Source organism: Muntiacus reevesi, chromosome 2 (assembly GCF_963930625.1).
Source record: "Muntiacus reevesi chromosome 2, mMunRee1.1, whole genome shotgun sequence".
Taxonomy (NCBI): domain Eukaryota; kingdom Metazoa; phylum Chordata; class Mammalia; order Artiodactyla; family Cervidae; genus Muntiacus; species Muntiacus reevesi.
The window spans coordinates 158,361,280-158,422,227 of NC_089250.1; the positions used below are offsets into that span (position 1 = coordinate 158,361,280).

Genomic DNA, 60,948 nt, shown 5'->3' on the forward strand with positions numbered 1-60,948 from the left:
GCCTGTGCAAAGTTGGGGAAATCCATCATCCTCCAGGCCTCAGTGTTAACATCTAAAAAATAAGAGGATTGTGCGAGATCTTTTCTAAAGTCAATTAAACCACTAAAAATGCTTTGATTGTAATAGAAATAAATCTTAAAATTAAAAGAATCATAATTCTTTCCCACAACTGAACTTTTAAGGTTTGTTATGGTTTCACTTGCAACCCTCAATAAGATACGTGAAGTCCTAACCCCCCAATAACTCAGAATGTGACCTTATTTGGAAATAGGGTTGTTACAGATGAATTAGCTAAGACAAGGTCATACTGAAGTAGGGTGGGCTCTTTATCAAATATGACTGGTGTCCTTATAAGGAGAGAAGAACAGACAAAGAGGCAGAGAGACAGAGGGAGACCGCCAAGGAACAATAGAGGCAGGGGAAGGAGTGATGAATCTGCCAAAGAACTTGGAATGCCAGAGATAACCAGTGACGACAGTAAGCTAACAAGAAGCACAGAGAAGATGCTCGCTCAGCGGGCTTGAAGGAACCAACTCTGTTGACACTTCGGTTTCAGACTTCTAGTCTCCAGAACTGTGACAAGATAAATTTCTGTGTTTTTTTTTTTTTTAAACCACCCAGTTGTGGTACTCTGTTATAGCAGCTGTAGGAATCTAATAAAAATATTAAGAAACTAATATGATGCTTCATATGTGCTAGGCTGTGCTGTCTCTTCAGACGTGTCTGACTCTTTGTGACCCCATGGACCGTAGCCTGCCGGGCTCCTCTATCCATGGGATTCTCCAGACAAGAATACTAGAGTGGGTTGCCATGCACCAACCCCCACAACGAGGGTATCTTCCCAATTCAGAGATCAAACCCACATCTCTTGCACTGCAGGTGGATTCTTCACCAAATAGTTTGTTTACTAATTTCATTTCTTAGTTTTACGTATTAACATGTAGCTGGTTAAATAAACATTTATAACAAATGTGATCCATCTTCAATTATTTTGCTTTATATCACATTTGATTTTAACTTGTTATAGATGCATTGTGTTACTAATCCAAATTCTAGAAATCTGAAAGGTGTCTTAAAAATATGACATTAATTTGTTGATGGTAAGTATTTTTTAGAAAATGTATCTGTCTTGAAATATTAACAGAGCTGATTAAATTGTCTCATTTTCTCCAGCCTTTTATTTTTGGAGGCAGTAGATGAAGTGATTAAGTGTTTGCCTCAAGAGATTCAGTTCAGTTCAGTCGCTCAGTCGTGTCCGACTCTTTGCGACCCCATGAATCGCAGCACACCAGGCCTCCCTGTCCATCACAAGCTCCTGGAGTTTACTCAAACTCATGCCCATCGAGTCAGTGATGCCATCCAGCCATCTCATCCTCTGTCGTCCCCTTCTCCTCCTGCCCCCAATCCCTCCCAGCATTAGGGTCTTTTCCAATGAGTCCACTCTTCACATCAGGTGGCCAAAGTATTTGAAGTTTCAGCTTCAGCATCAGTCCTTCCAATGAACACCCAGGACTTATCTCCTTCAGGATGGACTGGTTGGATCTCCTTGCAGTCCAAGGGACTCTCAAGAGTCTTCTCCATCACCACAGTTCAACAGCATCAATTTTTCGGTGCTCAGCTTTCTTCACAGTCCAACTCTCACATCCATACATGACCACTGGAAAAACCATAGCCTTGACCAGACAGATTATCAGGGTTCAAATCCTGACTCTGTTACTTCTTAGCTAGTATTATATGTGACCTTCAACAAGATACTTGAGCTCTCTCTGCCTTGCTTCTCTGATTGTTAACTTGGAAATAATAAAAGCCTTGATCTCATTGGACTGTTGGATTGATTATACTAATGACAGCGTGACAAGGGCTCAAACAGTGGTTGGAACATAGTTATTAATACATGATAGCTGTTGGTCTTTCCTCTCTGGTGCTTCTAACCTGTTGCCAGATCGACTGCGTAAAGCAATTCTGATGTGCCACTCACCAGCTAGCGAACGTTACAGGAATCTCCATCACATACATAAAAATGTTAAACACTGTCCAAAAATTGGCATCATCTAAGTTTCTGCTTTTTTTCTCCCTTACAATGCTATCTATTGAAGTCTCATCCTCCTTTAAAAACCAGCTCATATTTTATTTCCTTCTGAAAAGTCTTCCCGGATCACCTATATCAGATATTCTTTTCCTCCCTGCCGTATTTCCACCACATCAGCGTGAAGCTCTCATACACAGCCTACCAGGAGTCATGCTTGCTATGTCCTACTTGATAGATTATGACCTCCAGGAGGGCAGGGCCTATATCTTATAATTTTGTATCCCTCATAGTACCTACCAGAGATTTTACGCTTAGTAGATACTCAATAAATGGTCGTTAAACTTAGTTGAACCCACATTTTTTTTTTCTTTTTGGCAGATGCCCTAAGAAAATCATAAAACAAATGAATTACTTTTCTTCTTTTCATTGCAATATATATGCCCTGGGCTAGTGGATATTTGCAAGCCTGGTTTAGAACTTAGGGAAGTCATCAATCTAAGAAAAGAAAGGAAATGCATTTTAAATCATAAGAGCAATATAGCCTCATATAAGGCCTTCTAGCAAAGCAATTATCGATGGCTCGATAACCCAGGTGCTAGTGTTATTATGAACAAAAATATGAGGTTGAGAGACAGTGAGTGATCTCAACTTTTATATTCCATAGGTACACAATTCAGTGAAACATGTACAGATGGAAAGTTTAGATCTGAGAATCATATGTGGGTATCATAACACAAATAATTGGCTTTCTTTCTAAAAAACATCTGTTTAAACATCTGAAAGCAGTTGTTTATACTGCTGCCAAGATGCTGAAAAATATAATAATTCTCCAATGAGGTTAGAAATATCTGGGGGAAGAAAAATTCTTTTTATGTAGTTCTATTTTTATTAAATCCTGTTGTTGTTTCTCTAATATGGCACATAGGATATGCTCAATAATATTTGTTGAATGAATAGCAGAGACTCATTAAACAGTTGTTGAATAAATCATCTTTCTTTTTAGGCTTATAATATATATTTTCAGAAAAGAGAATGCCCTAGTTTTGCCATGTCATATATAATTTTTATTTGGCATAAATTTAAGTGATGTTACTCTTGCTCTGGACATTACAGAATGTAATCAGCATGTACATCTATAAGAAAAAATATCTTAACACTATGGAAAATGCTTGAACAAAGCTTGATACAGGACAGCAATATCTTAATATGTTACTTTTACTCATTATTATGAAACATTTTTAAGAATTGTGACCTTGCATAATTGTGTTGGTGCCTATAAATAAAATTAAAAATCCTGCTAAAGCCTATAGTTGTGATACCTCTAAGAAGACTCAAACTTGGGATTTAAAAGCACAAAAATATTCTGAGAGGTGAAGAAGACTACAAAAGATGAAAAAGCCATATTTCCCATGCCCCTTCCCCAGAATTTCCAGCAATGTTCTCTTCCATACTCCTGTGTGACTGAGGCGACTGCGCTCCCTAAAGTCTGCCCAAATTTCTCTCTGCCAAGTTTTAGCACAGAAAGAGCATGTTAAATAATAAATGTGAGCTTGAGTGTAACTAATAAAATTAGAATGTTAAAGAGCAGCATGCTTTTGAAAACCAGCCTCCTTGTGAGGATGCTCCCACTGCAAGTCCACAGGAAATCATTCTGAAGGGAGTGATATTAATTAGTAATATAATTTATCTTCTGGAAGCCCTTTCCTTTGATGGTTGCTGTGGCACAGTTCATAAGCCTCCAAATGAGTGCTCAAAGAAAAATGGTTCACACCACAATTTCAGCTTTGTTTTCCATTGCTGAACAAATAAAAGTCAAATTTATTTCAATATATGTAAATTTTACACATGCATCCATATGATGGAGGATTATGAAGTTCTAAAAATGCATTAATAAAAGAGTTCTCAATGAAATGGTAAAACGCTTGTGCTGTAATAAGAAGGAAAAAGAGCAGAACCCAAAATCAAATTTATGGCCTCTGATCTGAGATCTTGCTCTGCTACTTACTAGATATGCAATCTTGGCAAAATACTTAACTTCTGTGTCTCAGTTTTCTCAACTATGCTCTGAAGGTAATAGTAAAAATCATCTCGAAAGGGCTTACAGGGTTCAGAATAGTACCTGGAAATACTCAACAGATAATAACTATTATTATTACTTATTCACCATGCATTTGTAAAGAAAAAATGCAAATGCACGGTGAGGAGACTTACCTGAAGGGCAATAACCAAAATGTTACTAACATTTGCTTCTGAATGATATATTTATGGGAAATTCTTTTCTACTTCATTACACTTTTTAGTATGTATTTTTTATAATAAAGTTTAAAAATTAAATTTTTGCATACAAGTGTTGAAAAAAGGTTAACATTTATAACCGATTATGCTATAGCATTATTGAAATTTTAATTGTTTATTATACAAATGATGTGACAGAATTTACATTTACCAGTTTTTACTTAATATTAATACATTTCTTTAAAGTTTAGCCACTTTGAATTTAACATTTAGACAGAAAGTCAAATGTTTATTATAATCTTAATATTTTGACCTACTGAAACTAAAAATATTTTATTTTTTAATTTAAAAATCCCATACCAAAGTCCCAAAGGTGCCTTTCATGCTTAAGCTTTAATTAGCAACCACTTGGGTCTCTGACACATATTACGCAGATATTGAAGTGTTAATATTACCGCAGCTTGATTACAAAAGGCAATGATTAATTTTAAAGCAGACAAAAAAGATATGCCCTGATTACAAAGGAATGATTAAGGCGAATGTCAGACATTGTACATTTATAGCAGTCTTTCCCATCGTCAAATGATAAGACTTTGCAAAAGTCTATATTTAGAATCACAGATACTTTGTACTTTATTCTAAGACTGGATTTGTGCCTTGGAGCCAGATCACTCCAACTCTGATAATGACCTAAAGACTGTTGCGGGCCACGTGGCTAGAGCGGAACCAAACGAAACAACTGAATGACGCGTAATGGGCCCAACGAGACACCGTAGGCTCAGTTCCCAGAGAACCCCGCGAAGTGAGGCCTTCTGCTAGGTGTCCAGCCCACCATATTGTTGCAGGTACGTATTTTGCCGAGAGATTGCTTTGAGGACTCTCTGTTTGAGACTGGGCGTTGGGGGGCAGGGGAATAAGAGGAAAAGCCCGAGCCCCGAAAGGGCTGCTGTCCAAACTGCTCCAAAGCTCAGGCCTCGGTGACTCCATTCCCCCCCCCCCCCCCTACAAGAACGAAAAAGAACCCCGCACCGCGGCCAAGGCCTTGTCTGAGGGGAGCTGCGCTCAGCCAGGGGAACAGGGCAGTTTGAGACAGGTCACAGGAGAATCGAAGGCGCACGGGAGGGAAGAAAAGCAAGTTTGTCCAACTTAATGGAGGAAACGGAGACCCGGAGTGTGGTCAGGCCCCAGAGCCTCGGGCCTCACCTCACCCCGTAGGGGCCCCGTACTTGGTGTTGGCGGGGGACAGGCCTCTGGAGGCCGAACCAGGAATGGCCCTGGAATCAGGCTTCTTTCTGCTTTCCAGGATCCTCAGACTCGGTTATAAAATATTTTAAGGACGAAGACGGGAGCGGCAGGAGCGCAGCCTGAGATGAGTCTGGAGTCTTTGTTCCAGCACATCATATTCTCCGAGCACCAGGCGGAGGAGAGTCGCCGCTTGATGCGGGAAGGTCAGGGCCTCTGCTGTTTGAGTTGGGGGCTTGGAGCCGGAGGGAAGGCCGTGGGCAGTGGGCAGGGCAGTGAGGGGTGGGGGAAAGACAGCTGAAAGGTGTCTTACCACAGGCACCAGAAAAGGAACTCCAGAGAGATGGGCGTGTTTAAGCATTTAATTTTTATTACAGTAAGGTCAGAAATAAACAGATGTCGTGAGAAAATCCAGAGAGCAGCAGAGCAGCTGAATGAAGAGAAAATTCAGTTGGAATCTAAGGTATTGACATACAGAACTTGCTCATTATCACTTGAAAAGGTGTTTTTACTTGACTTTTTGAGGATATGATACTATTTAACTAGTTGTCCTTCCATGTAGTGGTTATGATAAAGAATCCTCCTGCCAGTGCAGAGACCCACCAGATGCAGGTTGGATCCCTTGGTGGGGAAGATCCCTTTCAGGAGGAAATGGCAACCTACTCCAGTGTTCTTGCCTGGAGAATCCCATGGACAGAGGAGCCTGACGGGCTACAGTCCATGGGGTCACAACGAGTGAGACATGTATGAGCACGTACAAAGACACACACACTCACACACAAACACACACCATCATGAAGCATGCTACCATGTGGGTGAGCATTGTTCCATGCTGTCTGGTAATATTTAAAGTTCTGAATCTGGTGACACCTTCCACTCTAACATGAATTTGTCCTATAGAAACCAATTTAAGTCATGAAGAATTCATTGTCCCTGTTGTGGAATGGTTAACGTTTCAAAAGAGCATAATGCCATTGGAAAAAGAATGATTCAATTAAGTAGTTCGTGTGGGAAATAAGTTTAGAAGAATAAATAATTTAAGAAGTGTGCTGTGTTGATGAAACAACTGAATGTAACTTTCAAAGGAGTCTCTACCTTTTTTATTGTAATGACTTTTTTTCCACATTTTATTTTAATTGGAAGATAATTGCTTTACAATATTGTATTGGCCTCTGACATACATTAACATGATTCAGCTACAGGTACACATGTGTCCGCTCCGTCCGGAACCCTCCTTGCATCTTACCATTTATTTTTCAGTTTTCTGCCACATTTTGGACATGTCTTTCATCCAGAGGAGTCATTTTTTTTTTCCACTAGCATTTCAGTCTTTTCTGCAGCATTTGTAAAGTTCTGTTATTTTACACAGAAACAAAGGAATCTGATGGTATCTTGAGGGTGGATTTTGAAATGTGGATAGAAATTTGGAGAGGCAGAGTGAAATATAATAGTAAGAGAAAAGTATTTGGAGCAGGGGGAGAATATGAACAAAAGGGAGGCATAGGCAAGGCATTTGTGGAGAGAAATCTACAAAGCAGGGGTTGATGCCTGGGAATAGGAGGAAACCACTGCAGGATTTTGATCAGGGAATGGTGTGATAAAAGTGGGTTTTGGAAGATCTCTCTTGAGCTTTGGGAGGATGGGAGCTAAGCACATCATCCAAATAGGTCACCCATAGCCTTGCTATGAGTGGAGGGTAGACAGTCATACAAAAATATTTATCCAACTCCTGAAGATAAATTATGTGAGCAGTGTGCAATGGGAAATCTGAGAAAATCTGTTTGCTAAAATAAGTCAAGTAGGCATAACACTGTGAGAAATTTCCAGTTCTCTTTTTGGGTAAAATAATCATAGATTCTTTCTCCATCTCTCAAGCTTCTTCAGTTCTTCCTTTCAATTCTTGTTCAAACACCACCCAAGAGCCCTCCCTTGTACATCTTGGAAAGATATTTTTATCATAGCATTTGGGATATCACCTTATCATTAAACAACAGAGCGTACTTGTATTTATGTTTGTATCCCTCATTCTTTTGTGGGCACTGTATTTGTAATTTTTTTCTTAACCATCTTTTATTCCCACATCCTGTATTCCATAACACACAGTATACATTGGTGTTTTGAATGAATGAGTGCTAAAAGGGAGATAATAGGGAGAGTTCGGTTCAGTTGCCCAGTCATGTCTGACTCTTTGCGACCCCATGGACTGCAGCACACCAGGTTTCCCTGTCCATCACCAGCACCCGGAGCTTGCTCAAGCTCATGTCCATCGAGTCGGTGATACCATCCAACCATCTCATCCTTTGTCATCCCCTTCTCCTCCTGCCTTCGATCTTTCCCAGCATCAGGGTCTTTTCCAGTGAGTCAGTTCTTCGCATCAAGGGGCCAAAGTATTGGAGTTTCAGCTTCAGCATCAGTCCTTCCAATGAATATTCAGGATGTACTGTCTTTTAAAATAGAATTTGGAAATATGGTTCAGTGAGACCTTAGGTCCTATTTTGCCTGTGAGTAGTAGATAAACTAACTGCTAAAAATAATTCTAAAAGCTGGTGGCATGGGCAAAGTTTTAAGAATGTCATGGTGTGGCTTAATTTCTTCTTTAAAAAGAATTAAGATACTTTCAGAATTGTTAGCTAGTAGCTAATACAAGTAATAGGCAAAACATATGCCATTAAGTAATGCATAGCTAGCACTTATTGTGCACTTACTGTATGTTGGGCACTGTTCTCATTGCTGCCCTTGTATTAACTCTTTTAATCCTGTCGGGAATTCTGTGATGAGGCACCATCATTACTACCCCTTTTTAGGGGAGGAAAAAGAGAGGTTAAATGACTTGTTCATGGTATATAATTTAAAAACAAATGACAAAAAATAAATAAAAACAAATGACAATAATGAAAGTAGTAATTGAGTAATGGCAGTGTATTTTATTAAAACATTTTTTAAAGCTCGTCTTAAACTTTTTTCTTCATGGAATTCACATATAATAGTGTCTGAAACTTTTGCATCTAGTCTAGGGCAATATTTTTAAAAGGATAGTAATGTAAGTTTTTGAGCAAATGTTTATTTCCTGGATTGGTGAAGATACTGACTTGGCAGATAATAATGTTAAGGAAAAAAAAAGGTTTATTCTTGAGTATCTTTAGGAAATAGTAGGTTTACTCTTTGTAATATTTTCTCAGTTAAAAGCTTATTTTGCTGAAAATGGAAATGTAGTTTGTTAATATATACACATACATAAAAAGCTGATTCAAATAGTTTTATTTGAGAGAAGAAAGAGCAAATCCCTAGCATTGTTTGGAAACATTTGTTGAAATTACTAATTAATATAGGTTCATGAATGCACATTGCTTTTTAATCAGCTCATATATGTGGGTAGTAATACAATTGCTTTTACTAATACAATTAACATATGTGGTTCACAGTTCATACAGTACTAATTTATAACTGAAATAATTTGATTTATTATATAGTCAACATGGGGGGGGTGTGTGTGTGTGTGTGTATAAAGATCTTTAAAGTGGAATCACAATTACAATGTAAATGACTAATGGAAGAACTGAAGAAGTAATCATAAATTGATTTCTTATTTCTTTTCTTCTCAGAGTTAATTATATGTCTGCCAATAACAATGAATATATGTTTACTTGCATATTTGACTTGGCATTTATTGACCAATTTATCAACTAGAAGCAGCATAAGGAGAAACTAGAACATAATTTGAATGGGCCAGTGCTTGAGCTATTTGCACAGTGATACATTCAGAAAGTATTTTGGGCATTTATTTTGGAAGTTGCTTGCGGTCAAAAAATGAATTCAGGAAGTATTGTATTTATATTTTTCTGTTCTGTAAAACCCAAGTAGCATGTAATTAGAACTTGAATGATAGCATTTGCTTTCAGGGCTCAATGAGTACTTTAAAATACATGGTTGCAAAAGTCTCAGATTATGTAGTATGAGTACTTTGTGAATTGGAGAACTTTGATATGCCTGGTTAGGTTTAGTAATGTGAAAACAGAAAGACAAGAACATGCTCTGAATTTGTGTTAGTGCTTACCAATACCTATAGCTTCTGATCGTCAAGGAAAGGTTTTATAATATTGACAGGAAAAATCAAAATTAGGGACTTGCAGAATGTTTGTTCTTTTTTAAGCATTTGAAAGAGTTTTCTTCTTTTAAAAATAGTAATATATGGTTAAAATTGGGACATTTTAATCTTTAGAAACATATTACAAAAAACCTAACATAAAGCCATCCTCCCTCAAGAGGAAGTAAATGGAGGAAAATCTGAGGCAGTTTTACTTTTTTCTTCTTCCAGTTTTAATCTATTACATAAACATACACTAATGAAATAATATTTCATGAATTTTTAAAGGAAAATGGTATTGAAATAAGTAACTTAAGGTGGCTTCATTTATTTCTTTATTTCAGAATATATGCTTTCATTTTTTTCAATTGATGAAAATTATGAACCCTCCTAGAACAGCAGGCAGAGTCTTAATCTGTTAGGACTGATGCTGAAGCTGAAACTCCAATACTTTGGCCACTTGATGCGAAGAACTGACTCCTTGGAAAAGACCATGATGCTGGGAAAGATTGAAGGCAGGAGAAGAAGGGGATGACAGGATGAGGTGGTTGGATGGCATCACTGACTCGATGGACATGAGTTTGAGCAAGCTCTGGGAGTTTGAGATGGACAATGAAGCCTGGCATGCTGCAGTCCATGGGGTCGCAAAGAGTCCGACATGACTGACTGACTGAACTGAACTCTTATTACCTAATTAGGGAAAGAACAAATCACAAATTATTATCATTTATAATATTGAAGCTGTGTAATTAAGATTTTTCCCCTTTTTAAGAAGTTTAATCAAAGAAAAATTTATATGCTACTTATGTTTCATTTTATTGTTGATGAAAAGTTGCTTAAAACATAGATAAAAGAAAGGCATTTCTTCTCCAATTAACATTTGTTTAAATAACAACACATGTGAATTATTTGATCTTAATTTTGAAAAATAAAGTTCAAATCCTCCTTATCACAGTTTAATATATACATGTAGCTCTGTTAGTCATGACCAAGACACTTTTGAGGGTAGTTATTCTTAATTGCTTTTAATCTCTGACCTTTTCACATGAAATTACAAAATTCTCTTGTCTTAAACATATATAGCTGATTTTTTTAAGTTCTCATAGAAGTTTAGGTGTATTTCCCCTTTTTTATTCACCTTGGTCAGTTGTACAAGTCCATGTCCTCCCTCGAGGAGGGTATGGCAACCCACTCCACTATTCTTGCCTGGAGAATCCCATGGACAGAGGAGCCTGGCGAACTGCAGTCTATGGGGGTCACTGACTCTGGAGTCTCTTCTATGGAAGATGATTTTTCTTTCACATCCAAGGTACCTCATAGTTGATGGTTTGATGGATGTCCTCTTCACTCCCCAGTGCTGCTTCCAGGACATTATTTCTCTACCTGCTTGTGGTAGTTAATCCTATATTCTAGACTCTGCCAACTTTCCTCTCTGCCCTTTTCTGTCATTTTACTCACTCACTGGGTAATCTCCCTTGTTCTTTAGAATTTGGCACGTGGTTCTCAGGCTTTCACTCTATCTCACCTCTTGCCAGCATCTTGTATGATGTCATTGTCTATATGTACTGTTGAGCTACCTTCCTGACTTCTTGGTTCTTTGGTCTCCACATGTTCAGTGACCTTCTCCATTCTACCTCAGCTACCTATTTCCAGAATTATATTCTGGGTGAGTCAATTATTTACTACTATGCCAACACTCAGGAGATTCCGGGAGCGATTTGGTCCAATGTATATATACATGGATGTTGGCTTTAGCCTCAGCTGAGACCTCCACACTGCCTGGAAAACTGCTGCATTTCTCTTTCTCACTCTCTGCAGTGACTGTTGTAAACCTTTTACTCTCGTGTATTTTGTCCTCTCTTCTGGACTACTTGACTGTCATGATAACTTTGCTTTGTGATAAAAAAAAAAGCAACCTATAAAAGTTACATAAGCATGATACCATTTAAAAACACACAGGACAAATAATACATCTTGTAAGGGATTTATATGTGTATAGTGAAATTATAATGGCATACATAGGAATGATAATAACACATCAACTTAGTGATTATCTCTGATGGGAGTAGAAGATAAATGTAATCAAGGAAGGATATACAGGGTATTTCAGCTGTATCTATAATGTTTTATTTCTTAAACTGGGGGACATAGCTGTGAGGTTACTTTTAAAAATAAAGATACATCTTAAAAGTTACAGAGCAGTGGCTTTTAGTCCATTCAAAAGGTTCTGCAACCATCACTATCTGAGCCCAGAATATTTTCATCACCCCAAAAAGAAACTCTGTACCCATATTAGTCACTCTTCACCTCCCTCAAACCTCATGAGCTCTCGGTCACCACTAGTTTACTTTCTGTGTCTGGACATTTCATGTACGTATAATCATACAATAACATTCATATGAATAACATTCCATTGTATGGATGCACTTTGTTTATCCATTCATCAGTTGATAGACATTGGGTTATTTCCACATTTTAGCTATTGTGAGTAATGGTGCTGTGAACACTTGTGTACAAGTTTTTGTATGAACATTATATTTCAGTTCTCTTGGGTATCCCACCTAGGAGTAAAATTTCTTGGTCATATGGTTAATTGTAGGTTTAACTTTTTGAGGAAATACCAAGTTTTCTGTAGTGTCAATTTTACATTGCCACCAGGAATATATGAAGATTCCAGTTTTTCTATATACTCACCAACACTTGCTTTCTTGGGATATTTGGTTTGTTTGATAGCCATCTTAGGGGCTGGGAGATGGTAGTTCATTGTGGTTTGTATTTCCAGTTTCCTAATGAGATTAATATTGAACATCTTTTCAGGTGCTCGTTGGCCATTTTGCAAATCTGTTTTCTAGATGGCCTGCTTAATTAATGGTCATGTAATTGGTTGCAGTTCTTTTACAGGAGGGTCTTGTCTCTGAGAAGTAGTAATCTTTCTCTTAATATAACTGAAATGATTTTATTTCTAAATGAAGTAAAGATTATTACATATAGCGTTTGTTGGACTCCTTTTTCTCAGGTTTTTTTTCATGATCTTAAGAAAATCTGAGTAACATTTCATGGTAATAGCAGTAGAGAGCAAACCATATAACAGTATGCCAGATAGCCTTTCTATTTGCAAATGCTTATAAATCACAAAAGTTGCCCGTTTCCTGGCTTGGATCCCTGAGGTAGAAAATCTGCTGCACTGTTTCTAATTGTTTAATCTACTAGTGTGCCTGTATTCCTTTTTTAAAAAGAGCTACTCTAAATAAATTGTTTACCCTGAAATGTTAGAAGTGTTTTAAACAGGAAAGAAAAGAAATACTTCCTTCCCAGGAACTGAGACAATGATCTAATTAAAGATAGTAAGTTTGTGGCTCAGTATGCAGAAAGCATGAGATTAACATTTAGTTTGCTAGCCTCCTAAGAATATACAGCACAAAAGAATACCTTTAAAAAAGTTTACCTTTTGATTTGTGATTTCCTGGAAAATCAATTAGCTATGCTTTTCACTTCTCTTATTCATTCGCTCAACAAACATTCATTGAACAACTCTTAAATGATACCAAGAGTAATTGGCAGGTAAATTATGTAACAACCTTCTATCTTAGAGGGTTGACATTAAGCAACTTCAACTATAGAAACTTAACAGTAAATTCAAAATTCTTGATGTTCTCACTTTTTAAAAATTCTGTAATTACTAAATTTTGTCTGTTTAATTCTCTAAAGAAAGCCTTTTAATGCTTGTCATGAATTCTTTTCTAAAATGGGGAACTACAGTAGTTCACCAGATATTTTAATGTAGCACTGGCATTTTCTAGTAGCTCACCACTAAGGATAATCTGATCTTCTAGGGTGTGTACCTTTGTAGTGGGTTTTTAAATTCTTGACTAAAAGAATTTTCGTGAATGTACCAGCCATTCTTTGACCTCAGGGCCTTTGCACTTGGTGTCTTCTCTGCTTGAAATGCTTCTCTCAGGTATTGGTGTTTTAGATCTCTCCTGGTAGGGAGTCTATGAGAATGTGAGACTCAGTTCTCACGTTGGAACAGTCACATGTAAATCTTCATGGTTGGTTACCTTACCTCTCAGCTTAGTTGGCACTTTAGAGCTGTGGGTCTCAAAGTGTGATCTGTGATCCACTGTTGTTCTGTCACTCACTTATGTCCGGCTCCTTGTGACCGCATGGACTACAGTACTCCAGGCTTCCCTGTCTTTCACTATCTCTTGGCGTTTGCTCAGATTAATCACCAACATTGAGTTGGTGATGCCATTCAATCATCTCATCCTCTATTGCCCCCTTCTCCTCCTGCCCTCGATCTTTCTCAGCAGCAGGGTCTTTTCCAGTGAGTCAGCTCTTCGAATCAGGTGGCCAGAATATTGGCGCTTCAGCTTCAGTATCAGTCCTTCCAAAGAGTATTCAGGGTTGATTTCCTTTAGGATTGACTGGTTTGATCTCTTTGCTGTCCAAGGGACTCTATGCCACACCAAAGTTTGCCACACCACAGTTTTGCTTTCAAAACTCTATAGGAAGAGTTTTGTGAGGTCAAACTATTTTCTTAATAATATAAAGCTATTATTTGTCATTTACACTGTTCTGATATGTACACTGATAGTGCAAAGGCAAATATTGGCACCTCAGAACAAATTAAGACAGTGGCAACAAACAGCTGTATCATTGTTATCAACAGCTGTATCATTGTATCACTGCCACACACTCACAGGTGAGAAAGCAAAACCCACCGATTTCACTGTATGCCTTTGATTAAAGTATAAAAAATATTGTTTTGAAACTAACCATTCTATGTATGTGTTTTTAATATTGTGTGTGATGAAATGGGAAGTTCACATAAAGTACTTCTATATTCTGAAGTACAATGATTGTCTCACAGGAGAATATTTGTATGATTGAGTTTCAGTATGAACTAGCTATTCTTTTTCTGGAGTATACTTTTTACTTGAATAATTGACAGATAAGTGTAGTTATTTAGACTTGAGTACTTGGCAAAATTTTCTCAAAAATGAATGAAATGACCCTGATGTCAAGGCAAATATTATTATTTTGCCAATGATAATATTCAGCCTTTCAAACAAAAATTAAAATGTTGAAAGACTCAGATTTGTCACTACATGTGCACTATATGTGTCACTATTTGTCACTATATGTACAGTTTCCCAGTACACAAAAGATTTTTCTGAGTTTGTAGGTGATATTAATAAATGTTTTTAATATTGCATTATAGAGTGTATCAACATTTAGAGGACTTGAATAATTCAGTGAAGGAATATTTTCGAAATTACCAGCACATGATTTTAATTGTACATGAATAGAAGATCCACTCAAAGTGCAAAATAGACCAATGGTTTTTATTGTAACAGGATGAAAAATTTATTGAAATGGTTTCAGATCCCACATTGCAACTAACCTTTAAGGAACTGCCACTCATTTAGTTCCTGAAGAATATGGCATAATTACTAGGGCATTAAAATACTCCTGTCATTTCTAACTGTACATCTGTGAGGCTAGATTTTCTTCATATACTTCAACCAAGAAACATAGTGCAAGAGATTGGATAAAGAAGCAGATATAAGAATTCAGCTGTCACTGTTTATAATAGCCAGGACATGGAAGCAACCTAGATGCCCATCAGCAGACGAATGGGTAAGGAAGCTGTGGTACATATACACCATGGAATATTACTCAGCCATTAAAAAGAATTCATTTGAATCAGTTCTAATGAGATGGATGAAACTGGAGCCCATAATACAGAGTGAAGTCAGCCAGAAAGATAAAGACCAATACAGTATATTAAAGCATATATATGGAATTTAGAAAGATGATAATGATAACCCTATATGCAAAACAAAAAGAAACACAGATGTACAGAAAGAAACACAGATGTACAGAACAGACTTTTGGACTCTGTGGGAGAAGGTGAGGGTGGGATGTTTCGAGAGAACAGCATTGAAACATGTATATTATCAAGGGTGAAACAGATCACCAACCCAGGTTGGATGCATGAGATAAGTGCTTGGGCCTGGTGCACTGGGAAGACTCAGAAGGATGGGGTGGGGAGGGAGGTGGGAGGGAGGATCAGGATGGGGAACACATGTAAATCCATGGCTGATTCATGTCAATGTATGGCAAAAACCACTACAATACTGTAAAGTAATTAGCCTCCAACTAATGAAAATAAATGGGAAACAAAAAAGAATTCAGCTGTCTTCTGTTAAACCAGACTTAGAAAAGATTTGCAAAAATGCAAATGCAATGCTTCTTACTTCATTTTGTTTTGGAAAATATTATTTTTATTAAAATATATTTATTTTAGTATACAACACATTTATTGTCATTATTCCTAAGTGAATTAAATATTTTAAAAGTTTCTCAGTTTTAATCTTTGATACTGAAAATATTTGTAGATACAACTCACAAAAATAATTAAATAAAATTCCTCAATAATTTTTTAAGACTGTAAAATCTTAAAGACCAGAAGTCATAAAATCAAAAAGTTTGACCCTCCCTTAGGTCCATATATAAAATAATATATAAACCATATATAAACCTCATGCCATCTCTATCTCTTTCCTGGCTTCTGCTTTATTTTTCTTTGTAGCTCTTAATTTCTCTTGACATTTTTATGTTGATCTGTTTACTGTTTATCTTTCCTTGTGCTGCATGTGTGCTAAGTCGCTTCAGTCCTGTCCAACTCTGTGTGACCTTATGAACTGTAGCCTGCCAGGATCCTCCGTCCATGGGATTCTCCAGGCAAAAATATTGGAGTGGGTTGCCATGCCCTCATCCAGGGGATCATCCCGACCCAGGGATCAAACCTGCCTCTGTTATGTCTCCTGCTTTGGCAGGTGGGTTCTTTACAACTAGCACCACTTGCAAAGCCCTTGTGGATGTAAACTTTGCACGGAATACATATTCATCTGTTTTTGTTTACTACTGTTATTCTTACTATCTAGAACAGTCTGAATTACAGTAGGTTTTACATATTATTGAGTGAATAAATTAATTTTTTTTCTCTTAGAATTCACTGTTTCTCTTTCCTCTTCTGTGAATTCTGCTTGTGACATCTGTTGACCTTTTCACATGGTCGTATATTTTTTATGAGCCTTAAAATTTTTTATTGTGAACTTATCTTTAGTAGAACTTTGCTAGTCTCGATAAAAAAGATGTTCTTAAGGAGCAGTTTTAACCCTGCTGCCAGAACTGTGCAGATTTCATTTGTTCAGTATAAATTTTCATGTTAATTTTTGGGCTCAGGATTTCTGCACTGCCTGGCTAGGAGACATTTGAATCTCACATCCATGAACAATTCAAGTGTGGGTTTTGGGGTTCTAGGGTATGATTCCTTTTCTATTCATGGATCAACAGAGGCAACTCACTTTTCTGCTGCATCTCTAAACTGGTGGTGAAGTTTTATTACTCCACATGCATAGCCAGCATAGGCAGTTTTTTTTTTTGCAAAGAACAGATGCAGCATTTTAGTTGAAAAGTCTGGTAGTGTTGAAGTCGTTATACTTATTCCTCTGCCTTATTTCCAGACTGAGAGGTAGTCTGTGTCAGCAATTTCCTGTAGGCACTTTTAAAAATTGACGTATGGTTAATTTAAGACGTTGTGTTAGTTTCAAGTGTATAGCAAAGTGATCCTATTACATATATATAATACGTATATGTATATAACACGTTATCCATATATGTATCAGTTCAGTTCAGTCACTTAGTTGTGTCTGACTCTTTGCTACCCCACAAACTGTGGCACACCTGGCCTCCCTGTCCATCACCAACTCCTGGAACTTGCTCAGACTCATGTCCATCGAGTTGGTAATGCCTTCCAGGCATCTCATCCTGTGTCGTCGTCCCCGTCTCCTCCTGCCTTCAGTTTTTCCCAGCATCAGGGTCTTTTCCACTGAGTCAGTTCTTCACATCAGGTGGCCAAAGTAGTGGAGCTTCAGCATCAGCCCTTCCAATGAATATTCAGGACTGATCTCCTTTAGGGTTGACTGGTTGGATCTCCTTGCAGTTCAAGGGACTCTCAAGAGTCTTCTCAAACACCACAGTTCAAAAGCATCAATTCTTCCATGCTCAGCTTTCTTTTTGGTCCAACTCTCACATCCATACATGACTGCTGGAAAATCCATAGCTTTGACTAGATAGACCTTTGTTGATAAAGTAATCTCTCTGCTTTTTAATATGCTGTCTAGGTTTGTCTAGGGCTTCCCTCATAGCTCAGTCAGTAAAGAATCTGCCTGCAATGCAGGAGACCCAGGTTCAATTCCTGGGTCGGGAAGATCCTGTGGAGAAGGAAATGGCAACCCACTCCAGTATTCTTGCTTGGAGAATCCTATGGACAGAGGAGCCTGACAGGCTGCAGTGTCCATGGGGTCGCAAGAGTCAGACATGACTTAGAGACTAAAGAGAGAGAGAGGTTGGTCATAGCTTTTCTTCCAAGGAGTAAGTGTCTTTTAATTTCATCATTGAAGTCACCATCTGCAGTGATTTTGGAGCCCAAAAAGATAAAGTCTGTCACTGTTTCAATTGTTTCCCCATCTATTTGCCATGAAGTCATGGGGCCAGATGCCATGATCTTACTTTTTTGAATGTTGAGTTCTAAGCCAAGTTTTTCACTCTTCTCTTTCACTTTCATCAAGAGGTTCTTTAGTTCCTCTTTGCTTTCTGCCATAAGGGTGGTGTCATCTGCATATCTGAGGTTATTGATATTTCTCCCACCAATCTTGATTCCAGCTTCTGCTTTATTCAGCCTGGCATTTCTCATGATGTACTCTGAATATAAGCTAAGTAAGCAGGGTGACAGTATACACCCTTGACCTACTCCTTTCCCAATTTGGGACAAGTTCGTTGTTCCATGTCTGGTTCTAACTGTTGCTTCTTGACCTGCATACAGATTTCTCAGGAGGCAGGTCAGGTGGTCTGGTATTCCCATCTCTTGAAGAATTTTCCACAGTTTGTTGTGATCCACACAGTCAGAGACTTTGGCGTAATCAATAAAGCAGGAGTAGATGTTTTTCTGGAACTCCTTTGCTTTTTCTGTGATCCAACTGATGTTGGCAATTTGATGTCTGTTTCCTCTGCCTTTTCTAAATTCAGCTTGAACATCTGGAAGTTCTCAGTTTACATGCTATTTAAGCCTGGCTTGGAGACTTTAGAGAATTACTTTGCTGGTGTGTGAGATGAGTGCAATTGTGTGGTAGTTTGAACATTGTTTGGCTTTGCCCTTCTTTGGGATTGAAATGAATTGTTGGGTTTTCAAAATTTGCTGGAATATTTAGTGCAACACTTTAACAGCATCATCTTTTAGGACTTAAAATAGCTTAGCTGGAATTCCATCACCTCCACCTGCTTTGTTTTTAGTGATGCTTCCTAAGGCCCACTTGACTTTGGACTCCAGGATGTCTGGCTCTAGGTGAATAATCACACCGTTGTGGTTATCTGGGTCATGAAGATCTTTTTTGTATAGTTCTTCTATGTATTCTTGCCACCTCTTCTTAATATCTTCTGCTTCTGTTAGGTCCATACCATTGAGCCCATCTTTGCATGAAATGTTCCCTTGGAATCTCTAGTTTTCTTGAAGAGATCTCTAGTCTTTCCCATTTTATTGTTTTCCTCTATTTCTTTGCATTGATCACTGAGGAAGATTTTCTTATTTCTCCTTGCTATTCTTTGGAACTCTGCATTCAAATGTGTATATCTTTCCTTTTCTCCTTTGCCTTTAGCTTCTCTCCTTTTCTCAGCTATAACATATATGTGTGTGTGTGTGTGTGTGTGTGTGTGTGTGTGTGTATTCTATTTCAGATTCTTTTCCATTACTGGTTCTTATAAGATGATGATATTCCCTGTGCTAGACAGTAGGTCCTTGTTATTTATCTATTTTATTTATAGTAGTATATAATATGGTAGTCCTAAACTCCTAATTTATTTCTCTGCTCTGTCCTACTCTCCCTTTTAGTAACCATAAGTTTTTTTTTCTATGTCTATGCATCTATTTCTGTTTCATAAATAAGTTCATTTGCATCACAGATTCCACAGATAAGTGTTATCGTATGATATTTTTCTCATCTGACATACTTCACTTAATATGATAATCTCTAGGTCTATACATGTTTCTGTAGATGATATCATTTAATTCTTTTTTGTGGCTGAGTATTATTCCTTTGTACTATGTATGTATACCACATCTTCTTTATCCATTCGTCTATCATTCTTGACTTGCTTCCATGTCTTGGCTATTGCCAATAGTGCTGCTATGAACATTGAGGTTCATGTATCTTTTCAAATTATAGTTTTCTCCAAGGATATGCCCAGGAATGGGATTGCAGGATCATATGGTAACTCTATTTTTAGTTTTTTAAGGCATCTCCAAACTATTTCCATAGTGGCTGCACCAATTTTCATTCTCACCATCAGTGTAGGAGAGTTCCTTTTTCTCCACACCCTCTCCAGTATTTATTATTTGTAGACTTTTTAATGAAGGCCACTTTGACTGGTGTGAAGTGATACCTCATTGTAATTTTAATTTGCATATCTCTAATAATTAATGATGTTGAGCATCTTTTCATATGCCTCTTGAGCATCCGTATGTCTTCTTTGGAGAAATGTCTGTTTAGGTCTTCTGCCCAATTTTTGATTGAGTTCTCTTCTGATATTAAGCTGTATGAGCTCTTTGTGTGTTTTAGAAATTAATCCCTTGTTGGTAGCATCATTTGCAAGTATTTTCGGTCAGTCCGTTGATTGTCTTTTGTTTTGTTTATGGTTTTCTTTGCTGTTTAAAAGCTAATAACAACCCATTTGTTTGTTTTATTCCTGACTTTATCCACTTTCATCTCCCTTTGGCTTTGACTTTGAGTCGTATTTGAGCATTCTTAAAATCCTAGCCCCTGTTGCCTGTATCCAGATACCCCTTTGGACTTGAACTCTAGTGTGATGACTTCTGGCATGATATTTCTCTCTTGTTTTTTGGCTTCCCTATGTTAATGATATATGTTTTAAATTATTTATATTTTATCCAGCATTTCTCTGTCTTTGAATAGAAAATGAGTCTTTTCTTGCTCTTATTTTTTAGTGGACATATCTTTGTTTGTACCTCTTGAGGACATCAAGTAGTTGATTAGCAAAAAATTTTGTACTTTATAGTAAAATTATTATAGATATATACAGTATTTTCTCTCTGTAATTCTCCAGGCAATTCTCTTTTTCTCTTCTATTATGGTATTTTTATAGGGTTTGCGTTGTTATTCTGTGAGAACTATTCAGACTTACATTTTGCCAACAGTTAGCATATATAAATTGTTCTTTCCCCCATTCTTGTTTTCTTGAGTTCTTGAAGAATGGTCTTCTTGGAACTAAAGCTCCTGTTTGACAAGTTGATATGAATATCTCCAACCTGTTTCTAGCATTATTGTGGAATACTTGACTGAGGTCTGATCTTCTTTTTCTTGTGTGCCAAGTTTTCTTATTATGAGCAGGAAAATGTATGTTTTAAAGAAGCTGTGACATTTTATAGATCTTCCGTTAAAAGCAGTACATGAAAATTCACTACCCTCAGCATTCCATTGTTTTATATCCTGACAGAACAGGAAGATGTAGTGATAGGTAAGGTAAGGTTCTGCTTCCTAAGTTGTCAAATTGCACAGAAGTCACCTTATTTCAAAGTAGCTCCCCAGGGAGAGTCTTTCAGATTAAGAAGTATCATTACAGACTGTTCCTGGCCTATCACTATTTGTATTTTACTATTCTTTCCCTAGTCAGATTAATGCCTAGCTGAATCAGCAGTTCTCTAGAAATGGGAGTTTTATTTGAGGAAAAGGAGAAGAAGAATTTTGAAGATGGAGGGTTATTTTGAGAAGGTTGTCTATGGACTTTGGAACCCCAGATGGGTTCAGAAAAGGTGAATGGAAACAGTCAAAGGTAAACTGGCTATGCATAGCTGTGCCTGTCATCTCAGTGCTGCTGGGAAGAATTTCTTATAGCCTTTGGTGCTTGTGTGTTCTTATGAATTGTTATAGCCTAAATTAATATTTCAAGATTAGTTGAAAGGCTGCCTACCTCAGCTTCTTTGGTTCAAGCTAGTTCCATGGTTTTAAATATAGTCCAGGTTTTCTTAGTTAAAATTCTAATCAATTCCTCCCAAGAGTAGACAGAAAAGTGGAAGGAATGGGAGATATGTGACCACCACAATAGGAAAATAGACCAGGCTATTACTCTAAAATGTTCTTTTCTTCTTTATTATCGGCTCCTGCTCCTCTCAGTCTTTCTTTCCCTTAATATATATATATATATATATTTTATTGAAGTACAGTTGACTTCTAATGTTTCAGGTAGATAGCAAGGTGATTCAGTTATACATATATACACATACTATTTTTGAGATTGTTTTCCATTATTGGTTATTACAAAATACTAACTAGAGTTCCTGTGCCATACAGTAAACCTTTGTTGCTTGTTGCAAAAGTGTCTTTTAAAATTAGAAGTCTAGTATTCTATTCATATAAGTCAAACAAGTGAAATCAAAATGTCATAAATTTTTTAGTTAGGCAAAAATTCTTAAGTTTTCTAAAATACATATACATACTATTTATGTATGTATATACAAAAGCTTTTCTGCTACACTTGATAAAGGCTTGAGAAAGAACACAAAAAAAGAAGAGATGGAGAAATTGGAACACATAAACTAAATGAAATGGGAGCACTGGATATGAAATAGAAAAAGTGAAACAACCTAGATAAAGTAAAAGATCATCATATAGTCCAGTTGCTTTTAATCATGGCTGCTCATTAGAAACATATCTGGAGCTTTGGAGAAAAAAAGCATTACCTGGGCATTTGTGTTTTTCAAAAAATTCCAAGATAATTCTGATATGCATCTGGATTTTTGAAAAGTGATTATAGGTTTTTCTGTTAAATTATATAGATTTAGTGATATAGAATTTTATTATTTTTCTGTTGACCAATCATGATACAATGGTATTTAATGAGTAATAGTTACATAATCACAGTAGTAAAAGATGTTTATCAGTTTTCACAATCAACAGCCAGACAAAAAATAAAATAATTACAGTTGTAAGCCATAATGGGAACATTAACCTAACAGTATAAAATAATTAGATACAATTTGTGGGGGCAAGCATAGTGATGTGGTAAGTGGAAATGCAAACATGCACATGTTTGCATCCACCCAGCCAGTATGTCTTTTGCTTGGTGGATTTTAATCCATCTACATTTAAGATAATTATCAATATGTATGATCCTATTGTCATTTCTTAATTGTTTTGGGTTTATTTTTTGTAGGTCTTTCCCTTCTCTAGTGTTTCCTGAGTAGAAACGTTTCTTTAGCATTTGTTGTAAAGCTGATTTGCGTGCGTGCTAAGAGTCATGTCCAACTCTTTGCTATCCTATGGACTGTAGCCCACCAGGCTCCTCTGTCCATAGGGTTCTCCAGTCACAAATACTGGAGTGGGTTGCCATGTCCACCTCCAGGAGATCTTCCCAACCCAGGGATTGAACTCACATCTCTTTGGTCTCCTGCATTGGTAGGTGGGTTTTTTTTTTTTTTTTTTATTTTGCTGCTAGTGCAACCTGGGAAGGCCAAAGCTGGTTTGGTGGTGCTGAATTCTCTTGACTTTTGCTTGTCTGAAAAGGCTTTGATTTCCCCATCAAATCTGAATGAGAATCTGACTGGGTAGAGTATTCTTGGTTACATGTTCTTCCCTTTCATCACTTTAAATATATCGTGCTTTAAATATATCTACAAGGCCTTTTGGCTTGTAGAGTTTCTGTTGAAAACCAGTTGATAACCTGACTGGAGTTCCCTTGTATGTTATTTGTCGCTTTTCCCTTGTCGCTTTAATATTTTATCTTTATCTCTAGTTTTTGTCAGTTTGGTCCTATGTGTCTTGGGGTGTTCCTCCTTGGGTTTATCCTGCCTGGGACTCTCTGTGCTTCCTGGACTTGGCTTACTATTTCCTTTCTCATGTTCAGGAGGTTTTCAGCTATTATTGCTTCAAATGTTTTCTCAGGTCCTTTCTCTCTCTGTCCTCTCCTTCTGGGACCCCTGTAATGTAAATGTTAGTGCATTTAATGTTGTTCCAGAGGTCTCTTAGGCTGTCTTCAGGTTTTTTTTTTTTTTTTTTTTCCATTCTTTTCTCTATATTCTGTTCTGGGGCAGTGATTTCCACCATTCTGTCCTCCGGGTCACTTGTCTGTTCTTCTGCCTCAGTTACTCTGCTATTGATTCCTTCAGGCATATTGTTCATCTCTGTTTGTTTGTTCTTTAGTTCTGCTAGGTCTTTGGTAAACATTTCTTGCATCTTCTCCATTCTGTTTCCAAGATCCTGGATCATCTTCACTATCACTATTCTGAATTTTTTTTCTGAAAGATTGCTATCTCCACTTCATTTAGTTGTTTTTCTGAGGTTTTATATTGTCCCTTCATCTGGGGCAGAACTCTGCCATTTTCATCCTGATTAGCTTTCTGTAATGTGGTTTTTGTTTTAGCTGCTGTGGGATTGTGGTTCTTTTTGATTCTTCTGTCTGCCTCTGGCGGATGAGGCTGAGAGGCTTCTATAAGCTTCTTTTTTTTTTTTCTTTTTTTTTTTTTTTCTATAAGCTTCTTGATGGGAGGGACAGGGTGGGAGAAACTAGGTCTTGCTCTAGTGGGCAGCACGTTGCTCAGTAAAGCTTTAATCTAATTGTCTGCTGATGAGTGGAGTTGTGCTCCCTCCCTGTTAGTTGTCTGGCCTGAGGTGACCCAGCCCTGGGGTCTGTGGGCTCTGCGGTAGGGTTAATGCTGACCTTCAGGAGGGTTTACGCCAGGGGGACCTTCTAGGACTGCTGCTGCCAGTACCCACCCCTGTGCTGAGCCACTGCCAGCCCACCCTTCCGCAGGAGACGCTCCAACGCTAGCAGGCGGTTTTGGTTCAGGCTCCTGTGGGGTCACTGCTCCCGTTCTCTGGTATTGGTGTGTGTAGGATTTTGTCTGGGCCCTGCAAGCCTGGAGTCTCTGTTTCCCCCAGTCTTGTGGAGGTCCTATAATCAAATCCCACTGGCCTTCAAGGTCAGAGTCCTTGGGGATTCCCAGTCCCTTTGTCAGATCCCCAGGCTGGGAAGCCTGACGTGGGGCTCAGAACCTTCGCAACAGTGGGAAAACTTCTTTGGTATTATTGTTCTCCAGTTTGTGGGTCACCCACCTGGCAGGGATGGGATTTGATTTTATCATGATTGTACCCATCCTACTGTCTCACTGAGGTTTCTTCTTTGTCTTTAGATGAGGGGCATCTTTTTTTGGTGTGTTCCAAACCAGGTGGTCTGGTATTCTGATCTTTTAAAGGATTTTTCACAGTTTGCTGTGATCCACACAAAGGCTTTAGCATAGTCAATGAAGCAGATGTTTTTCTGGAATTCTCTTTCTTTTCCTATGACCCAGTGGATGCTGGCAGTTTGATCTCTAGTTCCTCTGCCTTTTCTAAACCCAGTTTATACATCTGGAAGTTCTCAACTCAGGTACTATTGAAGCCTAGCTTGAAGAATTTTGAGCATTACTTTGATAGCATGTGAAATGAGCACAATTGTGTGCTGGTTTGAACATTCTTTGGCATTACCTTTCTTTGGAATTGGAATGAAAACTGACCTTTTCCAGTCCTGTGGCCACTGCTGAGTTTTCCAAATTTGCTGACATATTGAGTGCAGCACTTAAACAGCATCATCTTTTCAGATTTGAAATAGGTAAATTGGAATTCCATTATCTCCTCTAGCTTTATTCATAGTAATGCTTCCTAGGGCCCACTTGACTTTGGACTCCAGGATGTCTGGCTCTGGGTGAGTGAACACACCATCATGGTTTTCTGGGTCATTAAGATATTTTTTGTACAATTCTTCTGTGTATTCTTGCCACCTCTTCTTAATCTCTTCTGCTTCTGTTAGGTCCTTATCATTTCTGTCCTTTATTGTGCCCATCTTTCCATGAAGTATTCCCTTGGTATCTCTCATTTTCTTGAAGATAACGCTAGTCTTTCCCATTCTATTGTTTTCCTCTTTTTTTTTTTTTTGCATTTTACACTTAAGAAGTCTTTCTTATCTCTCCTTGCTATTCTTTGAAACTCTGCATGCAATTGGGTATATCTTTCCCTTTCTCCTTTGCCTTTTTCTCTATTTACTATACCTTGGATATATCAGTAAGTATATATCTAAGTAAACAAATTTTAATGGTAGCATAGTTTCCCATTAAATGGATATTATATATTTTTCTCTAACTGATTTCCTATTTATAATGCAATTAATAATATCATTGTGATGATACTTTTATCCGTACATCCCTCTACACTTATGTTTTTAGGGTAAAGTCCTAGAAATCAAATTGGTAGATACAGTTGATCCTTGAACAACATAGGTTTGAACTGCATGGGTACGCTTACATGAAGATTTCTTTTTAATAAATACTGCAGTACTGCATCATCTGATTGATTGACTGTGAGGATTAGAACTGTGGTTATGGAGATCTAACTATGAATTATACGTAGATTTTTACCGTACCAAGGATCAGTCCCCCAACCCCTGTGTTATCCAAGGGAGGGTCAACTGTATTCTTAAGGCTTTTGATAATTTTCAAATTGTCCTCAGAAAAGTCCCAGGTTGTATTTCCACAATTTCACTATTTGTGCAATAGAAATGATTGATTTTCTTTACAAATGTGTCAACAGTGACATCTTTTATGGTTTTAATTCGAACTTTATAGGTTACTTATATTTTCATTTGTTAGTATTGCTCATAGTTACCTTGTGTATTGCCTAATAATATCCTTTTCTTGTCTTTTTCTCATTGAATTCTAGCTTTTTGTATGCAATAGGTATTAACTCTTTGTCATTTGTTGAAAATTTTATTATTTGTAGCTTTTTTTAATCAAAATTTAGAATCTTTGTGTTACTAGAATTTTTAAGCCTTTTGTTTGTTTCTGAAATTCATTGTTTAAGCAATGTCTTTTCCAGAACTTTTACAAGATTTTTTCTTACTCATAAATAAAAATGATTGCTTATTTTTCTCTTGGGTAAATGTCACATGTTTCTCATTGACTGGAAACACCATCTTTATGATATATATATATATATATATATTTACACACCAGCTTGTGTTTTTGTGTGAAACTGTATATTTGTGTCTGTTCTAATATATTCTATATAATTCTGTTAATCTATTTGTTTTGTCACCAGTATCACATTCACTTAACTTAAACATTAGCTTTACAATATCTTTGATGCTCTGGAAGAACAATTTCTTTTTTAGAATTTTCCTGATTCTTTTTGTTTGTTTGTTTTCCAAAATGAATTTGAGGTCATTTTATCAAGATCCAACAAAAGTATTGGAGTTTTAATTAATATTATACTCATTTTATTTGGGGAGAACTGATATGTTTACAACTATGAATTTTCACATTCACAAATACTGTGTGTCTTTCTATTTATTTATACTTTCTTTTATGTTCCTCAGTATAGACTTTTTCATATAGGTCCCAGATACTTCTTGTTGAGTTTACCTGTGGTTTTATTTATTTTGTTTTTGCTGTTATAAATGGGATCTTTCCTGTTTTTTTTCTACTTGTTGTTCGTAAATAGAAAAAAAATATTAGTTTTTGGTGTTTATTTTGTTACTAGCCTTTTTACTGAACTCTTCATTATTTCTAACAGTGTCTTGGATTTACTAAGTATACAATAATCATATTTGCTTGAAGAAATGAAAAAGAAAGAGAACTGTGTGCCGGGTTTTTTAATCATTCCATCTGTTGTTCCTTTTCTTGATATACTGCATTAACAAAAACTTCCAGAACAGACCTACATAGCAGTGGTCTTATCAGGGATCCTTACAATCCTTAGTGAAAAGAGGAGAGATGAGCCAAGACTTGACTGAGGTGAAGGAATAAACCATGAGAAATCTGGAGAAAGAGGTTTCTAGACAGAGAATAGCCAGTGCAAAGGCCTTGAGGAGAGGGTATGACTGGATGTTTGGGGAATAACAAGCAGACCAGTGTGGCTAGAGAGGAGTGACTGAAGAAGAGACTGGTAGAAGAAAAGATGATAGGGGGAATAAGGGAGTGCAATCGTGTAAAGCCTTACGAGCAATTATAAAGACTAATATTTACTAACATTGAACCTTCTTTGCTTATTATATTAGAATTACTGTGTCATAGTGAGTTATTCTTTAAGCATTGCATCTGTGGTTAAGAATTGTGTTTATTAAAAAAATGTGCTGTGTCCTCAGTCGCTTCAGTCGTGTCTAACTCTGCAACCCCATGGACTGTAGCCTGCCAGGTTCCTTTGTCCATGGGGTTCTCTAGACAAAATTACTAGATTGGGTTGCCATTTTCATCTCCTATAAAATAAATAATAGATATGTTTTTTAATATCCACAACTGATACAGTATTCACTGAAGTACTCTAGTGTTTAAATAGTTAAGTAACCTTTTTCATAGTCAATACAAACACATTCTTACCCCAGTTACTATGATTATGAATGTGGAAATTTCTACCTAACTTTCATGATGTTTTCTTGTGTAATGTCTATTTTACTATTGGGCAGAGCTTTTAATCAGCAAAATATCAGATCCTAAAACCTGAAATTATTTTAAGCAACAGCATCCACAGCAAAATGTAGATTATACTTTGTGCTTTGTTTCAGTTCAGTTCAGTTCAGTGGCTCAGTCTTGTCTGGCTCTGCGACCCCATGGACTGCAGCATGCCAGGCCTCCCTGTCCATCACCAACTCCCAGAGTTTACTCAAACTCATGTCCATTGAATCGGCGATGCCATCCAACCATCTCATCCTCTGTCGTCCCCTTCTCCTCCTGCTCTTAATCCCCCCCAGCATCAGGGTCTTTTCAAATGAGTCAGCTCTTCGCATCAGGTGGCCAAAGTATTGGAGTTTCAGCTTCAGCCTCAGTCCTTCCAATGAACACCCAGGACTGATCTCCTTTAGGATGGACTGGCAGTCCAAGGGACTCTCAAGAGTCTTATCCAACACCACAGTTCAAAAGCATCAATTCTTTGGCACTCAGCTCTCTTCACAGTCCAAGTCTCACATCCATACATGATCACTGGAAAAACCATAGCCTTGACTGGACAGACCTTGGTTGGCAAAGTAATGTCTCTGCTTTTTAATATGCTGTCTAAGTTGGTCATAACTTTCCTTCCAAGGAGTAAGCGTCTTTTAATTTCATGGCTGCAGGCACCATCTGCAGTGATTTTGGAGCCCCCCAAAATAGTCTGGCATTGTTTCCTCATCTGTTTGTCATGATGTGATGGGACCAGATGCCATGATCTTAGTGTTCTGAATGTTGAGCTTTAAGCCAACTTTTTCACTCTTCTCTTTCACTTTCAAGAGGCTCTTTAGTTCTTCTTCCTTTTCTGCCATAAGGGTGGTGTCATCTGCATATCTGAGGTTATTGATATTTCTCCTGGCAATCTTGATTCCAGCTGTGCTTCGTCCAGCCCAGTATTTCTCATGATGTATACTCTACATATAAGTTAAATAAGCAGGGTGACAGTACAGCCTTGATGTACTCCTTTTCCTATTTGGAACCAGTCTGTTGTTCCATGACCAGTTCTAACCGTTGCTTCCTGACCTGCATACAGATTTCTCAAGAGGCAGATCAGGTGGTCTGGTATTCCCATCTCTTGAAGAATTTTCCACAGTTTATTGTGATCCACACAGTCAAAGGCTTTGGCATAGTCAATAAAACAGAAATTGATGTTTTTCCAGAACTCTCTTGCTTTTTCAATGATCCCATGAATACTGGCAATTTGATGTCTGGTTCCTCTGCCTTTTCTAAAACGAGCTTGAACATCTGAAAGTTCATGGTTCACATACTGTTGAAGCCTGACTTGGAGAATTTTCAGCATTACTAAAAATACTTTCTTTACTTGAACCCAGACAGTAATTTCACATCGTCAGTCATTCTCACTTTTCAAGTTATTTTGGTAGAAAAATACCTAAGGGTGTCCAAGTGGCAAGAGTAGTGAAGAGTCCCAAATAATGGCTATGCTGAAAACTGACCTAGTTGACCAGATAAGTTAACTCATTGGAAAAACTACAAGCTCTATTGACAGCTCAAATATCCCAGGAGAAATAAGACAGGGGAAGAAACAAGCAAAATCTTTATTGCTGAAAAAGGTAAAATTAACCAGAGTGTTGGCACTGTTATAAATTAAAAATTTTCAAAACAACAGTATTTTCTTAGAAAACTTGGCTGTTTGATTCTAGAATATAACTTTACAGATGCACACAGATATTTTCATTTTGTTTGTAGTCAGAGGAAGGAACAAGATGAGAAAGAGAAATTTGAACCTTCCACCGCTTTCTTTTTATTGTTTGTAGCCCCTTGAGATCCCTGGGTAATTTAGCAGATATAGCCAGTAGTTTCTTTTTGTAAGTAAGTCTTTTTGTTTGTTTGTTTGTTTGTTTTTTATCATGGATGTCCAGGCTACTATGAGTGTAAGATAGTGCCTCAGTTCAAACCTGACTCAGAGATAAGTTCAAAACTATCTTTTTAAATTACAATTTTGCATCTCTTTTAGTATCTTTCCAATTCTGATTCCTACCCGTACTTTCGCAACAAAAGAAAGATGAGAGAAATCTCTAATGATAATTTATTCTGTGAGATGACCTCATCTTGTGACCCTATCAGTATCTTCAGGGTTATATTTGGAATATTTATACAGTAGTAGATATGGTTTTAAAAAGTCAGAATGTGAAAAATAATTTAAGAAATGAGTTGTGATAACAGGAAGAACAAAAGGAATAGTGAGAAACACATTCCACAAATAGGTGGTCTTGAAAAGCTTTTTTAGTAGTAAAATTAATAACTTGGTAGATGGAACTGGATAGATCCTAAAGCCTTTGACCCCTTAGTTACAATAAAATAGAAGGTCTGATAATATTAGATCCCATGTAGTTCCTACAGCCATAACTTATTGCCATCCTCAGCTTGTGAGTCAACATATCATAGGCATCTGTTCTTTCTTAACCTTCTTAACTTGAGCTTCTCCAAAGTCCTGCTTCTTTCTTCTATTACTCTCTTTTCCCTACTTGCCAATTCTATTATGCATTAAATGTTTTCATCACAGATCCTAAGTAAATTTAAAAATTAATGTTACTGTAATCTTTCTGTAGTAATTGATTCTCTGGGACATTTTAGGTCTTGATTAAAAGAGGAAAATGTATGAGAAGATAGAGTGTAAAACAGAAAGTAGGAATGAAGAGTACACCAATAATGATTTAAAACAAAGAAGTAAAAAGACCTCAAAGTGGATAATTTACATAGAATTTTAGGAAGAGAAAAATTTCAGCTATACCTTTCTTACAGAACTTTTAAATAGTTGTCTAATTTTCATTTGGTGTATTTAGATTTCATTTTTTCAGATTTCATGTTTTATGGTAAAACATTCCAATTAAATGACAGTATGTCTAATATCTTTCTTTAATTATTACTTTTCCTTTTAAGAAAGAAAACATGAGTTCAGTGATAATTTTAGGTCTTATTGATAGCCATAATAGAACATCTTAACTTCTAAGTCCTTAAGATAAGGCTTTTCTGAATTTGAGTAATAAATTTGCTTGTCTTATTTTAAACTTCCTTAGTTTAATAAGTAATATTTTCTCCATTTTTGGTTTTCATTGCAGGTTTGACTACAAATTGTGGTAGAAACAGAATCAGAATTTAGGAATTTTGATTCTGAAAGGCATATTACATAAAATACCTAATTGGATTAACCCAAAATTTATCCAGCCTGATGTTTGGTCTCAAAGCATTTTTGTTGGCATTGGTGTTATTGTTCATAAGTGCAACTCTGAGAGTTAGGAATATACTACAAAGGTCTGTCTGGTCAAGGCTATGGTTTTTCCAGTGGTCATGTATGGATGTGAGAGTTGGACTGTGAAGAAAGCTGAGCACCGAAAAACTGATGCTTTTGAACTGTGGTGTTGGACTCTTGAGAGTCCCTTGAACTGCAAGGAGATCCAACCAGTCCATCCTAAAGGAGATCAGTCCTGGGTGTTCATTGGAAGGACTGATGCTGAAGCTGAAACTCCAGTACTTTGGCCACCTCATGCGAAGAGTTGACTCATTGGAAAAGACCCTGATGCTGGGAGTGGTTGGGGGCAGGAGAAGGGGACGACAGAGGATGAGATGGCTGGATGGCATCACCAACTCGATGGACATGAGTTTGAGTAAACTCTGGGAGTTGGTGATGGACAGGGAGGCCTGGCATGCTGCGATTCATGGGGTCGCAAAGAGTTGGACATGACTGAGCGACTGAACTGAACTGAACTGAACCTTTTTTCAGTTCATAGACCTAGTATTTGATAATTTTTCTGTCTCCTATATTTGTACACTTTCAACTTATACTGTTTTCAGAGACCGAAGTCCTGTTTTAGTTCCAAAAGTATCTTTATATTACTGTGAAATAGTTCTAGTATTTCCATAATAGGACCATGATTTAGAAGTAATAAAGTCAGAAGAACTGAATTTTAGTCCTGGGTTTTCCCCTAATTAATTATATAACCTTTGTTAAGGTATTAACTTCTTTGGAACTCATTTTACTCTCATTTATATAATACATATTAAATAGCTTAGAAGTATTTTCTTATTTGAAATAAATGTGATAGAATTCATGATCATACCTTTGCTCACCATTGTTACCAGTTTGTATATGATTTTATAGATCAAGACATATGTTTTCTAATTTCTGTCTTCTCAGACAGTAAAATATTAACTGCCCCATTCTCCCCTCCCCCAATTTTGAAAGTATTTCTGAATCCCTCTGGTCATGTAAGTTGTACCTTTCTAATCTTTCTTTATTGATGATAGAGTTGATGAAATCAGCACTAAGTGCTGAAGGTATTGGCAGATGTGCTATGATATTATATAAATGTAAGATCATATTTTCTGTTTATTTCAGCTGTGTTTTTTTTTTAATGCCAGTATTTGTAGGGCTTTTTAGCCATATCATTTCAAAATGTCTTTTAGGCCAACCCTTTGGGTCTGGACCAGACTATTCCTAGCTCTTTACTATTCAATATCTTCTGGGACAGAGATTTCACAACCTGTCTCTCACCTTGAAGAAGCTCTTATAGCTAACATAAATCTTTCTTTCTGCAATTTAAGTTTGGATTTATTTCTTTTTTCTTTTCTCTGTGGAGATGGGAACAGCCCCAAACTTGAAGTGATGCTTTCTTATGAGGGCCAGTACTGAATGTAGTGGAAGGATTATTTCCAGTCTGGCATCATTTTTAGCTTTTACATATTAAAGTTTCCTGACTTTCATTTCAATATTCATGGTCTCAAGAGATGCTATTCTTTATAGCCCAAATGAAATAACAGTTACATATCTAATATTAATGTTTATTATATCTTTTGCTAGTTAGAACCAAATGAGGTACTAAAATAAAAAATGAGTTCTCAAAACCCATATGAGAACTTTAACAGATTTGTGTTTTATTGGGTATAACTATAGTCATGGGAGTGGATTTTTGCCTGTGGTTTCTAGATTTAATCTCATTATTTTACTAGTCATATTGTATACATGATTTCTTTATCCATATTTTCTAGTAATAAGACTAAAAACTTGTTCTTTAAAACAAACTGTCTTGAAGCAAATTTCAGTGTGCGTCATAGCTTAGTAGCTTAGTGCCTAAGCTACCAAATGTACTAGATATCAGGAAAAATGCATTCTCTGCCCTTGATGTGCCTATAGTTTTATTAGGGGAAGAGATTATAAAAATTGTAAAGCACTTATGAAATAATTTAAGATAGAGCATATAAAGTAAGATGTTTAATGTGAATTTTATTTTGCATCTTAAAGGTTGATATAAAAAATTTTATGCTATACAGATCTCTTCTATTAATTAAGATACCCTGAAATGTCTAATTGTTTCATTCTGATTTCCCCCCCCCTTTTTTTTTGCCTTAAAGGTTCAGCAGTTTTCTGAAAAAGCCTTCTTCTTACAGCTTTTGAAAACGCACGAAAATGCCTTAGAGAGACAGTGCAATGAAATTACAAACCAAAGGAATATGCTTCTCCAAACCTTTGTACGTCTCCATCCACTTGGAAAAGTTTATTTTACTAATTGTATCAAAAATTTGTATAAAAATATGATTAGATATACATTTAGAAAAATTATCCATATGCATATTGGTAGGTAGTCCTATTGAGATATGGAAAATTATTAAGTGCTATTTTAAACCAATTGGTAGAGTAATATAGTTTGAAAGAATTAAATTGTCAGGATGCAGTATAGAAATTATTTGCAATTGTAATAAGCATAAAAGAAACATTGAAACTGAGTTGAATTGCTCAGGCTTCAAGGTCTTGGTTTTAATGCTTTTGAAAGGCACAGAGGTTCAAACTTGCGGCATATTAATGGATGTGGGAGCAAAGATAGATTTTGTTTATTTTTTTTATCTTAAATCACAGCAAACAGACTCAGTAGCTTTAAATGACAAGAACAGCTTAAGAATATAATCTGTAACTAATTGACTTTTCAAAAAAATACATTTTAAACTTAAAAATATATATCCAGAGTCAGAATCAACCACCAAATGGTTATGAATGGCATGGCAAGTTTCCAGCTGTAGCTCTTAATTAGTTCTGTTTCTTGGAAAAAAATTGGAAAACAGTAATGTTTAGGTTCTACCATTGTCAAAAACTTTAGGTTCTAGCATTGTTTAAAGTTTCTGGAAATTCTTATTTCTACTTCATGTTGATATTTTATGAAATTTAAACTGTTATTTAGAACTATATTTGAAACGACCATGTAATTTTACCTTGTCTACATTTTAAAAGATTTTTTTGGAATTTACACTCAAAGGACAGTTATTCCTTTGAGTGTAGACCTGCATTTTCAACTTTGGTCATTTAATTCTTTTCCATCCAGTTGCAATGTAATTCCTTTGAGTATAGATTTTCATTTTCAACTTTGATCATTTAGTTATTTTATCACCAATTTTGCAATGACAAAATGGCATATATGGCTGTAAGTTTAATACACAAACAGACACATACATAATGATGGGTGGTAAACTTTCTACCTCAGTAATTCTCCTAAAATATTAAGGATAAATCTTTCACATGAAAATAGTTAGTTGTTATCATGTAATAACCTCAATTTTTAAAATTAATATTGCTGGAGGAATATAACATTTTAGTACCAGGAATATAATTTTCTGTTTCATTCTCAGTATTTCCAAATGATTGAATTTTAATCATTAAAGAAGAATATTGTTGCAATTAACACCTATATTTGGTCCTTTGTTTCCATTTTTCAGGAGGCTACAAAGAGAAGAGTTACAGAGGAGGAAGAAAAATTTATTAAGGAAATTACAGATTTCAATAATGAATATGAATTAACAAAGAAACGAGAGCTCTTGATGAAAGAAAATGTCAAGATTCAAATATCTGACTTAGAAAACCAGGCAAACATTCTTAAAATGGGTATGAAAACATAGTACCATCTCATTTATCTGGCATTAATGAAGATAACTTATTTTGAATTAATGAATTTTCCAGAAATTTTGCATTTTCATAAGTAAATTGGGTTATTGCATTGCTATTCTTTTACTTTTATCTTAATTATATATCTCTTTTACTGTGAGCTGTCTCAAGTTCTTTAGAAGTAGGTGTGACATGATCATTGGTCATTTATTTAATAACCAAATTCTGTTTACAATCTGTTATATATTAGGCACCCTTCTAGGTCCTGGAGGTATAACTAAAATGTGGGGGGATGAAATATATAGGCAGATATTTATAGTACATTGTGATAGAAACTATATATGTGATATTGTTGCTGTGATCTTTATTTTACCATCAACACAGTTTAAACTAGGAAACACTGTTACACAGTGGGGTGGGGAGAATTCCATTTCAGAAACACTAGTATGCAGGTAATTGCAGTCTATAATAAGATCCTGAACTAAAGAAATCATCAAAGAGAGGCTCAGTGGTGAAGAATCCGTCTGTCAGTGCGAGAGACACGGGTTTGATCCCTGGTCAGGGAAAATCCCACATGCGGCAGAGCAGCTAAGCCCTTGTTCTGCAACTGTTGAGCCCATGTGCCTCAATTATTGAAGCCCACACGACCTAGAGCTTGTACTGTGCAGAAAGAGAAGCCACCACAATGAGAAACCTGCCCAACTAAGCGTAACACCCGCTCACTGCAACTAGAGAAAACTCTGCACAACGATGAGACCCAGTACAGCCATAAATAAATGAAATTATTAAAGAAAAAAATAGAAGTTAGCAAGAGAGGAGAAGACAAAGAGATTTTTAGGAAGAATGACAGATGTGTCACTGACTAAACAGATATAATGAAAGTCAAGCATGAACCACAGTTTTCAAACTTCAGAGATTGGGTAGAATATGGTACCAGGAGGAAGAGCAGAGATGGAGGTGAACTGTAGCCTTTTCTAGACAAAAAAACTTAAGTTTTGTTTCGATGTTTTTAGTTGGAGATGTCTATGGGATAAACAGGTAGAAATGCCCAAGTAGCAGGTTAAAATTTGGTTGTGAAACTGATACAAGAGATCAAGCTAGAACATTAGTTGTGGGATTCCAGATAAGTTGCTAACATAATTCAAAGGGAACTTGTAGAGGGAACATAAAGGGATAGCAAAGACCAAAGGCAGAAAATGGAAAAGCATAGCATTTAAGGAAAGAAAGAGAATAATGAGACAGAGATGTCAAAGAGGGCAAGAGGAGAACCACCAGAGAGTAATATGTGATTTGGGACAAGATGCTTAAGTTTTATTTGCTTCAGTTTCTTCATCTATGAAGATGGAGGATAATGATAATGACCTTAACAAGATTGTTGTAATTACTCATGAAATAATATTTAATTACATGGAATGCTACCTGGATCATAATTAAACCCTTAAAACATAGGGATTATACTTTTTAATTAGCTTAATTTCATAAATGAAGAAAATGAGGCTCTCAGAGATAAGTTGCTTTGGGTAGAGAGTATGGGACATCTTATAGGCATACATCTGGGAAGTTCTAATATATATATATATATAAATGTATATATATATTATTATCAGGAAGGAGCGCAATACAAAAACTACAACTAGAGAAAATGTATTAAAAGCTATTTTTAGATATTGAGGCAAGAGACTGTCCAAGACTCTGATTCCTAAGAGAAGGAAAACACATGAAGGATGATTACCCTAAACTTTTACCTGGTTGCAGTTTTTTTGACAACAGGAGAGAGAGAGGGAACTTAAAACATAGTGGCCTGATTGAGTCGAGGATACAAAGACTGGGGTTCAGGGAGGCTGAGTTAGCTGAAATTTTCAGGACAACTTACTGAGAGGAAAGAACTGCACAGACAAAACCTCCAGAAATCTACATAGAGGTTGCTTTGAGTCTTTGGCTATATATTACTTTGCCTACATAGGGGAAAATCCTCTAGACTGAATAAAGAAAAACTGCAAGGGAATCATAAGCTCAACAATTCCGTGAGCTCACACAGGACTGAGAGACTTTCATGTTCCATCCTTTCAGAATAGAAAGAGCTCATTAAACAGAAAAATCCTGCCTTAATAGTACGATTCAATTAGCTTTTGACCTAAGGCTGTTCTGGACACACTCTAAATCTTAAAAGCAAGATTTGAACCTAATTATGTTACCTAACTGCATGCTAAATAGCAGGTATCAACATGCTTGAGGGGAAGAGAGCAAATTCAAAGATCAACAAAATAGTAAGCAAAATGTCTAGTATCCAACCAAAAATCACTAATTTATGAAAAAGGAATTGTATCTCATGCCAAAAAGGACATTAGGTCAACAGAAACATCTCCAGAAATCATAGAGATAATGAAATTCACAGAGAAAGACTTTTAAAATTGATATTATAAAAATATTCAAGACCATGAATATAATAGAGAGAAATAAAAGATATAAAATAATAAAAATTCAAAAAACTACTTGGCAAGATCCAGCATCCTTTCATGATAAACACAGTCAATAAACTAGACATAAAAGGGACCATTCTCAATCTGATGAAGAGTATCTATGAAAAACCCTGGTGAATGTTATTTATGATGGAAGAATGAGAATTTCTCATCTAAAATCAGGAAAAGATGAAATATTCATCCTTCCTAATGCTTGTATTCAGCATTTTACTAGAGATTTTAGCCTGGGCAGTCAGGCAAGAAAAAAATATAAGACATCTAGATTGGAAATGAAGTAGTAAAACTATCTCTATTTGAACATAGCATGATCTTGTGTATAGAAATCCTAAGGAATCCTATTTGAGCTAATAAACAAGTTCAGCAAGGTGGCAGGTTATTAGATCAATATCCACAAGCCAAATGGACAATTTGTAAATTAACATTCAATTTGCAATCAAAAAAGAGTAAAACACGTTTAACAACAGTTTAAGACTTGTATATAAAAACTACAAAAAACATTGTTGAAAGAAAGAAGACCTAAATAAAGGGAAAGTCCTCCCAAGCTGATGGATTGGAAGATCTAATATTGTTAAGCAGTACTCCCAAAAGTATATTGACCATACATTGCTTACATTTTTACTACACAAGAAAAAGTTAATCATTCTTGACAGACATTAGGCAAAGCCAAAAATAGTTAAAATATGGGTTTTTTTTGCATATTTGTTTCTAGAAATGAAGTCAATGGAACATGATAATGCCCTGTTAAATGAACTTCAAAAACAAAAGAGTGAATTAATACAAGAATTATTTACTTTGCAGAGGAAGCTTAAAGGTATTACATATATGAGTCACTTTTCTGATGAGTAGTTATATACCTATTGTTTGTTGTTCAGTTGCTAAGTTGTTGTGTCCAACTCTTTGTGACCCCATGGACTGTAGCACACTAGGCCCTCCTATCCTTCACCATCTCCTGGAGTCTGCTAAATTTGTGCTCATTGAGCCAGTGATGATATCTGTCTATCTCATCCTCTGGTGCCCCCTTCTCCTTTTTGCCTTCAGTCTTTCCCAGCATCAGGGTCTTTTCCAATGAGTCAGTTCATATCAGGTGGCCAAAGTATTGAAGTTTCATCTTCAGCATCAGTCATTCCAGTGAATATTCAGGGTTGATTTCTTTTGGGATTGACTGGTTTGATCTTGCAGTCCAAGGGGCTCACAAGAGTCTTCTCTATTATAGGTTAATATTATTCTTTCAAAATGTATTTACTCATTGGGATATAGGTGATGTAAAAAGGGAATTTTATTGATGTGAAAAAGGAATAGGTAAAGCACTAAATTGATTAAGTGTTGAATCTGGTTATTTTTAATTTCATAAAATTTAAGATCTTTTTTTGTGTCTTTGATTGCTACATTTAAGTATAAAAATAAAAAGCATTCGTATATGTATTTTACATGAAACACCAAAATTTAGAGCATTGTTTTTATGAATGAAGAAAGATAACCTTTATATTTAATTTTTTAAAGAGTATAAGAATTTTCTTAATTGTTTAGGTTTTGAAGATAAAAAAAATGGAGCCATTTGTACTACTAAATACCTAGAGGCAGAAAAAATAAAAATCAGTGAAAAACCTCAAAATGATGCTGAATGCTTAAGGTAAGAATTGCCTATTATACTTTGATATAAAGTCTGATAATTTTTCAAGTTGTTAAGTAGATTTCAGCATAAAGCCAAATGTGTAATAATTTCAAGATCATTTAAGATGTTATTTCCTTCTATGTGTATTCTGAAATATGTTAATAAGCAAATGCTTTACTGGCTAAAAACACATAAGTTTTAAATTGTATCAAGTTGATAATATTGAAATCAGTCTTATCTTTTCCTGTTCCTTAAGAACTCTTGAGTTATTCACATCCTGAAAGATAAAATGTAGAATCGTTTCCACAACTCTTTTTTCTGTTACCCCTAAGTTTTTGGAGTGAAATGACTGAAGTTACCTCTTTTGGTCCTTCTAGATTTCAGGGGAAGAAATCACAGTCTACTACTTTACTTGAAGTCTCTCCTTCTGGTTTTGTGCCTAAAGATTGAAAATGTATTTTCTCTATGGAATATTTAGGTGTTTTCTGTGTATTTGGATAATGAAGGAATGGCTGAGGTCTGAAATGACCAAAGGAGAACATATCCCCCAGTTTATTAATTTCATTGTTATTTATTAATAATTCAGTGTTAACATTTGCTGGCTTAATTTTAAAGAGCTTCCTTATCCTTTCTACGTTTCATGTAAGAAACAGAAACCTTATTACTGAATCTATGAAGAGGCATATGAAGTCTTCTTTCACATGAATCATACAGGAAATATGTCCACTAGAGCTGAACAAATGCTTCATATTAGCAGTGTATTGCCTTAGGCCATAATTTTAGTAGATTGTGAGAAAATATTTGCAATTTAATTTTATGTTAAGTTTTATAAGCATGAAATATCAATCTCTTGGGTGATATGTTTGATACAGAATGAGTTTCTGTAATGACAGTCTGCTCATTGATTTTTTTTACGCTTTTAAAAATGTTCATGCCCACTGGTATCATTATAGTTCATAGTGTAAAGGCTTCCAGTATGAACTTCAGTTTTGTGGGTTTATCCCTCAGTCATAAATGTTTTCCCTGGGTTAAAATTAAACACTCAAAGTCTGTTAAGAGGGCCTTTTCCTTCAGAGATGTTAACAGAGGAAATTTGTATAGAAAGAGACATCAGTTAATATGCCTAGTCCAAACTTTGCATTTTAGCAGTTACTGAATGAAATGCCAGTGTTTATCAGTTTCCACTTTAAATTCTTTAAAATGTGTAGCTTAGTTTCCCTTCTGGTATGTTCCATAAAAATGATTTCAAGTGTGAAGAGCAGAGTCAAAGTGCTAAATATAGAGATTTTGAAAAAGAGCGCCATCAGTCTTATAAATAGTGAAATAACAAGGAGCTAATAATGGTAGCAAGAAATGATATGACATTTATTGAACATCACTAACACCAAAATTAAGTTGATTTTACCCCTAAATTTTATAATAGAATCTTTTTCATTTCTGTGTTCAAATGTGTACTGAATTCTATAGTAATGACCTTCATCTTAAATTTTCTGATTTAACTGCTGTGGTATAGATTCTGTTTTGATAGCAGGGTTTCTCAGACTTGGCACTGTGGAGATTTGAGGCCAGGATATTGTGTGTGGGAGAGCTGTCCCATGCAGTGTAAGATGTTTATTAGCTTTCCTGGTCTCTACCAACGAGATACCAGCAGCACTACCCACCCCCCGTTGTTACAAACCACAGACATCTCCACTATTACCACGTGTCCCCTGGGCAGAGGCAGGTGGGCACAACAGTCCCCAGTTCCAAACCAGTCTTATTTTAAGGTTTTTATCATTGCACTTCTACTTCTATTAAACTTTAACCTGTAAGAAAGCAATTGCAAAAAATTAATACTTCTTTTCTATGAGCTTATTGTTTCTGCTTTTTATAATTAGAAGAGTTTTGATACCTATTTTATTCTGTCTGTATTATTGAAATTCTTTTATAATGATTATAAAGCTAAAGTTTTTTAAAGTTAATCTGCCATGTTCAGGTTGTTTGTTGGACTCAACTTAATGCCATCCGCTAATGAAGAGAAGCAGTACTTTATATTCACAATATTTTAATGATCTCTTTAGTTAATCTTTCCCTGTTTATAAATTATAAGATATTTGTTTATTTAAAAGATTCTGTTGTGAAGAGAATGGGATCATTAATTAACACACGTTAAGGCAACTAATTTACAGAATATTGCTATGATTAACACCTAAACCAGAGGTTGGATTAATTTCTAAGAAGCATCCCTGAGAACTTTATAACTGATCAAGCTAATGTTTTTCACATAGTCTGGGGAGGACAGAAGTGATAAACCTCATGGTCTTGAGAGGCAATAAGCATAGAGATTAAGGTTACAAACCCTTTGAATCCCAGTTTTGGTATTTACTAGGTTGGTGACCCCAGACAAGCAATTTAACATGTCTGTGACTCATTCTCTACATCTATCAAATGAAGTTAATAATAGCAACCACCTCACAAGATTATAATAAAAATTAAATGACTTAATATATGAGTGTATATGTATATATACATATATATGTGTATATATATATATATACACATATATATATATATATAAAGCCCTTAAAGCAGTGCTTCAGTTCAGTTCAGTCTCTCAGTCATGTCCAACTCTTTGCGACCCCATGAATCTCAGCATGCCAGGCCTCCCTGTCCATCACCAACTCCCAGAGTTTACTCAAACTCATGTCCATCGAGTCGGTGATGCCATCCAGCCATCTCATCCTCTGTCGTCCCCTTCTCTTCCTGCTCCCAATCCCTCCCAACATCAGCGTCTTTTCCAATGAGTCAACTCTTCACATGAGGTGGCCAAAGTACTGGAGTTTCAGCTTCAGCATCAGTCCTTCCAATGAACACCCAGGACTGATCTCCTTTAGGATGGACTGGTTGGATCTCCTTGCAGTCCAAGGGACTCTCAAGAGTCTTCTCCAACACCACAGTTCAAAAGCATCAATTCTTCAGCACTCAGTTTTCTTCACAGTCCAACTCTCACATCCATACCTGACCACTGGAAAAACCATAGCCTCAACTAGACGGAACTTTGTTGGCAAAGTAATGTCTCTGCCTTTTAATATGCTATCTAGGTTGGTCATAACTTTCCTTCCAAGGAGTAAACGTCTTTTAATTTCATGGCTGCAATCACCATCTGCAGTGATTTTGGAGCCCAAAAAAATAAAGTCTGACACTGTTTCCACTGTTTCCCCATCTATTTGCCATGAAGTGATGGGACCAGATGCCATGATCTTAGTTTTCTGAATATTGAGCTTTAAGCCAACTTTTTCCACTTTCTTCTTTCACTTTCATCAAAGAGGCTTTTTAGTTCCTCTTCACATTCTGCCATAAGAGTGGTGTCATCTGCATATCTGAGGTTATTGATATTTCTCCCAGCAATCTTGATTCCAGCTTGTGCTTCTTCCAGCCCAGCGTTTTTCATGATGTACTCTGCATATAAGTTAAATAAGCGAGGTGACAATATACAGCCTTGACACCCTCCTTTTCCTATTTGGAACCAGTCTGTTGTTCCATGTCCAGTTCTAACTGTTGCTTCCTGACCTGCATATAGTACACAGTAAATACTCTAAATTATTATACATAATTATGCTTGTATAATTACTTATGATTTCATCTATACTTCTTATTATCCATATGGATTTCAAGCCTTTCAAGCTTCTTTCTCATTTTTTTTTCTGTCCTTTTAATGCAGAGACTTCCTGAAAGTTAGTTATTGATTGGATTCCTATTTTGTACTCTCCATAGCTTGTCTCATCTGGCCTAAAGTTTTGGTTATCATCTATAGATAATTTTCAAATCTCTGTCACTAATCCCTCCTGCCTAAGATCCAGCTGAATTCTCAACAATTTAATTAGTGTTATTATTATTCAGTTGCTAAGTCATGTCTGACTCTTTGCAAACCCATGGACTGTAGCACGCCAGGCTCCTCTGTCCTCCACTGTCTCCCAGAGTTTGCTCAGATTCATTTCCATTGAGTTGGTGATGCCATCCAACCATCTCATCCTGTGTTACCCTCTTCTCCTCCTGCCCTCCATCTTTCTCATCATCAGGGTCTTTTACATTGAGTCGACTCTTCACATCAAGTGGCCAAAGTATTGGAGCTTCTGCTTCAACAACAGTTCTTCCAATCAATATTCAGGGTTGATTTCCTGTAAGATTGACTGGCTTGATCTCCCTGCAGTCCAAGAGACTCTCAAGAGTCTTCTCCAATAACACAATTCAAAAGCAACAATTCTTTGGTCCTCAGCCTTGTTTATGGACCAACTTTCATATCCGTGCGTGACTACTGGAAAAACCATAGCTTTGACTGTTATGGACCTTTGTCAGCAAAGTGTTATCTGTGCTTCTTAATACTGTGTCTAGGTTTGTCATAGCTTTCCTTCAAAGGAATAAAGTGTCTTTTAATTTCATGACTGCAGTTACTGTCCACAGTAATTTTGGAGTCCAAGAAAATAAAGTCTGTCACTGCTTTCACTTTTTTCCCTTCTATTTGCCACGACATGATGGGATTGGATTCCATGATCTTAGATTTTTGATGTTGAGTTTTAAGCCAGCTTTTTCACTCTTCTCTTTGACCTCTTTCAAAAATGTAATATAATCAACCAAAAGCAAAAACATAACCTGTGTTTATCTCCCTGCATTTCTGTCACTTACTCTATTCTGCTAACTCATCAGAGTACTATTTGTGCATTTCCAAATATGCCAGAGGACTTCACACCTCTGTATATTTCTTTTTCTTTTCCATTAGCTAAAATCTGATTTTGCCCTCAAGGCATAGCTCACATGACATTTTTCCTAGGTATTGCTCAAACCCAAAATGTAAAACCAAGAAGGACCCTGTGGTGCTCCTGGGCACAGAAGTCTTTTTATTCCTCTTTTCTTATAGGCAACGCTCCAACCTCCATGGTCTTCCCTGAGTTCCAAAGGACAGGTTTGAACAGTTGCTGATCAAGAGAGGAGTAGTCAGGAAACCACTTGAGGCAAGATTAAAGGGACCAGAGAAGCTCCTCAAGATTAGGAGACTCTAAATGAAAGTAAAAGAGTGCAAGCCCTGCATATACCCTAATTTTGCCCACCCTTGAACTCCTGCTGCAGAACTCCTCATCAAACCCTCCCAGATTGGGACACATAGTTTTCAAGAGCAGGAGTCTGCTGCATCCCCCTTTACTTGGCAAGACAGTGAATCTATTCTTTTCTACTTTACCCAAAACTCTTGTCTTCATGATTCGATTTGGCACTGGTGCAGAGAGGCTGAGCTTTTGGCATGAAATGTAGCAAGTGTGTTTGATGTGTTCACAAATCATTTCCATCCTATCCCAGCCCATCACCAAGTTTTGTTGCTTTTGCCTCCAAAACATTTCTTGAATCCTCCCACTTCTCTCTCCACAGTTAACATCCTAGTTCTAGCCACTCGTCTATCTTCCCTGGATCCCAGTAACAATCTCTTTTCTGCTTTTCCCTCAACCACTCTTGCTACCCTTGCATTGTAAATTGAACTGCATAATTTCCCTTATTAAAATTATCTGTGGCTTCATAATGAACATAATACAACCTAAAGCTCATGACTTGTCACAATATGGTATATGACCACCTCCCAGATGTTATTCCCAACTATGGTTACCAACAAAGTTCCATCTAGTCAAAGCTCTGGTTTTTCCAGTAGTCATGTGTGGATGTGAGAGTTGGACTATAAAGAAAGCTGAGCGTCGAAGAATTGATGCTTTTGAACTGTGATGTTGGAGAACACTCTTGAGAGTCCCTTGGACTGCAAGTTGATCCAACCAGTCCATCCTAAAGGAGATCAGTCCTGAATGTTCACTGGAAGGACTGATGGTGAAGCTGAAACTCCAATACTTTGGCCACCTGGTGCAAAGCGCCAACTCATTGGAAAAAATTGAAGGCAGGAGGAGAAGAGGACAACAGAGGATGAGATGGTTGGATGGCATCACCAACGCGATGAACATGAGTAGGCTCAGGGAGTTGGTAATGGACAGGGAAGCCTGGCATGCTGTAGTCCGTGGGGTCATAAAGAGTCGGACACGACTTAGTGACTGAACTGACTGACTGATGCTTCCCTTCTCACTCTGCTTCCTCGAGCAGTCCGGGCTTTCTTCCACCTAAGACCTTTATCTATGCCTTTCTTTCTCCTCAGGTTAACAGATTGTCCCTTGCTTTATGTCTCCTACCTGATGAAATATACCTTATCCTTTGAAAATGAAAGTGAAGTCGCTTAGTCGTGTCTGACTCTTTGTGACCCCATGGACTGTAGCCTACCAGGATCCTCAGTCCATGGGATTTTCTAGGCAAAAACACTGGAGTGGGTTGCGATTTCCTTCTCCCTGACGGGATCGAACCCGGGTCTCCTGCATTGTAGGCAGACGCTTTACTGTCTGAGCTACCAGGGAAGCCCACCCCTCCCCCTTATCTTTTAGATCTCAACTGAACTATTTCCTCAGGGAAGGTTTCCTGTGATCTTTTTATAACCTGTTATTTTTCCTAATAACACACTGTATCTTTTCCTTTCTAACACAGAATCCGTTTTATATTTATATTACATATTTATGTGCTTTATTTTAATCATGTTTGTCTCATCACTCATCATATGCTCAGTAAGGGGAAAGATCTTACCTACATTGTTTACCGTTGTATACTCATGGTCTAATACAAATACCTTTGTATAGAGCTTGGCCTAGAGTAGGTATTGAATAACTAAATGAAGGAATAAATGAGCATAATAAATTGTGAAAGCTTTCCTCTACTGTTTCCTTCTCTGTGTTCATAGAGATTGTAATTCCGTTCTATGACTAATCGTATTCAATGACAGCTGTGTGTATCAGTCTCTCTCACTGAACTGGGAACTCCCTCTACTTCTTGTTTGTTTTTCTGTCGGTGTCTGCATCTACCATAGTCAAGGGCACGTAGTGTTTAATAAATATTTGTTCCAGTGAGTACATCTACATTTTAAAAAAACTTTTACTACAAAGAGGATAGAAGTTCTTCATGTATTTTCAATATTCTTCCCAAAGACATGGTATATAATCACCACTGGGATAGCCACATGGAATTCTTCTTCCCACTCCTGATTGCTTTCTTCTATGTAGGAAAAACTTTACTGGTTTAACTCTCCTAGCCATCCCCCCAGAACTTCTTCTTTCTTGTTCTAAGGTGGAGAGGAGTGATTCAGTCTGATTGTTGAGTTTGGAAGGATAAACTGAAGACCAGCTCCTTTCTTTGCCTTATCTCTTTGAAGTCTGGCCTGCCTCACAGTGTATGTTCTACTCTGCTCCTCTATCCCTTGAATTTTACAGTGGTAGGACTTCATGGGAGAAAGCTTTTGGCATCTGCCTTTCATGGCGTGAGTTAGGTTAGTCTAATTCTGGGTTCAGTATTAGTAGTAAATCCTTTGCATGTAGATATAAGCCACATTCTCTAGTGTCTGCTCTATTAGCAGCAAACATGCCATCTTGGCTTCCCTCTGCCTTCCTCATTTCTCAGATGCTCAGAATTCAGGTAGCAAAGAATAGACCCCTTCAAACTTCCAACACCTATTATTTGTTATTATTAATCAACACCAGGATCACCAAAATATAATTCTTCATCATGAGTTTTTATTTACTCCAAATAGTAACATACCAGACAACTTGAAACATTTTGGGCTTTTTCTTACCCACAACACTTAGAATGGTTTTACACTTTTTATAATCAATGTTTGTACTGGTTTAATACAACAGGAAGTTTGTTTCAGAAATGAAGCTGCAGAGTCAACAGCATGGATTTTCTTTCTTAGCATTTGAAGATAGTGTGGTTTTGTGAAGAGCATATTTGCAATGGAAACTGCACAAAAGTTAATATATACCTGCTACTGAGAGACTAAATGCATTTATATGAAGTAATAAATCAATGCTGTTGCCTCTTCAATGAAAATGTCATCCAGTTAAGTTAGTCATAGAGGTCACATTGATGGTCCCTAGATTTATAGAAAGATATAAGCACATGATGATGTTAGAATACTTCTAACCTCTCTGAAAGATACACAGATAAATATGTATATTTACATATGTATATATTTTTTATTTTACCAAATATGAATAGATAGTTTTAAGTTATGAGAGTAGACTATGTTGATTAAATAAAAAAAGTTTAGACATTGCAAAAATGTAAAACATCAGTCTCCTTTCTCATGTCTTGTTAAAAGTTTGACACGCATCCTGTCAGAGTTTATAGTCTGTGTGTGTGTGTGTGTGTGTGTGTGTGTGCACGCACACGTGCATTTAACATTGGTCTGTAGTTTGCTTTATTACTTAGAAAACATAGATATTTCTCATTAATACATACTGATCAACTTGATTCTTTTTAATGCTGATGTATAAAGATGACATATTTTGTAAGCTTCCTCTCATTGATGGATGGGAGGAAGTTCTTAAATATTCATAATTAGAAGCATTTTTATAAATGTATCCTTAAATACTTGTGGAAGTGTTTCTGTAACATCATTTAGCAGAGGAATAAAAATTGTTATCTAGTTTATTGAGGAAATAATGCACATTTACGTTGCAGTACTCTTGATTATCAACAGTAATAAACTCCAAGTAGACAGGTGTAACAAAATCTCAGTTCTAAAGTTTCTAGAAAACACTAGTCAAAAATTAGGTATCTGTAGCCAACCCCTATCATCTCTTTAGTTTTTAACATTTATAAAATATGAAAATCCTCATTTAATTCCAGGATCATTCTTAGCTATGTATTTTGTTGAATATTTCTGTTGACTCTGCATTTTTCTGGTAAAACTTCATCATTTATTCACTAACAGAAGTGCCTCTACAGCATTGATTATGTAGCCTTCAAGCTAATAGAAATCCCCTGTTTCGTGAATTCCTGGCACACACTGTAGTTATTAAAGCTTCGAGTAAATACAAGGGAAATTTTTATGGTAGAAGTCAGTTGATTATTTTAAATGTTATATTATGATATAAATGTGCCTGTTTGTAAATGTCCCAAACTTTGAAATAATTTTGCTTATTATATGAGCCATATATAACAATCATTTCCAAAGTTCATTTGTCTCTTTGATATCATAATGCACATTTTTTTTCACTTTCACATGTTTACCTTTAGAAACAACCCCTTTTGGTTGTGGGGATTGGAAAGGTGATAGAAAGTATGTGATGAAAGGAGATGCCTAATCCACCCAAACCAAGATTTGAAGTAATGGAGATGCTGGTAGCTCTCATCTCTCTTTTACTTCCTTCTCAGTAGATCTCATCAATTCAAACTTACCCACCTGTGAAGGTTCCTACCTGTCTGCTGATGGCCTGGACTGAAGGAATGCATAATTAGAAAACTGAAATTCTACTTTCATAGAATCAACTTTGAAACCCATGCTCATAAATAAACTGTGTATGAAAGAACATGACATATATATCTTTAAAATGGAGTATTTTGTGTTTAAATGGCACTGAAATAATTTTCATATGAATTACTATAGAGAAATGATATTAAGAATGTCACACCATGAAAAACTAGTGAAAAGTAGTAAGGCTTGCTTATTAAACCTCTATTGTGATTAAGGTAACCAAAAAGGATAAGATTCATAGACTTAACATGTTAGATCTAAAATTCCGTATGTCAGAAATGGCATCAACATGGAATGATATTCTGGGAGAAATTTGTAGTACTTGTGATGAACAAAGGGTAACAGTTTATCAAAAATTAACAGATAAAAAGTCAACAAGAAAACACTAAAAATCAGTAGTCTTTATGTATTTATCCAACAAGCATGTATTAAACACTTGCTTTTCCAATACACTTTGCAAGTTATAGTGATACCAAAGTGAATAAGACAAGGTAATTCGGTTATACATCTTATCATTTAAGTACAGATTAAAACTACTGAATATCAATTTTTTATCAAATTTTGAAAGATATACTTAGATGACCATACTGAAAATTGGCAACAGTGTGGTACAGAGATAATTTACTCATTGCTGTGGCAGTATATATTGCTCGTATTTGGAATGCAATTTGATGTATATTGCTTGTATTTGGAATGCTATTTGATGTATACAAGTTATTGTAAGCATCTTTAAAATGTTTATGCCATTTAAAGCAGTAATTTCACTTAGCTGTATCCCAAGGAAAATAATCCAAAGCACAGAGGAAGCTTTGTGAACAAAGGTGTTCATAGAAATTTATTTATGGTAGAAAAAAATAGGAAGAACTTAAATGCTGTACTATAAATGAATGATTAAATTAATTGTGTTACAGCCACTTAAACTACCATATATTTATCTTAAATGTTATTAATTGGAAAATGTAACTAACTGGGGGAAATAAACATGACAGTATAAGGCAAAAGAAAAAAATAGAAGGCAAGATTACATAATCAATATCACATGGAAGAAAAAGACCTAAGATGAAGCATACCTACATTTTAATCTCTTTGAATTTGTGTACTAGGACTTTGGGTGAAAATTGTCCTTCTTTCTAATTAAGTAGTATTTGTTTACATTTCTATAACTAAAAAGAGTGTTCTTTTAGTTAAGGCTTTTCCATGGCACTTAGAGGTAACTGAAAAAAATGGAATGGTGCAAGAAATTGTAAAAACTACAGGGAACATACATTTTGCAATGTTGCAAATCGCAATGTTGGCCCATCCTCATCAATATCTGATGATTCAGAGAAAGGAGACAGTAACCAATGCAAACTGCCCTTAGTTACTGTGCAGTAGGTGAAGGAAGCTCTTCTTGACTCCTATAGGCAATCAGTCTATGCACTGAAGCGTGAGATCTGCTTACCATTATATAGCTCCAGCCTAGCTGCAAATACATAAATATTCATACCGTTAGCATCCAGCCTCCTTTAAAGCTAGCAACAGTAATCTTTCCTTTAAGTGAGATCTAAATTCTACAACTTGGTTATATGCTGAATTGTGAAATGCTTCCTATAATTCATCCTAAATGCCATCCTTAATTTCAGTAGTCTCTCCTCCTTCTTGTTAACTAACTAAAATGGAAACCAATCACCACCCAATTCTGATGGGCATGAGAGCTCTCACCAAACCATTTGAACTGAAAAGGTGAAAAAGGGCAAGTATTGATGGCATAGTGGGAAGAACGATCCCTACCACTGTATGTATTTGAAAAGATATATATATATATATATATATATATGTTAAAATGAACATTGTATAGCAGCATCTGTGGTATATTGTTCCTCTCCATTTAGCTTTACACTTACTTTTTAAGAATATTTATTGCAAGGGATTTTATGCTTGTGTAAACATCTAATGCTCCAAATCATTAACTTTTTCTCTGTCCAACTTGAGTATTCCTTCAGAATTTTTATTCACTGTTAAATTCCTACAAGTTCAGAACACAGTGAACTTCTTATATATTAGGTATTGTTTCTCAATCCATTCTTATAACTTTTATGTTTTTTCCCTAGCTAGGTGTCAGTTCTCAAGTACAATAATATAGTGAGGACCTGTGAACTAGGCTAGAACATTACCAGTATCTTGCTATGGGGTCCTCCATTAACCCACACTCCCTTCTTTGCCTCAGATGTAATTGCTGTCCTAGATTGTTTCATTTGTGTGTGTGTGTGTGGTATGACTTACTTAATTCATTCCTTGCTTATATATAATTTTCTTTGTTACTTTATGATTTATTAACTTTATGTCATGTATTCACATATGTAATCTACCTGTCACTTATATGCCTGCCAAAACAAAATATTGGTTATTTTTGCTTATTTTTGAGTTATGTAAAAAGGGTATCATTCTGTCCGGGACTTACTTTTTATTCACTTGTTTCTAAAATCCATCCATGTTGTTGAGTATAGATATGTGAATATGCTTTTTCTCTTTTTAATGCACATTTGAGTTTTCAGTTTTTATTGTTGCAAACAGTGCTGTTTTGATCATCCTGGTGCACACAGCAAGAGCTTCTGTAGGATATATGCCTGATGGAATTGCTGAGTATAAGGCATGTGAATGTTGAACTTTACAAGGTAGCAACAAACTTTCTATCAAAGTGATTAAGCCAGTTTATACTTCCATTGGCACATTACCAAATTCCCCAGTGATCTATATTCTCTTAAATGCTATATTTTCAGACTTCTTATGCATTAAAAATCTCTCTCCCAACGTATGAAGTTTTTTGTTTGTTTCTGGTATTCTTCATACTCTTGTGCTTGGGTATATTTCTTACTTTTACAGTGGCTGAAATTATCAGTCATTTCTTTCTGTGGTTAACATTTTTGTGTCTTGTTTAAGAACTCTTCCCTACCTTAGATCAGAAGGTTATTCTCCTGTATTTTCTCTAATAATTTTTAAGGTTTGTGTTTCACATTTAGGTCTTTAGTTTATTTGGAACTAATTTTTGCTTACATTCCACAGTAAGATATAGCTTTATTTTTCTCCACATGGTAACCAGTTGTCTGAGCAGCATTTATTGAGTGGTTTCTCCTTTCTCTAATGATCTGCAAAACCATGTCTTTTATTTAAAAATAATAATCAGAATTACATTTGTGAATCTATTTTAAGATTCTGTTTTCTATTCTGCTAAATTGGTCAACATTCATTTCTTTCACAACTGTCTTAATTATTGTTAAATGCACGCTATTAATTTTTAACTACTTAACTACTGTTACTTTATAATGAATCTTAATCTAAAGCAGAACACTTCCCTTTATCCGTCTTTGTCTTCATCAAGAATATCTTGACTGTACTTGACCCATTGCTTTTTTATATACATTTCCAAATCAGCTTATATCCATGAAAATCTCTTATGATTCCGCTCATCCTACAGTCTCTTTTGAGAGATTTTACATCTTTATTAAGCCGAGATTTCTCATCTGTAAACTTAGAATATACTGATTTTTTTGTCTTAATCTTTTAACAAAAATCTTGTGAGTTTTATTTTTAGATACCTTGTAGTTTTAAATGTAAATTTTTTAATGACATCAGTATTCTCTTTATTGCTGGTGCATGGAAATATAACATATTTTTGTATGTTGACTTTTTGGCCACTATCTTTGTTAAACTCTATTTTTTAAAGTTTTATTATAGAAGATTTAGAGCATATACAAAAGTAAAAATGTAAAATATAGTGAGTCCTAGGTAATTATCACTTAACTTTCAGTTCAGTTTAGTTTCGCAGTTGTGTCCGAATTTTTGTGACCCCATGAACTGCAGCACGCCAGGCCTCCCTGTCCATCACCAACTCCCAGAGTATACTCAAACTCATGTCCATTGAGTTGGTGATGCCATCCAACCATCTCATCCTCTGTTGTTGTCCCCTACTTCTCCTGCCTGCAGTCTTTCCCAGCATCAGGGTCTTTTCAAATGAGTCAGTTCTTTGCATCAGGTGGCCAAAGTATTGAACTTTCAGCTTTAGTATCAGTCCTTCTAATGAATATTCAGGACTGATTTCCTTTAGGATGGACTGGTTGGATCTCCTTGCAGTCCAAGGGACTCTCAAGAGTCTTCTCCAAAACCACAGTTCAAAAGCATCAATTTTTCAGCACTCAGTTTTCTTCACAGTCCAACTCTAACATCAATACGTGACCACTGGAAAAACCATAGCCTTGACTAGACGGACCTTTGTTGGCAGAGTAATGTCTCTGCTTTTTAATATGCTATCTAGGTTGGTCATAGCTTTTCTTCCAAGGAGCAAAATTTTTAAATTTCATGGCTGCAAGCACCATCTGCAGTGATTTTGGAGCCCCCAAAGATAAAGGCCATCACTGTTTCCCCATCTATTTGCCATGAAGTGATGGGACCAGATGCCATGATCTTAGTTTTCTGAATGCTGAGCTTTAAGCCAACTTTTTCACTCTCCTCTTTCACTTTCATCAAGAGGCTCTTTAGTTCTTCTCCACTTTCTCCCATAAGGGTGGTGTCATCTGCATATCTGAGGTTATTGATATTTCTCCCAGCAATCTTGATTCCAGCGTGTGCTTCATCTAGCCCGGTATTTCTCATGATGTACTCATGTAAGTTAAATAAGCAGGGTGACAATATACAGCCTTGACGTACTCCTTTCCCGATTTGGAACCAGTCTGTTGTTCCATGTCCAGTTCTAACTGTTGCTTCTTGACCTGCATACACATTTCCTAGGAGGCAGGTCAGGTGGTCTTAATAGGTGGTCACTTTAGGAATTATCAATTTATGGCCAGTATTGTTTAATCTATGTCTCTTCTCATTTTTCTCTTGTATTACTTGAAACAAATCATACATATTATTATCTTATTATGTCTCTGTAAAAAAGTACTTTAAAAATATAACTAAAATCCATTATTACACATAAGGTAATTGACAACAAATAACGATTCATCAAATATTGTCAGTGTTCAAATTTCCAATTATTTGTAAATGTCATTATTTTGTTTGTGTGAATTAAGTTCCAGATAAGGTCCACACATGACAAGCAGCTGATATTTTAAATCTCTTTTAATCTAAAAGCTTCCTCTACTTAAAAAAAATTTTTTTGACTTATAATTGATTAGTGTGTTGTGCATCTTCTCGTTTCCCTGTTAGCCATTCATATGTCTCCTTTGGAAAAAATGTCTGTTCAAATCCTCTGCCCATTTTTAAATCAAATTGTTTAAGAGTGTAAGCCACTGTAGAATGTCCCTCAATTTAGACTCATTTGTTCCTTAGATATTAGATCCAGGTTAAATAATTTGGGACAAGGATAATATATAAGTAAGACTGTGTCCTCAGAACATTGCATCAGAAGGCATATAATGCCAGTTTTGTTTCATTTTCAGTTAGGTTTGATTGCTTAGGTAAGATTGTGTCTTCCGGGTTACTCCAATGAGAAAATAGTCTTTTCCATGAATATTTACTAAATGATATAGGGGATGACTCAGACCTTGTGGATAGCCTTTTTCCCAGTAACTTTTCATGCAGTCATTTTAGTATCCACTAATGTTGCTTCCCCAAGTCATTTATTACGTAGGTGGTTGGAAAGTGGCAACTCTCTAATAATGGAATTTTTTTTCATTTGTTAGCTAATAAAATTCTGGGGAAAAAAGACAGAGGTTCCTCTTCCTGTTACCCCATTCTTTTAATTTCTCCTTTTTAAGATTTTCTGTGGACTGGACTCATGAATTTCTTTTTATGTCATGTGTTATAAGTACATTATTATCATTATCTTTGATGCTCAAATTGTCCCAGATTTGGATATAGGCAGTCCCTTGAACTAAATTTCTGTGTCTTTGGACATGTTCCCATCAGTTTTTGGTTGATTTCCTTTCTTCTTGTGCAACAAAATAGTCTAGGTTCACCTTGAATATTACCTGCCTCAGCCCTGGGACAAGTTATTTCAAGGAGTCCTGGTATCTTTTGTTGGTACTGGTTTTAGAAACTAAGATTAGCATGCTAGATGTGCTCATTACTACTGGGTGTTGTTGCTTCTGAGTACTTTAAATGGACAGAAATAAAAATACCATTTTTTTAAAATCATTAATTTTTATGCTGATTTCTTCCATTCAAATCCAAAATGACAGTTTTTTTTTTCCCCTCCATCCATTTTCTGTGTACATCTTCCTTTTCCTAGTGAAAACTCTGGTTTGTAACAATGTCAATGTAATTATCCATTTCTTACAACTTTCTAAAATAATTTTAGAATAACTAGCTGTGTACCCTCACTAACAACAAAAGTAGTAAAATTTAAGATTCCTTTGTAATTCTTCTGCCTTACAACATATCTCACTGAGGGTATATAGACTACTATTTTTGAAAATTACTTGAGTTCTTTTTAATTTTTATATGTGGTTATTAGTTTGAAAAACAGATTTATTTTGTTCTGTTTGTGTTTAATTCAGCTATTGTTTTGTGTTAAACTTTATGGTCCTTTTTCTGAACTTTATTTTATTTGTCAAGTATGTAAATAATCATCATGGTTCAAAAGTCAAAAGTATATAAGAAAAGATACATGCAGATGAGTTTCATTTTATTCCTTATTTATTCCACCCCATTTTCACTCACTGCTGTAGGTGATCAACTTTGTTAGTTTCTGGTTCATCTTTTTGTGTTTCTTTTTATCTTCATTTTTTTATACTATGTAATACTCCATTATATGGATGTGCTATAGTTTACTCAACCCATCTCTTAAGAATGGACACAGGTTGTTTACAATATTTGGTGATCACAAATAATAATGCAGTAATAACCTTGTGCATATATTGTTTTGTACTTACAGGGTGCATCACTGGTGGTGAATGGTGAAGTCAAAGGAAAAATATAAATGTAGTTTTGTTAGGAATTCCCAATTCTTCTTCTTTGAAGTTTAACCATTTTAAATTCCCCTATCAATGTTTGAGTACACCTGTTTACCCACAGCTTATGAAAAAAATGTGTCATCAAGTTTTTGGAGTTTTACCAATCTGATAGATGAGGCATGATATCCCTGTGTAGTAAATTTTCAAGTCTTTATTATGAGTAATATTGAGTACTTTTCATATGTTTAGGGATGATTTTTATACTTTTTCTGTGAACTCACTTTTTATGACTTCCCCATTTTTTAATCAGCCTTTTGGTCTTTTTTCCCCTTGATTATAAATTTCCTTTACATATTAGAGAGATTAGACTTTTATCAGTGATATATGTTGCAAGTATTTTCTTTAAGATTGTCATTCATCTTTCTACTCTACTCATGTGGTTTGCTGTGCAGTTTTTAAAATTAAATTGAATACTTTTCTATTTCATTTATATTTTGAACCATAGTGAGAAAGTTCTTGAACACTATCAACTTATAAAGAAAGTTCCCTATTCTTTCACTTTGTCCTTACATAGTTTTATTATTTTTGCGCTTAAATCTTTGATCCAGTTTGAGTGTATTTTGCTATGTGCTGTGAGATAAAGAGGCAGTTTTAGCTTTGACAGTCCATTTATTGTCGCATAGCAGATAACTCTCTAGTTATTCTAACACAGCTTATTAAAAAGTCCATCTTCTTTTCTCTTTGCAGTTTAGGTGGCTCTTTTAGCATATGCTAAATGTCCATTTGTTTCTTAAGCTGTTTCTATCTTCTCTGTCCCACTGCTTTATTTATATGTCAGTACTGCACTCTTTTAATTATGAAGGATTAATGGTATGATCTAGTATCTCATAGAGCTAGTTATCCTTCTTCGTTTTCTCTATTTTTTTTAGAACTTTCTTGAAAAAAAAAATTCAAAATTTTTTCCAAACTGTTCTCTTCTTTTACTATATGAACTTTAGAATCAATCCACCCAGCACCAGGGGAAAAAGTATTAGTATTTTTTCTTAGGATCATATAAAATTTTATTTAACTGGGGATAGTAACCATTTTTCTGATGTCCTATTCATGAAAAGCCCTGAAGGAGAAAATGGCAACCCACTCCAGGATTCTCATCTGAAAAAATCCCATGGACAGAGGAGCCTGGTGGGCCACAGTCCAAAGGATTGCAAAGTCAGACACAACTGAGCATCTAAGCAAGCCATCCATAAGAAATTCAAGTTAGTTATTTGAATTTAAATTTATTCAAATAACTGGTGACAATGAAGGCGACTTATTTTTGTTTGCTAGTTTTATATCTTGTCACCCTACTGAATTATTTTATTATTTGAGTTGGTTTTATCACTGATTCTTGGGTTTTCGAAGTATGTTTTTAAATCACCCGAAAATTAGGTAGCTTTATTTCTTCTTTCTTCTTTCAAATTCTTATTCCTTTAATTATTTTTGCTAGACTAATTTTAATGACTAGAATTATAGAGAATTGAAATCTCTTTCCAGTTTCTTTAATTTTAACTTAAAATTATGATGATAGAAGCTACAAATCTGCCACTATTCATTTAATAAAGAATTATTATAAAATTTATTGCTGAACTAATTACTCGAATGAATTTTTCCTTTAAAACAGACTTAAAAAAGAATTAGAACTTTATAAGGAAGATGACATGCAAAGTGTTTATGATGCTCTCCAATCAGAAATAGAATTTTTGGAGTTGGTAAGCCATCACTGATTGTTTAACTTTTGTTTAGCATTTTTTTTTTACCTACTGATAAGAATGTTTTTACTGGAATAAATTTCATTAAATTAATGTTCTGCCCTTCATGTGGGTTTGCACTAGATACAAAAAACAAAACTAAAGTAAAAATATGAACCTGTGAAATGTTTTGAGTCTTGGAGAATTGATGCTGCATAAAGGCAGGTTATATTTAAAGAGAATATAAATTAAAAAAAAATTTAAACCTGACCTCACAACATCCCCTTGACTGAAATTGTTATTAGAGGATTAATGCACTGAAGAAGTTTAACTATCAGAGTGCTTAAAAGCTTTTTGTTTTTGTTAGGAATAAATTATACTTCTATTATATTTGACCCTAAAACTTTCTTATTATGATTTTTATGATTTCAAGAATTTTGGATCCAATTATTGGAAACCTATTTTCAGATTGTGTGGGAACACTTCAGATTGCTTTTAACCTCTTTGGTTGTTTAAAATGAACAAGTATTTGTCATGCTCTATTTTAATAGAGAACATATATAGCTAGCTTTAAAGCACGTTAAAATATAGTTTTAATTTAATACATTTTGTTTTCTTTCATATTTATTTTCCAGAAACATTTTCTTGTTCAAAATTTTCCAATAGATTGTGTTAGAAGTTATATTTTCTAAGATTTATATCTTTATTAAAACTTTCAGTAGTAAAATTTAGAAATGCCCAGTTGTGCTAAATTTACATGAATTTTATGTAATTATTTTATTAAGAATTTCATTTGTCTCATGAAAAATTGTATGTTTTTGTTTCAGACATTAGCACAGAAAGATCATCAGGAAACAAATAACTTGTAAAGAATTGACCAACTATCTAAGATTTGGTCAGAGCATCTTAGTATCAGATCTTTGTGGTAGATACATGAATGATACCCATTACAACAGATTCTTGTGGAAAACTTGAGGTTAAAAATATTTAGAGTTGATTGTGTTTCTAAAGGAATTAAAAAGGAGAAACAGATATTGTGTTCTCAGATTTTTTATTCACCCTGACCCTTAAGCTGATTTGTACTTTCTGATGTTATTCATTTTTTGTTTGCAGCTTACCTTGGATCAAATCAAACACATATAGATGGAAAAACTCAGATTATAGACCCAATTTTTGTCAGTACCATTTGCACCAGCGAAGATGTTTATTTTGATTTTAATCCTTGGTAATCACAAGGTGATGTCTTTTGACAGAGGCCTTCTGAGGCCTTTCATCTTGAGTAGCCAGCTTTCTCCACTTGTCTCTAAATTTATCTATAGATTTGAGTCTGGGGCACCTGCAGCCCCTTTCCAGTACTTTGTCCGGCCAGTTTTATTCCCAATGCCAGTGTTGATTAGAAGGAAATAAGTCGTTTACTTGAGGAGGTACATAGTCTCCTTTTGGCCATCAGGATTCACTTTTGCTGGTGTCCTAAAATATTGAAACTGAAAACAGTGTACATATGTTTGGATCCACCTTGGTATTGTCACTAAATTTCCAACATCAGATATCTTTCTGCTGCTGGAAGTCCTAACTAGGAAGAAAGGTATATTTGTTCTGCCCGTAGTCCGAGTCCCCGGTCGGGAAAGAAGACTCCTTGAAACAATGCAACTCGCAATAGGGGAATTTATTACTGACTCGAGCCAGGGCCTCCCGCCCTCACCAGGTGTGTGAGGACGAAAGGCCCCGAGCCCCAGTTCTCTCGGGTATTTATTAGGTCAAAACCAGCAGCAGGTAGTTGGCGCAATTGGATTGGTTACACAGTGGGTAGTTGGCATAAGCAGATTGGTTACACAGTTGCAAGGTAATTTTTGTTGGCCCTACGTGGGGCTTTCAGCTTTCCCTTGATAGGTTCCCTTTCTTCTGGCTAGGCATATGTTGATTGGCTAGCTCCAGGTAGCCTGATAATTATGTTGCCCCGGGAAACCAGGGCTACTCCTACTCTAGGCTGCCTGCCATGGCATTAGCCGTGACAGCCTCACATATTTTCATCAGTTTCTTTAAAATTTTTTAATTGTTTTTTTAAAAAAATTTTGTAATATAGTTGATTTACAATATTGTGTTAGTTTCAGGTGCACACTAAAGTGACCCGGTTAAACATATACACATATTCTTTATATCGGATTCTTATATAGGCTGTCACAGAATATTGAGTAGCATTCCATGTGCTATACAGTAGGTCGTTGATGCTTATCTCTTTTGTATATAGTAGTGTGTGTGTGTTAATCCCAAGCTCCTGATTTAGCCCTTCCCTCCATGTTTTCCATTATGTAACCATAGTTTGTTTTTGATATTTGTATGTATTTTCATTTATAACTCAAGACTATATATTTGTGGTGGGAAGAAAGAAGGAAGCAGGAATAAACAAAGAGGAAGAAATAAAAGGATATTTATTACATTCTCTGTATTTACCTAGTTGGAACTATCAGAATTAGAAGTCATATGTCATAAGTACAAATTACAAATATTATATAGGCTTCTACAGTTCTGCCTGTGGTTATCATTCACTATGTTGATCTACATACAGCAATATAATCATGGCACACACAAAAACAGCATATTGAAACTGTTAACAAGGTCCTAAATTGTGGTCGGTGGGGAGGGAAACAAAAGCTATTTAAGGATGTATCTCAAAGTACTGAATGCAAATGTTTTGTGATTGTAGTTGAATTAATTTGATATCAAATATGAGATGTTTACAGATGTCTTAGATATATTGATATTAAGGTAGTCTTGTTTCAAATCAAGTCTTATTTGGGCATAACTTTTTGTATAGGTTGCTTTACATCCTTATTTTTTTTAAAGTATCAAAGTTAAAACTCTCCTTTGAGATGTGTAGCAGTTGCCATCTGTTTAAGTAATTTGCATATTTAGAAGTTATTTTTATTTTGATTCTTTAAATATTTAATAGTAAATTACTTTTGCTTAAGAAGAAAAAAAAGTAATGGTACCAGGGAATTGCAGTCTATTTTATATGCAAATATAGAGTGGGAAGTGTTTACTGGGATTAGTCATAACTTCAGTTCTGTCTTATTTAGTCTATTTATCTAACCACATTCTAAGTTCTGAGTCTTGTGAATATTTATTATTAAATGTGTATCATATCATTAATATACAGGGTAAGTTTACATGTAAAGCCTTTTTTGCAGTGATTTTTGTTCATTATTGATTTTGTAGCTAAAATATTAATGTGAAGTAGAGATCTGCCTATTATTTATATAACTAACACAGAATGGCATATATGCAGAATAAACTTACTGATGTAAAAATCTTTTCATGAATGTGTATATAGACTATTTAGATTGAATATTCAGTAATGGAGTCAGAATTTATATGAACTGAATTTGAGAAAAATGGAAGGCTCAGAACATATTTTCATTATTTCAGAATGTTTAAAATGAATATTTTAAGATTTAAACTAATTTTCAAGCAGTCAAATGATTTTTTTAAGAGTGCATGGTAGACTACACTGCTCAAGTAATACCAGCCAGCATAACTGGGACTGTTAGAATCAGGTAGTCAAAGGAAGAAGTTCACTGAAAAAAGGAAACACAACAATCAGTAGAAATTGCGGTGTACAAAACTACACTGTCAATATATTAGATGTCTGTTCTTAATTTTTTTTTTTTTAAGAATTAGTAATTCATTAAACTCTTCAGTAGGAAAAAATAACTGAAATTACCTAAGTAAAAATATGTCTCAGACTGACTTTAATTACTCTAGAAGATGACATTGGCTATCCAAAAAACAGTTTTCAAATGAATGCTCATTCATTAAATGAATTCACTA

At 35.7% G+C, this 60,948-nt stretch overlaps 1 protein-coding gene across 1 annotated transcript; it reads left to right on the forward strand.

The window, feature by feature from the left end:
• The first annotated feature begins 5,633 nt into the window (after window positions 1-5,633).
• CCDC172 (coiled-coil domain containing 172) lies at window positions 5,634-57,989 on the forward strand. Its single transcript, XM_065920126.1, has 8 exons — window positions 5,634-5,712; window positions 5,884-5,969; window positions 33,550-33,666; window positions 34,903-35,068; window positions 38,258-38,359; window positions 39,076-39,178; window positions 57,054-57,141; window positions 57,948-57,989. The coding sequence occupies exons 1-8, from the start codon at window positions 5,634-5,636 to the stop codon at window positions 57,987-57,989; spliced, it is 783 nt and encodes a 260-aa protein (XP_065776198.1).
• The last annotated feature ends 2,959 nt before the right edge of the window (window positions 57,990-60,948 follow it).

Excerpts from the sequence above, each read along its gene's own strand:
- CCDC172 (XM_065920126.1), top strand. The coding sequence starts at position 5,634 with ATGAGTCTGGAGTCTTTGTTCCAGCACATCATATTCTCCGAGCACCAG. Across the intron at positions 5,970-33,549 it reads AAATTCAGTTGGAATCTAAG|GTTCAGCAGTTTTCTGAAAA; the intron begins GTATTGACATAC and ends TTTGCCTTAAAG. Across the intron at positions 33,667-34,902 it reads ATATGCTTCTCCAAACCTTT|GAGGCTACAAAGAGAAGAGT; the intron begins GTACGTCTCCAT and ends TCCATTTTTCAG.